At 41.2% G+C, this 72,089-nt stretch overlaps 3 protein-coding genes across 3 annotated transcripts; 2 read left to right on the forward strand and 1 right to left on the reverse strand.

Annotated features, from left to right (window-relative positions):
- Window positions 1–4,676: 4,676 nt before the first annotated feature.
- timm8b (translocase of inner mitochondrial membrane 8 homolog B (yeast)) lies at window positions 4,677–5,324 on the reverse strand. Its single transcript, XM_052111614.1, is given in 3 exon segments — window positions 4,677–5,119; window positions 5,206–5,282; window positions 5,285–5,324. Coding segments are annotated over 3 exon segments (285 nt in total). The 3' UTR covers window positions 4,677–4,951.
- A 5,636-nt stretch (window positions 5,325–10,960) lies between these two features.
- On the forward strand, window positions 10,961–16,023 carry sdhda (succinate dehydrogenase complex, subunit D, integral membrane protein a). Its single transcript, XM_052099667.1, is given in 5 exon segments — window positions 10,961–10,973; window positions 13,437–13,507; window positions 13,509–13,559; window positions 13,561–13,595; window positions 14,081–16,023. Coding segments are annotated over 5 exon segments (336 nt in total). The 3' UTR covers window positions 14,247–16,023.
- Window positions 16,024–16,243: 220 nt separating this feature from the next.
- Window positions 16,244–46,784, forward strand: bco2a (beta-carotene oxygenase 2a). Its single transcript, XM_052111604.1, has 13 exons — window positions 16,244–16,382; window positions 17,786–17,839; window positions 31,272–31,455; window positions 32,187–32,395; window positions 35,198–35,313; window positions 35,470–35,572; window positions 35,676–35,804; window positions 36,299–36,459; window positions 36,567–36,734; window positions 36,947–37,081; window positions 44,768–44,950; window positions 45,030–45,140; window positions 45,406–46,784. The coding sequence occupies exons 1-13, from the start codon at window positions 16,337–16,339 to the stop codon at window positions 45,520–45,522; spliced, it is 1,716 nt and encodes a 571-aa protein (XP_051967564.1). The 5' UTR covers window positions 16,244–16,336; the 3' UTR covers window positions 45,523–46,784.
- The last annotated feature ends 25,305 nt before the right edge of the window (window positions 46,785–72,089 follow it).

Genomic DNA, 72,089 nt, shown 5'->3' on the forward strand with positions numbered 1-72,089 from the left:
AACAGATAAATGAAGAAAAATTCTGTCTTAGATAAACATAAGCAATTGTCTGACCTCATCATGTACAACATTAGCATCATTGCTTGGGTTTGTCTGCTGTGATCTTGGCAGCGTGATGAATGCCCTCAGGTTATGTGCAGTCTTTTGAAACAAAGAAATGCTGCAGCAGATGACAGAGAGTTTCCCATGATGTATGGCAACATTTCAATATATCATGGGAAAACGTTTGTCGTCTGCTGTAAGAAAGTTCATGAGATGATGAATATTGCAATGATAGCTGCATAAATGCTCCCCCATGTCATATCATTTTCTTCATGAGTATGACTGCATAGAATAGAATATTGAAAAGTAAAACATTTACAGATGGAGCTTCAGTTGCTGGTCTGTGTTGGGAGTTCAGGGCAAGAATTACAGAAACTTAGTATCATAAATATGCTGTAGGCGATGGTAACAATTCTTGAATTTCAAAATAGTGTTCTCACAAGACAAACTGACAACTTATTATGAAGCTGAATATGTAATTTAACCTTAAATGTGCTGTCTTTCTATCAAGTCAGTCCACTCCCATCTTTGGAATGCTCCCGGGAAGCTTTTTCCAGTCATGAAAGTGCAGCTCCTATCTACTTGAATGGGGAAAGACCAAAAATCCCTAATGGTTGGTCAAGATTACAATCAAAGAACATATTTCAAATCAGCAGTAGAATCTGACAACTGAATCATAAATTGTGCTTCTTTACCTCAGATTATGCTAAAATAATTCCAGCATTTATAGCTAATCCGCATGCACGTTCTCGAGTTGATTGACAAGTAGTCAGTTAACTCAGTGTCTGTATCTAAAAGGTGATTTGCACTTTTAACAGTAAGGTGAGACTTCCTTTCTACATCTGTTGACCAGGCTGTTTATTTGGAATCCTAAAGGAACCCATCACTTACCTCTAACCCTAAACCTAACCTTAAACCTACCACTAGATCTTACCCTAAATCTAACCTTAGTAACCGTGAATGAGACTCACGATACTTAGGCGTAACCTTCTTGACACAGCCCAAGTAAATTATCTTCTTACTCTTTTCTGTCACTTGAAAATGATCCTATATTTGAATATTATTCTTCTGTACATCCTGTAGTTGTGTTATAATTTACAAGCCCACACCACTAAATTGGTAATATTATTCTTCCAGTTATTTACATTGCGGATAATGACAACGAAACTTTGTCACACTTGCCAGAAATGCAACCACTTGCTTACTTCCATGTTGCAAAATAAGGTGGACAAAGGGCAGGAGCTTGGAATAAAATGCATTTGACTGTTTTGTTTTTTTTAACATGTTATATTCAGATCTGTCTGAAGCACTGATGGCTATGTTACATGACCTTATTGACACAGGTTTCCTAATCTCTTAAGTACTACAAACTTCAGAGGAAATAATTAACGTATCAGTGACAGCAGTACTCTGACAGAGAATGGAGCGTGGCCAAATCAGGATGGATTTCCAAGACGTCCTCTTTGCAGTCCAAGGCAAACACAGGTCCCACTGTCCCTGAGGTGTCAGGCTCAAAGTGTACAGTGCTTCTATGAAGCTTCAGACACTAGGGCTCTTTCAGACTGACACAGAAAGACAGGTGGCACAGTCATAGACAGAGATCATGCCAGATTTAGATCCTATTATACAATTTTTAATTAAGAAATTGTTGATCTTGAAGCTTCAGCTTGGCATACAGTGGTTCTTTGTGAAGGTTAGGGGTAGGGATTTATTTTCTCCATATAATTAAAAAAAAAAGATATGAGGATTGTTGCGGTATCAGATACTGTTTCCTAAATTAAACTATTATATCCGGATGGTTTTTTTTTAATCTAAGCAAGGGGGGTTCCCTGAAAAATAATGGAATAAGGGGCACCATTCTGAAAGTCAACCATTCTGAAAATACTCTTTGATCACTCTTCTGCATATCTCGCCACATCTCTGGTATTTTTCTTTCAAAGGGTTCTCTTTTGAAGAAAGTGTTTGAAGGGAGAACTGAGGCATAGTGGGCACCCTTGATAAGGCTGAGACTGAATCCTACATCACAAGCCAGTGTTCCCAGTACACTCAAAACTTTCATCGGAATATAACTAGAGCTTCTGAAGATTGAGCCATCAAAGCCAACAAACTTATTTAGTGTCTGTCTAAGACCAAAGTGATGGGGCTTAAGACATTAAGTCCACATTTATGATTTAAGATAAATATTTGAATGGTTTACATTTGTAACACAAAATGTATTAAACCACATATAGCCATTGTATTATATACTGCATGGACTTCCTAAAATATAGTGCTGCTATGCATCTTATATAATATTAGAAATAATTTTTTTAACCACACACACACGCACACACAGTGTATATGGTACAGTGCCCAGTCAGCTTTCATCCGAAAATCCAAGACTACTTGAAAGGACCCTGTAGGCTTCCTGTATGCTCTGATAACCAATTTAGGGCAATAAGCTAACCTATCTGCTTCCTGACTTTAATTAGAATATCTGAAAGCAGCCTGCAAGATTTACACACAAATTTCTATCAAAGACCACTTTGTGCAGAGCACGCTCAACAACAATGGAGGGCATAGCCTCAAAGCCAAGAAGTATACCTTATTTGCCCTAAGACTTATCCCATCCTATAGAGTTATCTTACAATATGGTATTGTTAGGATTAGAAAGCAAAACGTCTCGGTTACATATGTAACCTCGGTTCCCTGAGACTCAGTATACTTGACATTGCGTCACTAAGCTGATGCTATGGGGAGTGTCCTTCTATATGACCTAGTTGAAACCTTTCTACAATAACGGCAATTCTAAAATTGGCTAAGGCGTTTAAGCCCTGCCGTTTTAGGGGCAAATCTGTCCGGTATAAAAGTGGGTGTGTAAACACGATCCTCAGAATTGTCTGACTGAGGGACTAGTGCAGCCAGCTTAAACAATGTCTTGTTCCCCTTGTCTCAGGAAACTGAGGTTACATACGTAACCGAGAGATTTCCTTAAGACTCAGTACACTCGACATATCGTCACTAAGCTGAAGCTATGGGGAACATCACGCCACACTACACAACATAACCTTCCAGAGGAAACATGATGCCGCAGTCCCGCAAGACGGCGACCGACATGAGTATGCCGAAAGTGAATGACACTCATGGTGGGTCAGTAGGGGAACACTCAGAATGGATATATGAATTATAGTTATATAGTATGAATTATCCCCTTTGCAAACCCAGTCGGGAAGGAAATGTTTTTGTAATGAAAGTGCCTGTGACTTTTGGTAAATGCAACAGTCTGAATGCAGGTGGTTGTGTAAAAAGTCAGGGAGCCTGTACTTAAAAAGACAGACATAAGTATATTTTTGGCCAATGAAATAGCAAGTGCTCTAGACAGAGAAAACTTGCTATGAGAGACGTTACATCTAGGATGTAAGATGTTTTGCAGCAGTCTTATCAAAACACATATGTCTTGTAAGGACTCACCATTCGTCCATGCCCATGAAGAGGCCACACCTCTACTTGAGTGTGCTTTAAAACCAACTTGATAATTTGCACCCTGCGACTCGTAAGCCAGGTGATTGCATCAATGATCTAGTGAGAGGGGGGTTTGGGTAGCTCAGTGGTAAAGAAACTGGCTACCACCCCTGGAGTTCGCTAGTTTGAATCCTAAGCCAGGTCTCCTATGCAACCAAACTGGCCTGGTTACTAGGGAGAGTAGAGTCACATGGGGTAACCTCCTCGTGGTCGCTATAATGTGTTTAGTTCTTGGTGGGGTGGTGAGTCTCCGTGGCAACGCATGCAACAAGCCACGTGATGACGGTCGCTATAATGTGTTTAGCTCTTGGTGGGGTGGCGAGTCTCCATGGCAACGCATGCAACAAGCCACGTGATGACAGTCTGAACCGGCAGTTGCACTCAACATATGTGTGTAGCACTCACAAAGGGCATAACAAATGCTAGGACTGTTCCTCATCCTAATTAAAGGGGGATGGAAAAAGGCTTTAAGTTGAACCACCTGCGCTCTGAAGGGTGTGGTTAGAACCTTAGTCACATAGCCTTTTCTGGGTTTAACTGTGGTTTTTGAAAGGACCACAGATTGCAAAGCGCAAGTGAAGCGAGGTGGCTGGTTTACAAACTGAATCGGATGGCCGTGCTTGATTGTTTTAAACACCCTGTCTAACATGCACGTGAGGACTAGATCTCACTAATTCTTGTCCCTCGCACAGTGGGACAAAAAGTTTTTAATTCCTCTGAAATAACCTCTATCGTACTGACATTTTGGTACCATGACCACACTGCTTCATGTTTGGACGTTTTACCGACCATTAATGTCCTAATTCCACTAATTTATAAAAAATGGGCAAGAGAGGATAAGGTCTGATTCAATTAGATGGTTTTCATATAGTGGCATTATATTAAAGTGGCTCCATTTTAGAAAACCTGCACATCCAACCCAATTTGGATACAAATGTAACAATTCAGAAAACTGGAGAAAAATAGTAAGGTCAAAGAAGTTCTTCAGGTTTTTATCAGTCAAAAATATTTTAGAAATTGCATTTATTCAATAAAGTTGTATGTTTCTTATATATATATATATATATATATATTAAATCTACCATGCTGCATTTTAACCAAGGAAGTCATTCAAAACAAAGAAGTCCTTAAAAAGTCATCTCTTTATTAAAGTTCACTTGCATAAATCGAAGACAATCCACTAATTTCTTTGAAAGTTACGATTGTTCACAATCTAACCCCAGTTAGTTTTACAGATGAGTATTGTTGTGACGCAAATTATACTACAAAAAGGAAACGACGTGTCCTGATGACAAAAGCCATTTTTGGGCATTACAGTCTCTTCGATGCACCAACGGACAGCAAACAGGACACCAAGAAAATAAAAAAATATCTGTGCAAACTGTCCTTGAGGACACTCTGTCCTTTATCAATGCCCGCTCTTCTGGACCATCTGTGTAAAGCGATTCGTGATGGTGAGGGTTGTGTCGATGAAACGTTCCACGCAGTTTACGAGACACGTCTCAGTTCGTGAATCCAATTTGCTACTCGGTTTGTCCAAACATTTATCCCAGCAAACATCAGTGAAATTGTGAACCTAAAAAACATTGTTACACACATTAAATATGCGAGGCTCAGGAACTGGTGTTGAATGATTCAGTAGCGCACTGATTAGCAAATTACCTGCGCTTGAAACTGCGCTTTCTGCTGCTCTGCAGCAATCAGACGCTGAAGCTCCGAAGCATCGGTAGATTCTGAAAACTAGCCGACGGCATGTCAAAGCTTGAACTAAAATCAGCCATGACAACAGTTTTCTCGCAGATTATGAAGGAGGCGACTCTACTGACAGCCGTTGAAGTTCAGGCAATGACTTCCGCCGCAAGAATATGACGTCATGACAATTTTCTTTTGCCGTAGTTCTATTTTTGTATTGAACAAAAGACTTACATAAACACACACACACACACACACACACACACAAAAACACTTACGATACAGAACAGCCTAAAATTGGGCTTAGAATCAATGATTTTACATTTATGGAAATGGAACTGTCCAGAGAGAGTTAACAGTTTTAACCTATCATCCATCTCATTTGACCCGGAGTTCCAAAACAAAAACAATACATGAATTATTTCAAAAATAAAAAGTTTGTTGTAAGCAGAGAAAATAAGCCAGGCTACTTCTTTCCAGAACTCCTTTGCATAATCACATTCAAAAAACAAGTGTGGTGTTTCAACATTAAAGTTGCAGAATGTACATTGTGAAGCAATGTCCAATTTAAACTTGGAAAGAACAAAGTTACAGGGATAGTATTTATGAAGAATTTTATAATGAAGTTCTTTCATCTTGTTAGGTAACAGAAACTTATTAATGGAGTCCATATATTAATAGTAGCAAGAGAAGGATATGAGGGGAAAAATTGTGGTAGAAGGCAAGTTTACAGGCTTCCAAGGCTTGCTTATGAAAATTAGCAAGCTTGGCCGGAAGTTTGTTGCATTTGAAATCTCAGGCCAGTAAAAAAATGTAACCCCCCTCATTTTTCAAAAATCAATTTAGGAATATAAAACCATAACAGATTAGGATCAGCATTCAGGCAGCGTTTAATCCAACCAATATTGAAAACCTTGAAACTTAAGTCCAAAGCATTCACACCTCCCTCCAAACTATTTATTATCAGAGTCTTCCTTTTAGCATATTCAGTTTTATTTTTCCACAAGAACATAAATAGTAAGAGTCGATAGACAAGCAGGTTTTCGGGTCGACATATAAAGACAAAGCTGGGTAAACAATTCTGGAAATGCCTTCAGCTTTAGATATCAATACACAACCATAGATAGTTAGATTTCTTTGTAGCCAACAGTTGAAGACATTCTTTTATTTCTTTGTCCGTTGCAAAAAATTATCTAAAATTCTATCCGCAGGTGATTTACTTATTAAGATGCACAAATATCTAACAGTACTTTTGACCTCAATACCTTCTATATGACCTTTATCAAGACTGTGAACAGGTATAATTTCACTTTTATTTGTATTGACTGTAAGGCCAGAGGCATTAGAAAACGAATTCATAGCATCCAAAATAACAGCGACCTGTTTCTCGTTTTTTGTGTCATCTGCCAGTTGACTAATTAGAAACGTGTGTTCTGCTAATAAGATACCCTGAATATCTAAACACGAGTAATACAAATATTGAGAAACTCAGTGACCAACAAAAACAAAAAAGGCGAAAAAGGACACCCTTCTCTGATGCCCCTGCTAATCATAAACCGGGGAGAAACACCATTCACCAAATATACATTGCTGTTAATATTTTTGGAAAAAGTCTTTACTAATTTAGCAAACGAAGGGCCAAAACCAAACCTAAGCAAAGATTCAAACATAAACTTGTGCTCAACCATGTCAAAGTCCTTATACAAGTCTAAAAATAAAATAATTGCATTATCGTTGATCAATTCCTTATAATCTAAAATATCTAAATCAAGTCGAATATTATTGGCTATATGCCTACCTTTCACAAAACCAGATGGGGAAACAGAGACAAGTTCTTCTAAGCATGGTTTCAATCATTTCGCATAAAGGGAAGCTAACAATTTATTATCCAAATTAAGCAAAGTAATTGGGCGCGAATTATCTAAAAGCCATACTGTTCATTTAAAACAAAAAAAGACTGTCAAATGGTTGGTTGTTTCATAGTTTTTGTTTTATTTTTAAGGTGGTAAATAAAGTTTTTTGACATGACAAAGGAATGTTTATTCCCACTGTGTGTCTTCCACAGTGATAGATGGCGGTATCGATCAAGTAAAATGAATCAATGCCGAACCCGCTGTAAATAAACTGCCAGAGCCCTTCTACCAATGAGATTCCAAGCTTAGCATAAAATAGCATACGGCGGCGGTCCCATGTACATTCAATAGGTGGGACCCTGGCCGTTTTATAATGAATGTTAATGGAAGAGACCCGTCTGTGTGCTTAATAAACTGCGTTTGTGAGGAAACAGCTTATAACTGAATTCATTGAAATTTTCGATAATATTACTAAGAATAAAAATAACTAAGTGTGGCGGTTACTACGATAAAATGTAGGCCCCTATGTTTTATAAGAGAAGACGCGGACAATATTGCGACAGGTAGGTGTCAGTTTACGGCGCTCCCCATTCATTTGAAGAGTATCCACAAACGGTGACACTGTCGGAACATGCTAATTCACCGTTAAGTTTCACTCCCTGAAACTGCTGCACTATTAATGCATGAATCTGACCTTGTAATTTTAGAGTCATGGCAAGTTTGACGCGCCTGAGCACTATTATTATAAATAGCAATTAAAAATATTAAGTTATCTTTAAACATGTTATAGTAAATACATATTAATTAATACGGATTATAGTTTATGGTTTTACCCCATGTGTTGTCAATTCTGTTAGATTTAAATCAACCACCAATCATCACATCATATTTTTATGAAATTTTGGCCATATTTTGGTCGCACCTCATACGTGCTCCTTTTTGTAAACTGCTAATTTGTGACTTCGTTATCGCTAAGATCGCATGTTTTTGTTCTTTTGCAGCGGTGCTTCTCTGCAACACTATATCTGTCTCTTGGATTGGTTGCTTTTCAGAAGAATCGATATGTCGAGTCTTTCCGATTTGCTGCTGGAAGGATCCACGCAGCTTCATCACACTCAGGTGAATGATGACTGATTATTATGTAAGTCTTGAATCCATTCAGAATGTTTCATGTTATTTTCACCTTGTCCATAATGTTGAGATGACACTGACACAAACAATGACTGTTCATTGTGTGTCCCAAAAAAAAAAAAGGAATTGGGTGTTTGTAAACTTTGTAAATTGTTGTACTCAAGAATATTGTAATCATTATTTCAATTCTGAAAAGTGATTCAGCATCCAAATATCAAGTCATTTTTATGTGCATAGTGCTTTTCCCAACCCACATATTTTCAAAGCAGCCTTACAATTTTTTTTGCTTTAACAGAAAAAGCTGTAATATAGTAATGTCTTTGAGTCATAGTAGTGTGGTTTATTTAAAAAAAAAAAAAAAAAAAACATGATTGTAAATTGTGTGTTAAATACTATACAAAATAATTATATTTAGATTTAGACCCCCAGGAAGTTATCTTTAGTGGTCGAAAGTATAGTTCTACCCGATCGATAATGCAGCGTAGATTGAGTGACCTTTGCTAAGCGCAGCATACAAGAGACGAGTTAATGATCTGAGATGTCATTGCTTTTCAGCAGAATTGCAATATTATCAACATCAGTTTCATATGACAGAATAAAATCTAGCATATGATTATGGCAATGAGTTGATCCTGTCACGTTTTTTCTGACCCTAACAGAGTTGAGAAAATAGATAAATGCTAATTCCATTTTATAATTTTCTTTATGTGAATTTTGAAGTCTCCAATGATTAAATCTCTATCCACAGTAACTACTAGATCTGACAGAAAATCAGCATATTCTGTAAGGAAATCAGAATATGACCCTGGTGGTATATATACTGTAGCAAGAACAAAAGATTACAGATTTTTTATTTATGTCTGACGATGTCACATTAAAGGTGCAATATGTGATATTTTTCATGTAATATTTTCCTTTTTTTGCCAATGTGTGAACGGCTTGTAACGCAACTTAAAAAAATAGCCCTTCCTAGGTTGCCTATTAAAGCCTGTAGACTGAAGAGTAGGTTCTCTTCCACTATTCAACAGCATCATCAGATAGTCTGTAACACTACGTAATGTTATCTTTGAGATGGTGTGCGCAACAACACAGACTCCTACACAAACTCAGAGTAAGCCAAAAACATTTATCTACTGAATCCCGTCTGGCTAAGCAGAAACGTGATCGTGGTCGAGTGAAAACTAGAGTGAAGGGCATTTGAGTCCTGGAGGGACTTTCGTTCGGTGTTGGGGATCAAAACTTACCCTGAATTGGCATTCTTCTTACTGGACTGGTAAGCTTACATAACAGCAAAGCATGTGCATATAGTGCCATAAGGATTGATCTGTGTCATTTTAGCTAATTGGATCTTGCCTGCTGACGAATTGCAAGCTACCTTTCTTCGTAACTTTCAAGTAATTTTAACGATCTTGTCTTTGTACTAAAAGTCAGGTAATGTCAATGTTAATCTGTAATTATTCTGCAAGGTAAACTACAATAACACATTAAATGAATGCTAGACAATGTGAATGACCATTCATTAGTGTAGTGTAACTTGGTTATACAGAAAATATATACATTCTATTATTATAAAACAATAGCGCATCGATATATCAAAATGACAGTTGTGATGGAATAACATCAATACTGAATTGTGTCAACATATTTATAATGTACAGTCTATTTTATTAATGGCTACTGTCATCATACACCAAATTTATCTAACAGTTATTGTTAACGTTGGCTTGCTAGCTAATGCCGACAGAGGCTATCATATAAATGCAGTCAATGTATCATGCAAAGAAAACGAATTACTTCAAACTACAGTCTCGCATAGTCAGACCTAAATCCACACTTCGTTTTAGCCCTGTTCCACAGGAGATTCAAATATAATATGCAGTCTCAAAGTTTGTAGTTAAACAGTCATAACCGTCTAATTTTAATTATGCTACCTCCTCTGTCAGCATGATGTCGGTGAATCACGTTCAGCCTCTTTGTACATTACGTCATTGTTTTGGTCAATGCGTCCCTATGGAGTGTGTGCGCACAAACATGAGTAATAGGTAGCTTAACGGCCACAAGTATCATTAATAACAAGATTTTCTGAATCTTACATAAAAATAAAATTGAAAGCAACACCCCTTCCTCGACCTTTCAGGCAAGATTCATGTTTATAACGATAACCTTGGGGAGTAGACTCGTATAAACTAATATATTCATCTGGATTAAGTCAGGTTTCAGTCACACTGAGCACATTCTATGGTTCATATTTTGCACATCTGCACATATTTTGCACAACTGTACAGCTTTATTAAAACCAGTCAGTTTACTTTTTCTTTGTATATTGCATCTTAAATATAGTTTATTATGTAGCTTACTATGTTTATTGTTATTGTATGCATCAAACACCAAGGCAAATTCCTTGTATGTGACAACTTACTTGGCAATAAAGTCAATTCTTATTCTGATTTATGTGACCTGATTAATAAATAAATATTTAGTAATATTCAACACTTAATTGTGATAGGCTATTATTAATATAATTAATCAAGAAAGGTAAAAAAAGTTATCATCATTTACTCACCTTCATGCCATTCTTCTGCTGAACACAAATTAAAATTCTTAGAAGAGTACTTCAGCTCTGAAAGTCCTCACAATGCAAGTGAATGGGTACCCAAATTTTGAAGATCCAAAAAACACAAAGGCAGTATAAAATTAATCCATAAGACTCCAGTGGTTGAATCTATATCTTCAGACGTGATATGATAGGTGTGGGTGAGAAACAATTTCTCAATTTCAATATTCAAGTATATTATATTTTTTTATAATAAATTCTTCTCCCTGCCCAGTAGGTGGCGATATACACAAAGAATACGAATCAACAAAAACAAAAGAGGAGAAATGTTGTGTGATAGTGTCGATTGATTGTAAAAAAGAACTTAAATATTGATCTGTTTCTCACCACACCTAAGATATGGATTTAACCGCTGGAGTTTTTTTTCTTTTATGGGGCCTTTTTGTGGTTTTGGAGCATGCAAATTTTGGTACCCATTCACTTGCATTGTATGGACCAACAGAGTTGAAATATTCTTCTAAAAATCTTTTAGAACACTTGGGGTACACTTGGGGTAAAAGGCTCCCAGGGGGGTTAAAGTGATTTCATGTTCAAATAGGGACAATAGATATAGTGCTTTTTGGAGTAACAGATTAATGCTTACTCAAATTAACTACTTCAGAAAAGGGTGGAAAATTTCCTGTTAATTTCGGACATGAGAATTTACCACAGTTCTTATATCTATTTAGGATGTCTGAATTGCTTCTGTCTCTTCATGTCATCTCAGACTGACTCGATGTTCAGTGGGGGGCTCTGTGGGTCCATGCCATCTGTTGCAGGGCTCTCTGTTCTTCTATTCTATTCTGTTTGCAAAAGGAATGTTTGGGAGTATAAAATGTATATTTCCTATTGGCACACTAAGTAAAAGATATAAATAACCATCTTAAGACAAATGTTTTTGTGAAACATCATACGTGCCTTAAGCTGCATTCACACTTCCAGCTACTTTGTCGCTGCATGTCGCCAGTGGATGGCAGTTAGGTCGCTAATGATGTGTATGGAGTGTCTAAACAGCACTGTTTCTTTACAATTAATATTATTAAAATATTAGGATCACGTGAGCTCTACCATCTTCTCTCATATTGTCTGTCGCTCCTGAAAGTCACACTTCATTTGCATAAAATTGAACATTTCTCAAATTTATCACGTTGCTGGACACGCTCACATCCGGTCGCCAACAGTCGCCCTCACTCGTGCTGCTGGAAGTCACCAGCTCTCATTGAAAATGAATGAGATGAGGTCATTGGTCGCTGCATGTCTCGGGCAGTGTGAACGCAGCTTAAAGGTGCGTACACACTGCCAGCGACTTTGTCGCTGCAAGTCGCCAGTGGCTGGCGGTGAAGTAGCTAGTGGGTGTTCCCACTACTGGTTGCCTAGTAACGTTTATAAATGACATTCACGGATGCCATTCCATTGCTGTTGACAGCGAATCGCTTTTCTTGCCACTAAAAACAAACATTTTGGAGGGAAAAGACTAAATATAAATGGAATCAGTACATAAAATGCTTTATATCAAAGATGAATGAGAAACCAGGCGTGCTGTTTGCCAGAGAGGCTGTTTATCTGCGGGGAAATGCAAATGCCGGTCTGTCTGGGTCCATAAAATCCCAGCGATCTCAGATACACCTTTCCACACAGTATTATTCTTAAAAATGTCCTTGTACGTGGGAAGAGACATATCATAGAGCACTGGAAAATTTCTAACAGCAAGAATTAGCCTTTCATCCATCTTTCCGTCACTGCAGGAGCTGAGAGAGAGAGAAGGATCACGTGAGCTCTCCCGTCTTCTCTCCTATTGGCTGTCGCTTCCGTTAGTCGCTCCAAAGTTGAACTTTTCTCAACTTTGTCGCGTCGCTGGACACGCCCACATCTAGCGCCAACGGTCGCGACAGCTCGTGTCGCCGGAAGTTGCTGTGCTCGCATTGAAAATGAATGGTATTGAGTCGCTGTCATGTCGCTGGCAGTGTGTACGCACCTTAAGACTTTTGCAAAGTACTGTAAATTTGCAAAATGTAAAAAATAATATTAAACAATAGATCAAACTGCTTCAAAATCAACCTTTAGTCACAACATGCAAATATCTCATGGATGAGGAACATTTTACTGTGCATATTGACAAACAGGTTCAGGAAAGTACAAAAAATAGTATTTTTTGTTGCTATTTAGTGTTTTTGGAGAGAGTAAAAGCAAAAGTGCCTTTTACCCTATGGAGCCTGTAGCCCCATTGTACCCTATAATCTTTACCATTACAAAATTGCCTAAATTAGAAACTGGTTCACCAAAACATGTGGAAATGATTGGAAAATAATGAGTGTAACTTTTATATAAATACCATGAAGTTATTTAATTTGGTCTTTGCAATTGTGGTACATTCCTACTATATTGCAGTGCAGACAATATTTACAGTTCTTTACAAAGAATCAGTTTTTTTTTTTTTTTTGAAAAATTTGATATTTTTCAGTGTTACACTTTATCTGTATTATGGGAATGACAATTGCACTTCCATTTTTTTAAAAAACAAAGACAGCATTTCATGAGCTGTAGGCTACTTTGTTTACACCAATGTACACTAGCACAATTGTGTTTTTATATAATTAATACTTCTTTTTAATTTCTCTCTACAGCTTTTTCAAGCTCCAGGGCAGCATCCAAGCACTGGACAGGTGAACGGGTATTGAGCATAGTTCTGTTAGCATAGTGGCATGTCTCCGGCGGCATACCTGTACCTTGGTATGGTAGTGGATTACTACTGTTGCTGCAGCTCTCACGCTACATGGACACTGGTGAGAGCATGTGAAGAGAAAAAGGTCAGACGAATATAAACTAATTAAGGAGGATTATGATAAGTCGGGGGCTAGGAGCCACATCAACATCGTTGAGACTTTTCAGTGGTGGAGAGACCTCCGAAAGGTAAAAGGAATTAATTTGCGTGCATGAATTTGGGGGGCGGAGCTTCCAAAGGAACGCTGAAGGGAAGGGTGTGTTTGTTTTGGCAGTTGAGTTTGAAAATCAACAGTGTTTCTCAGAAATAGCTGAGTGCACCTTTAAACCATGCAAACAACTCTTTGTTTGTTTACATAGTTGACAAGTTAATATGAGGATTGAATTAGCCTTATGTTGGCCAATTTTGGCTATTTGGCTCTTACAACACTCATGTTTGCATAACAGAGTAAAACAGAGTTTTTAAATTCTCAGCCCACATACACTATTTGTAATGTATTTCATCTCATTCCTGCTGATCTCTTTGTGTGTTTTTCTCTTCCTGCAGGGGGATTGGTCAAGTCCTAACTGACTATGTCCATGATGAGGCCAAGATTAAGATGGCTAAAGCTGGCCTCTTCATGCTTTCTACAGCCACATTATTTGGTCTCTGCTATTTTAATTACCATGATGTTGGCATCTGCAAAGAAGTTGCCATGCTGTGGAAAATATGATTATTTGGACAGAATTAAATTGCTTTCATGGTTAAGGAGAATTGTGTTAAGGATTCATCACCATTTTGCTACATGTCACAGTCTGTTGAACTATGCCTTTAGCTTTACTTACGGCAACATAAGAGTCATATGTATTATTTATTGTTCCATGTTAATTTGTCTTCTTGATATTGTATTGAAACATTTGAGTTGTTTGGTTTCACTGTGTTGGTTTAAATTATAAGTTTTCCCTTTTTCACATCGCTCTACTGATGACCTGTAATTGGCTGTTAATATTTTTTTCACTGAACGTTATTGTCAGCATCCAGCAGAGATCAGAGTTTCAGTTTAATTGGGAATGCATAATTGTAGTCAAGGTGTCTGCAGGTCACATCTGTTTACAATATGCCTTAAAATATATGTATTTATTTATTTTTTAGCATGACACAATAGTATTCTCAAACATATTAAGATGGTATAAAATGCTAATACACAGTCAGGTCAATTTTAATAAACTTTAAAGACCTGTCACTGCTTTCTAGATGCTTAGTTGATTTATGGTCATAATCCTAACCTCAAATTAACCAAAAATAATTTAGCAAATTGGCATCATACAAAACCTTTGGAATTTCATATACTTTTCATTAACAGTGGGAATCAATAAGGACTTTGCAATGCAATTATATTATATATTAAACATCGCAATTCAATTATGTTATTTATTTGACTTAATCTTTTTTATTATGCACAAGAAACTGAGACTTAAATTTGGAACCACTTGCAGATTGCATGTTTCACATCAAGTTTGTTTTGGAAAATCAAATTTATTAGCCTGATTTGAATGTTTTAGAGCACACTCTCATAAACACAAATGGGACCTTAACTCAACATTTACAGAATTTAAGTTTACAAATAAAGGATAAATTTTAATCCCATACACCTTCATTGGTAATGTACCTGACAGATAAAATGCAAGTCACTTAAGGTGAAAATATTTGTATGTCAATGATATGCCAATAGTGGAAAATTTAGAGTCAACAGTCACCTTTTTACAGTCACAAACAGTCATAAAATATATATTATATCTTAATAATCCTCAGCAATGAATTGGCTCTATCATTCTACTCTCCACCAACACCTGGTGTGTGGTGAGCGTACTGGGGCACTATAGCTGCATGCATAGGCGGAAATCATAGGGGGGGGGGGCGGGGGTCAGGACCACCCCCCCCATCTGAGGGTTGTCCCCCTCAGATATAAAATAACATTAAAATATGTGTATTGTAAATAATATAATGATATATTCTTAAAATAATTGTTTAAGAAATAAAATAATACAAATGCAAACGGGGCAACAACTAAAAAAAAACTTGGTGTCCCCATCACAAATTGCTCTTGAGAATTGTTATGTTTATTGTACCCCCCCAACATTTTGATGAAATTCTCGCCCCTGGCTGCATGCCGTCGCATTATTATGATTAGAGTCCCTTATTCACTATGTAATGTCAGAAAAGCACTATAATAGCATTCGTTCAAGTTTAAAGAACATACCAGCTTGTGCCATGTAGAGTTTCATGCCTGAACTTTAGTCATTCATAACAAATGTTTAAAGGTTATAAATGTACGCAATTTATTCATTACAATATTTGTTGGCCAACACAATGGTATGATTTTTTGTATGCTTTCATAAATATGTAAATGTATGTTGTAGTTTTTTTTTCTTTCTGAAAAGCCTAATAGGCTGTTAAATGCACGTTCCGTTAAGGCTATTGGGGTATGTTGTAACAAGTGTAACAATAAACAAGATACCGTATTTAATTTCCTTTGTGGTGGAAATCTTCTATAACTTTTTATATCCAAGACTTTAAGATGTAAGAGAAATATTTACTGTGGAATAAAAACTGTGGTAGCTAGCCTAGAGTCTTGATTGCATTATTGCTTAAGAATTTCTTCATACACTGAAAGAGAATCATGTTGCTCATAACTAGGAAGTAAAGGAGATTTATTAGGGTTAAAGTTTGCATAAAGTAGGTCAGACTGCTCTTGGAGTGCACAAAGAAACTCTAAGCTACTAAACTGCATTTTCGGCTGTGTGCTGTGTATGTGACATAACGATGCTAACATTAAGTGTGCTTAAAAATGCAGTTAGGACCAGCAAAGGTAGGCCTTTACTAATGAATATATTTCTTCCTTATTATAAATGTATTTTCTTCATACAGTTCACAAGACAGAACCACCAGACCAAGTGTGCAATGCAGTTTGGAGAAGAACTCCAAACAAAATCAATAACTTTCTATCTCTTAGTTTTCTTATTGGAGCATTGCATCAGATTACATCTGATTTCTTTTAAATAACATAATTGCTCTATTATATTTATTTCTTCATAATTCAGTCAGATGAACCGACTGATACTTGTAGCTTTTTGTAGTTGGTGGCTTAAATGTTATCTGAAATGTTAATCTGACACCTATGGGTTTGTAAAATAGATTACATATTGAAAACAACAATATAGCAACATCTACTAATAATAGCAATGAGAACAAAACGTGCTGCACTTGGAAGAGTCTTCAATGATATTCTTTACTGGATGCATTTTATAAGCATGTATTACTGCAATCTAATGCTTAAAATCATTATTTTACATCTGCTCAAAAGGATAGTTCATCAAAAAACAAGAATTCTGTCTTCATTTACTCTCCCTCATGTTGTTCCAAACACTTCTGTGGAACACAAAAGAATAGGTGGAAATCGGACCCCCCATCTGAGGGTTGTCCCCCCCAAAATATCGTTAAAATATGTGTATTGTAAATAATATAATGATATATTCTTAAAATAATTGTTTAAGAAATAAAATAATACAAATGCAAACGGGGCAACAACAAAAAAAAACTTGGTGTCCCCTTCAAAAATTGCTCTTGAGAAATGTTATGTTTATTGTCCCCCCCCAACATTTTGATAACATTTTCAACCCTGCACAAAAGATTATTGGCCAGTCACCATTCTATAGCATAAGTGGTTTTTTCCACAAAATATAAGCGCAGGGTAAATGGGACAGACAATCTCCTTGTGATATCCTTTTGTGTTCCATGGAAGAAAGAAAGTCATACGGGTTTGAAACAACATAAATGTGAATAATTGTTTACCAAATTGTACGTTTTTGTGAACTATCCAAAGAAATACACTTCGCTATATGCAGTTTTGCATTATGATAAGCAACTGAATCCAAATAGATTTATGTTTTCAGTGCTTTTAAATGTGGAGTACCTAAGTATTTTTCCTCTCACAAACTCTGTCCGTAGATATTCTTTTCACACTCTGCATTTTCCATACACCTCACATACCAGGGCATGCGTACAATATACAGTACGATCCCTAATGAGGCCCCTCTTTTAGTCCCTCCCCCAACTACCCTCCCAATTTTGCTTTGTATTTTGGTGTAAACAAGGCTTGCAAGAGATGTAGCTTTCATTAAATGAGCTAGTCTCCTCCCTTCTGCGTGCTACAGTCTTTATTGCTCTATACAATTTGAGATTCACTCTTGCTCATCTTCTGTTGTGATCAAGGGCGCAGCCATACATCGCTCTACAGGATGTCCTGCATAAAGCCTCAAACGCCTGGTAAGAGTGTGAGAGCTCTCCTTCATGTATGCATGTCTGCGAGGTTCTTTTTCTTTTGTAAGTTATTGCGTAGGCTGTTTGCAGGCTTTGAGATTGATTGCATTCAGATGGCTCGGAATTCATGCGTGAGAGAGAGAGAGAGAGTGCCGAGATCGACGGAGTAGGGATTGTGTTACCAACAATTCTGCACCCACAACTCTTGCTTATGAATTGCTGAATTTCATTCCATTAGAATTGTAACTTTCTCACAACAGTGCCCTTTTGAAAGAACATATTTATGTAGTTGATTAACTTTATTAGCATTAGTGTATCTCTGTACAATTAAGCAAATGTGTGTGTGTGTGTGTGTGTGTGTGTGTGCGTGCGTGCGGATCTTTTCTAAAGGTAATGTTTTTTGTAATAAATTGACTCCAGTTTATTTTGCAGCTGTCATGTGTTGACTTTGTTCAATCATTCACTCGGTTTCCTGAGCTGACCTGACTAGAGCGGGACTGCGTGTTACCATGGCAACTCAAAGTAATTAAGCTTAAAAAAAAAAGCTTGGTCAAGCGCTAGATAACCGTGCAGTTTGGATTGCTGATAACCTCCAGTCAAAAACAAGAATTATATAATGCTTATAGGGAGAGGCGGTACTGAATGGGAATGACAACGAGGCTGTGAGTGGTAGAATTAACATCTCTTCAATGGCTCGAACGGTAAACAGCTGTAAAACTCCTAGATCACATCTGATTTTCCACAACTCATGTTGTCTGGTGTTCCTCGTATACTGAATGCTCTTGGACAGAAATGTTGTCAATGTTTTGTCAGCAGAACGATCCAAAAACTATTTAAACTGCATTAAAGCCCATTGAAGTGTCTTGTAAATCTATCCCTCACTAGTGATGGGTCGTTCGCGCACTTGTTTTTGAACGTTGGGAGCCGGCTCGCATATCATTAGAGCCGAATCTATTTATAAATATATATAAAACAAATTAAGATATGAATAAACAAAAGATTTAAATGAATAGATTTAACTAATTGAACGAAAAAATACATAAAATAATGTAGGCCTAAATGCTCATGCGCACACATTCTGAATGTCTGCTCAGGCTAACAGCCTCACCTGTTGTTCCTGTCAATCAGACACACAGTGTAAACCAATTAACCAAAGATGAATCAGTCTGGTATTACATGAAGAGACAGAATCAACTGAGACAGCTTAAATATATAGAAGAAAGGTGGTGAATTCCCCAAGAAGACTGGAATATCCTATATGCCAACAACAAAGAAAAAATTGTCCAGGTGTACCTAGGAGAATTGGTGCTGTTTTGAAGGCAAAGGTGACCACACCAATATTGATTTAGGTTTTTTATGTTTACTGGATTTAGTATGATGTTAATTGGTAAAAGAAAACTATTTATAGCATTATTTTTGAAGACATCCTCACTTAGCAACATTTTTCACAAGTGCCTAAAATTTTTGCGTGCACACACACACACACACACACACACACACACATACACATATACAGTTGAAGTCAGAGGTTTACATTAAACTCAGTTTCTCAATTTCTGACATTTAATTGTAGAAAACATCCCTGTCTTAAGTCTCAGTTAGGTTCACTACTTTATTTAAGAATGTGAAATGTCATAATAATAGAAGAGTGAATTATTTAAGCTTTTATTTCTTTCATCACATTCCCAGTGGGTCAGTAGTTTACATACACGTTGTTAGTATTTGGTATCATTGCCTAATTGTTTAACATGGGTCAAATGTTTTGGGTAGCCTTCCACAAGCTTCTCACAATAAGTTCAGGGTTGTAGGCCTACTTGCTCACACATGCTTTTTCAGTTCTGCCCACAAATTTTCTATTTTTTGGAGGTCAGGTCTTTGTGATGGCCACTTCAGTACCTTGACTTTGTTGTCCTTAAGCCATTTTGCCACAACTTAAGAGGTATGATTGTGGTCATTGTCAATTTGGATGAGCCATTTGCAACCAAGCATTAAGTTCCTGGCTGATGTCTTGAGATTTTGCTTCCATATATCTACAACATTTTTCTTCCTCATGATGCCATCTATTTTATGAAGTGCACCAGTCCCTCCTGCAGCAAAGCACCCCCACAACATGATGCTGCCACCCCCATGCTTCACGTTTGGTATGGTGTTCTTCGGCTTGAAAGCCTCACCCTTTTTCCTCCAAACATAATGAGGGTCATTGTGGCCTAACAGTTACATTTTTGTTTCAACAGACCAAAGGACATTTCTCCAAAAATTAAAATCTTTGTCCCTATGTGCACTTGCAAACTGTAGTCTGGCTTACAGTATGTATGGTGGTTTTGGAGCAGTGGCTTCTTCCTTGCTGAGCAGCCTTTCAGGTTATGTCGATATAGTACTTGTTATACTGTGGATATAGATACTTGTCTACCAGTTTCCTCCAGCATCTTCACAAGGTCCTTTGCTGTTGCTCTGGGATTGACTTGCACTTTTTGCACCAAACCATGTTCAAATCAAAATCAAATCAAATGCCTTTATTGTCACTCAACCATATACACAAGTGCAACAGTGGGTGAAAGTCTTGGGTGCGGTTCCAAGCAACATAGTAGTATGACAATTACAATAAACTTCTGATTTACACATAACACAGTTTACACATTTGTTACACAATATACACCTAATAATATACAATATACAGTACACACAAAATAAGACTGTATACCAAAAAAATAATATAATAATAATAATATACAAAATAAGAAGACTGTATGCAATTAAAACTTCATGTAATCAGTGTAAATAAATATGATGTGTTGTGTTGATAGTCAGTTGCCAGTGTGTAATTAAGAGAAATATAAAATGGGAGTCCAGTCTGAGGCTAATAAATGTGTGGTGCTGAGATATGTATCGTGATCGATAGAAGTCAGATTGCTTGGGGGAGAAGCCGTCATGAAGTCAGCTGGTGAGGGTCCTGATGCTGCGATACCGCGTGCCTGATGGTAGCAGTAAGAGAAGCCCATGGCTCAGGTCTCTGATGATCCTCAGAGCTTTTTTCACCCATCGCCTGGTATAGATCTCCTGGAGGGAAGCTCACCAACGATGATGTGTCTGGCAGTTCGCACCACCCTTTGTACGGCTTTGCGGTTGATGGTGGTGCTGTTGCTGTACCAGGCAGTTATGCAGCCAGTCAGGAAGCTCTCTACAGTGCTGGTGTAGAACCGTGTGAGGTTATGGTGGTTCATTCCAAACTTCCTCAGCCATCTCAGGAAGAAGAGGTGCTGGTGAGCCTTCATCACAATGGCCTCACTGTGGACGGACCATGTGAGTTCCTCAGTGATGTGGACACAGTGGAACTTGATGCTGCTGACTCTCTCCAGTGGTCTTTTCTCCTGAAGTCCACCACAAGCTCCTTGGTCTTGCTGATGTTGAGGGAGAGGTTGTGCTCCTGACACCAGCATGTCAGAGTGTGTACCTCCTCTTCATCATTGTCAGTGATTGGATTTACCACCCTTGTATCATCAGAAAACTTAATGTCATTGGAGCTATATGTTGCCACACAGTCATGAGTGTACAGGGAATACAGGAGTGGGATGAGAACACAGCCCTGCGGGGCTCCAGTGTTGAGGGTCAGTGATGTTGCTACCAATTCTAACCACCTGGCATCTGCTTGACAGGAAGTCCAGGATCCAGCTGCACAGCGAGCACAGCTGCATAGTGGCATTGGAGCTATATGTTGCCACACAGTCATGAGTGTACAGGGAATACAGGAGTGGGCTGAGAACACAGCCCAGCAGGACCCAAGTGTTGAGGGTCAGTGATGAGATGTTGCTGCCAATTCTAACCACCTGGCATCTGCTTGACAGGACGTCCAGCTGCACCAGCTGTGGTATGTAAAATACAGTGAGTCTAGTGAGGCAAGCAGCACAGAGCAGATGCAATCTCTGATTAGTTTCTCAAAGCATTTGCTGATGATGGGGGTCAGAGCAACAGGACACAAGTCATTTAAGCAAGTGATTTTGGATTGCTTTGGTACAGGCACAATGGTGGACATTTGAAAGCATGTGGAGTCTACAGACAAGGAGAGGGAAAGGTTGAAAATGTCAGTAAAAACACCAGCTATTTGGTTTGCACACGCTCTGATGACACAGCCCGGAATGCCATCTGGAACCACGGCTTTACAGATATTCACCCGTCAGAAGGATCAGTTACATCTGCTACAGAGACAAAGAGTGAACTAACAGCTGTATCTTCGGCTACAAGATCTCTCTCTGCGAGGGCGTTGTCATTTCCCTCAAAATCTAGGAGACAGAATGCGTCTCCTTCCTGAGAGGAATGATGCATGGTCCTGTGGTGTTTATACTTTCGTACTATTGTTTGTACAGATTAACGTGGTACCTTCAGGTGTTTGGAAATTTCTCCCAAGGATGAACCAGACTTATGGAGGTCCATAATTGTTTTTCTGAGGTCTTGGCTGATTTATTTTGATTTTCCAATTATGTTAAGCAAAGAGGCAACAAGTTTGAAGGTAGGCCTTAAAATACATTCACAGGTACACCTCCAGTTCAGTACACCTCCTATCAGAAGCTAATTGTCTAATTGCCTAAAGGCTTAAAGATACTTTCCTGGAATTTTCCAAGCTGTTTAAAGGCACAGTTAACTTGAATTGTTTGTGATGAAGTAAACTGTAAGTGAAACAATCTGTCTCTAAACAATTTTGGGAAAAATGACTTGTGTCATGCACAAAGTAGATGTCCTAAACGACTTGCAAAACTATAGTTTGCTAATATTAAATCTGTGGAGCTGTTAAAAAGTTTCATTAAAATAGTTTTAATGACTTCAAACTAAGTGTATGTAAACTTTTGACAACTGTATATATACACATATACATCCACACATATGCAAACATACATATGCCTGGGTGTCCATATTATATACACATATACATCCATCTACACATGCACAAATATCCACAGTTCTCCAATATAAATACCCTAATATGCTCATCAAAGATATGCCACTATAAAAGATAATTGTACATAGATTTATCAAAACCACAAATCTAAAGAAAAGATCTGATGTTAAAATCCTCTTCTATGTCACCTCCTCTCTGTGGGATTCTGACTCTCTCCATTCCTCAGGATCTAAGACTAGAAACTGGGTGTTTCAATCTCTGAATGTGCATGGCCTCCAGGCTGTTAACATTACCAGTGCATCTATTAGCCTACTACAATGTTCTCATATTCTAATCTTCAAAGATCTCCTAGTTTTACCCACATATCCCAAACCGCAAAAAAATAAAAAAATAAATGACATTATTCGTATTACAACTAATCACACCCTTAAATGTAATTTTTTTTCCTGTACTAGGATGATTAAAAAATGTTTACAGTTGTGTAAAATTGCATTAAGCACAAGACCTACACTATAATTAAGAATGTACCAATGTTCCGAGGCGGCATATCTGCTCTGACTAACATGTCTCATAGATTACTCTGCGTTTTAAAATGGTGGTTCCTTAAAAATATTCTTAAAATATGGGTCAGTGTCAATAACATGCCAGTGTTTTCTAATTATATCCTTGAAAATGGAACCTAATGGAGATTATCCAGTGATACAAGACATATCACTATATCCCCTCTCTCTGAACCTTTGAAATAAAGTATCGGCCTGTTGATCATATCTTTCTTTTTTTTACATATCCTATGGATTGATGAACCTGACTAACAGGTAATCTTTTCATTTGAGATGTAAGACGGAAACCATCCACTCTTAATAGTGAATTACAGTCTGTGGGTTTACGGTATAAATCGGTGACCAGCTTGCCATCTTTTTTGATGATCAATATGTCAAAAAATTTTATTTGTTCATGATAAAATTCCACAGTAAGCTTCAAAAACTCACTGCTGTCAATCAAATAATTGTAAAAATCAATCAATTGCTGTTCATTACTGGTCCATAAAATAAAACAATCATCAACATACCTACGCCACACTTTAATATATTGTAAAAAGCGATTTTGCTCTGAATAAATCACCTGTTCTTCAAATAAGCCAACATATCAATTTGCAAAATTTAGAGCCATAGTTGAGACCATGGCTGTCCCGAATATTTGAAGAAAATATTCCTTGCTGTACATAAAGTACTTGTATTTAAAAACTATCTCTGCCAATGATCGCAAACGTCTCGGTTACCTACGTAACCTCGGTTCTCTCTAGATGAGGGAACGAGTATTGCGTAAACTAGCTTACGCTACGGGAAAGATTCATCTTTTCTGAGATATTGAAGCCAAAAAATTATCCTTAATTTTGTATCATTTGTCAACGCAGTGCAGCAACTGCAGACCTTGGCCGGGCTAGCTAGCGAGCTCATTGGTTGCTCTCGCGGCAACTGCTGCAGCCTATAGATGAACTTGCGTGAACTCGCGCCCAATGAGAGCGCCAGCGCTCACTGTCCCAAAGCCCGCCAGAATGGGCGTGGCTAGGATGCATATAAGCGCGGTTCAGTAGGCTGGAACCCTGGTTTTCATTGAATGAAGCGAAAATCGGCTGGTGGCGAAGCACGGCCAGCTACGCAATACTCGTTCCCTCATCTAGAGAGAACCGAGGTTACGTGAGGTAACCGAGGCGTTCTCTTACGAGAGGTTCTCTCGTATTACGTAAGCTAGCTACGCTACGAGGAACCCATTGTCGGCGCCGTGCACGCCAAGCATCCACTGCATGAGCCCCAGGGGGTGGGGGACCGGGGAGCCCTTGTGAGTGGGGAAATAATATTTGGCCGGCAAGAGTGCGTGGTCAGTGTGTGTATGATACATACGCACATAGTGGGAAAGGAAAAACAGAGCGGCGGTGCGGTCTGTGTGAAACGTGTCCCATTAGTGCAGCTCACCGGGGAGCTGTAGCGTATTAAACCGCTAGTAGTTTTGCCTGCAGAGCGGGCACTTCCAGATTGTAAAATCTGACAAAGGTGGAGGGAAGCCCAGCCGCTGCCACACATATGTCCTGAATGGAAATCCCGCTGGACCATGCCCACGAGGAGGCCATGCCTCCGGTGGAGTAAGCCCTAATGCCTAGCGGGCATGGCAGGTCTTTCGGCGGCGTCGCGGCAGCAATAGCGTCCACTATCCATCTAGACAGTGTCTGTTTCGAGTTGGCGAGACCCTTGGTGCGCCCTCGAGCGAAGCGAAAGCTGCTCAGCGGCGTCTGAAAGAGGCGGGCGCGCAGTATACAATCTCAGTGCTCTGACTGGGCAAAGGAGATTTGTGTCGCGTTCAGCTATCGGATGCTGGCAGAGCCGATAGGGAAATAATCTGTGCTCTGAAAGGAGTACCGATCACCTTGGGGACATAGCCGTGTCTAGGCTTTAAAATGACCTTGGAGTCACTTGGTCCAAACTCCATACACGCAGCGCTGACAGACAGCGTGAAGGTCTCCCACGCGTTTAACTGATGACAGGGCAGTCAGAAAAGCGGTTTTGAGTGAAAGGTATTTCAAATCCCGCAGTTCAAGCGGTTCGAAAGGGGGCTTTCATAGCTTCGAGAACTACAGAAAGATCCCAGATAGGAACCGATGGGAGCGCGGGGTTCATCCTTCTAGCTCCCTGAGGAAGCGGATGACCAGCTCGTTTTTCCCGTGACTGGCCGTGCAGGGGTTCGGTGAACGCCGCGGCGGCCGCCCGCATACACTTTGGCGTGGATGGGGATCTGCCCTTATCCAACAGCTCTTGTAAAAACACGAGCAGTGGCGACACCCCACATGTCCGTGGGTCCAGGTCTCTGTCGGTGCACCATTTTGAAAACACTGACCATTTGGATGCATAGAGTCTTCTCGTGGAAGGGGCTCTAGCATGTATGATAGTGTTCATTACTCCTTCTGGCAAAGCGACGGGTAGTCGTTGATCACCGCGTGTGCAGCCCAGCGCTCTGGGTGGGGATGCCAGATCGTGCCGCTGAGCTTGAGAGAGGAGATCTGCTCTCACTGGGATGGGCAGCGGGGCTGTCAGTGACAGCTGCGTAAGCTCCGGGAACCATGTCTGATTCTCCCAGCCGGGGCTATGAGGAGCACCGAGTGACCCGTTTCCTGATCCTCTGCATTACCTGTGGCAATAGCGAGGCGGGAGGGAAGGCGTAAGCGGGCAGTTGGGCCAGTCCTGGGCCAGCGTGTCCTCGCTTTGAGAAAAATACTGGGCAGTGAGAGTTCTCTTCTGGCCGAAGAGGTCTATCTCTGCTCTGCCGAATATTTGCCATAATTTCTGGACTGTTTGGCGTGCAGGGACCATTCCCCTGGGGAACATTGTCTCTGGACAGTCTGTCTGGGCCGTCGTTCAGGTGGCCTGGCGCGTCGCGTCGCCCTCAGCGGCGCAGGTGGCCCTGGGACCAACTTAGTATGCGTTTTGTCAGATGGAAGAGGTTCCTGGATCTGACACCGCCCTGGCGGTTTAGATAGGATACCACAGATCTGTTGTCCGAACGGACCAGGACGTGGTGACCCTGAATGACCGGGAGGAAGCGCACGAGCGCGTACTCGACCGCTATCATTTCCAGACAATTTAAGTGAAGGAGCTTCTACACGCGCACGCCGTGTAGATAAGCGAGCCGTCATTGCCACAGAGTCTAGTTCTATTCCAAGGAAGGAAATTGCCTGACTGGGCTGTAGTGAGCTCTTGGTCCAATTGACTGCAAGACCCAGACTGTTCAGATGACTGAGGAGAACTGTCCTGTGAGACAGAAGCTCCGTATGTGACTGTGCCAAAATCAGCCAATCGTCCAAATAGTTCAGAATTCGCAAGCCCTGACTCCGCAGGGAGTGCGGCGCCGCATCCATGCGCCGTGAAAGTACGAGGTGCTAAGGACAGGCGAGCGGAGGACGGTGTATTGATAAACCTGACCGTCGAGGCGAATCTCAAGCATGGCCTGTGACAGGGATTTATCTGAATCTGAAAATAGGCATCTTTCAGATCGAGAGAAATAAACCAGTCCCCCTGGCGCACATGCGCGAGGAGTTTGCTGATTGTAAGCATTTTGAACGGTCTTTTTGCAAGCACCTTGTTCAAAACCCTGAGATCTAATATTGGTCTGAGGCCGCTGTCTTATAACGGCTGTAAAACCCTGACTCGCTCAGTGAAGGCGGCACTCTCTCTATGGGCCTTTTGCACAGAAGGTTTGCTATTTCTGAACGAAGCATGCAGGCTGCTTCCGTGTTCACAGTAGTTTCGAGCAGCGCCCTGAAGCGGGGAGGGCGGCGATCGAACTGTAGCAAATAGCCCTGTTTTATTGTGCTTAACACCCATTTGCATATCCCTGGGATAGCTTCCCATGCTTTGAAGCGTGACGCTAGAGGGTGAATGGCCGAGTCGCCCTGATTGCCGTACACAGCGGGCTGAACAGAACGTGTGAGCGCGCTTATTGTGCTTATGCATGACTGCTTCGCAGACAGCAGGGACATGCTGTTCTGTGAGTGACTTCCCGATTGAGATGAATGGGGAAAGAGTCACATCTGTTAAGTGATCTGTGAGCATAGTCCGCGAGCACGGGACTTACACATAGAGAGGTGTTTGCTGGCCGTGTGACAGAGCGGGCAGAGAGGGGCAGCGCCTGCGGGCTCGTGGTGGCGTTTATTGACTCTAACACTCGAGCGGGCTGTGCCCGCTTTATGTGAGTGTGCTCTGATAGGAACACGGGAAGTGTAATGCTTGTGTGTAGGGGTGAACACTGGATTGTGGGTACATTTTCTACACATAAGACATGTTTGCTCTTTACAAGATCTTTTTGTGTCGTTGTGAAAACGGCGTTTGAGTGCAGGCAAGCGGGTAGTAACACCGGCTTGTTGGCTGCTGAATTCACCACTGTACTAGCCTGAGAGAAGGGGACTGACAGGGGGCGAAGCTTTGACGGTGGTCCGGCCGCGGCTGGACTGAGGAGGACTTCGGTTGTTCAGGTTTCAGCGCAATCTTAGGCCGAGGCCCGCGGCGGCTGTCTGAGCGCGATCTGGGGCGGCCGCCCTGTCGACGCTGGGAAGTCTGGCTTTGTTGAGCTGGGCACTGTGAAGATGCTCGTGCAGGAGGCTGGTTACGTGGGCGGCCTGCAGAGGAGCTAGCGCGGCGAGGCAGGAAGAGATTCATGGCTTGGGTGGCTTTCTGGACTTCTGAAAAACGGTCAACAATGCCACTTACCACGGAACCGAAGAGACCGGACTGAAAGAGCGGCGAGTTGAGGAACGTGGATCGCTCAGCTTCTCCCATGCCGGCTAGCGTTAGCCACAGGTGTCTCTCGGTTACAGTCAGCGAGGCCATGCACTTCCCTAGGGCTTGAGCTGCAGCTTTGGTGGCGCGAAGGGCGAGGTCCGTCGCGCTCCTTAGATCTGTAACAGCTTCTGGGTGCCTGCCTTTCTCATCCCATTCCCGAAGAAGGTCTGCTTGGAGGATCTGCAAGACGGCCATGGAATGCAGAGCAGATGCGGCTTGGCCGGCGGCGGAATAGGCACGGCCAACACAGGCGGAAGTAGTTCTGCAGGCCTTAGATGGGAGCACTGGCTTAAACCGCCATCTCGCGGAGGGTGGGCAAAGGTGTGCTGCTACCGAATCCTCGACCGGGGGGATGGAAGAGTAGTTCCACGATTTAGAGAGCTCGGCGTGGAGTTCCGGCAGGAAGGGAGCGGCCCGGGCCGATGGCGCCGCACGGTGACGACTTTGAAGAAAGCAGCCGTCGAGTCTGTTGGGAGCCTGCTCAGGGGGCGGTGACCACTCGAGCCCGAGGCGGTCGACGGCCTGTGTGAGGAGGCGTATCAGTTCCCCTTCGACTACGGCGCGGGTCCTGCTGGATTCCTGGGCCGATGAGGAGGCTTGTGACCACTCCTCGCTGTCCGAAGCCATGATGGAACAGCAGCCCTTGAACGCGATGCTCGAGGGAGAGGCTCCGGCGAGACAGTCGCTTCTAAACCCGGTTCCGGCAGCCTTTGGGAGCGGCGCTTCTTCTGGCGCGGCGAAACAGAAGGCGGCGCGGCGTCCGGTCCTGGCGCTCGAGTCGAGCCCGCAGGGTCGACATCGAAGCTCCTCGCAGAGGTCGCATCCGCCGTCAGCGGCGAGCTCTGCATGCCCCAGTCCCAGGCAGAGAGCGCCAGATGATGTGGCGGTCTCTGGCGCTGAGAAGGGTGCGGCATGAACCGCAGGTGCGAGGCATCTTTAAAAGACGCTCGTGCTCTTTTGTGAAGTTCACTGAGGAACTAGTTTGCTTTAAAAGGATACGTCGCCGGATGGCGTAGCTCGCAGGATGGCTGAAGGTGGCGGCGCCGGCTTCTTCGGCGCTGTCCAAGCTTGCTTGATGCCCCTTGAGCGGCGACGGCTTCTTGCAGTTTCAGAGATGCGAAGAGCTTCGCTGAAGAGATGAAAATCAGGGTTCCAGCCTACGAACTGCGCTTATATGCACCCTAGCCACGCCCATTCTGGCGGGCTTTGGGACAGTGAGCGCTGGCGCCTCTCATTGGGCGCGAGTTCACGCAAGTTCGTCTATAGGCTGCAGCAGTTGCCGCAGAGCAACCAATGAGCTCGCTAGCTAGCCCGCTCAAGGTCTGCAGTTGCTGCACTGCGTTGACAAATGATACAAAATTAAGGATAATTTTTTGGCTTCAATATCTCAGAAAAGATTAATCTTTCCCGTAGCGTAAGCTAGCTTACGCAATATGAGAGAACCTCTCGTAAGAGAACATTGTACACCAGGTAAGGCTTCCCATCTTTGACATTGAAGAAAATGTACTAATGCCTCTAAACCTCTAGTGTGTGGTATATTAATATATACGTTTTCTATATCTAAAGTGGCAAGTATATAATCTGTCTCTATAAATTCCAAGGAGTCAAGTAATAGAAGAATATCACCAGTGTCATGTGTATGAGGGCAATTTTTGTACTCAAGTTTTTAAGAAAAAGTCAACAAATTTAGAAATATTCTCGTTAAACAAACCAATGGAGGCTACAGTAGCTCTTCCCGGAATTGGTGGAGTTAATGATTTATATATCTTTGGTAAGGTTTAAAAAACAGGTTTTATAGGGGGATCAATCTCCATAAAATCGAACTCTTAGCGATTTCATCATCATTCAAACACATGTAAATGTCACGTATAATGTCTTTACATTTATCAGTGGGGTCTGCGTAAAGTTTTTTATCAAATATTTCATCATTGAATTGTCTATAAACTTCAACTTTATAATCAATTAGAGACTGTAAAACTACTGCCCCTCCTTTATCTGCAGGGTGGATCACAGCATCCATGTCTTGCTGAAGTTCAATAAAACCTTGTCTCTCTACATTAGACATAGGCCATTTATTCCACACCGTGAAATCTCCATACATATTTTAATTCATAGCTGAATTAATGTCCCATTCAACCAGTGTACAATAAGTCTCTAAAGAGGCATTTTTGCTCTTGGCTGGAATAAATAAGGATTTATCTCGAAAAGGAGTCGCAGTCCTAAAAGGTGGCAACACCTGGGAAGAGGGCACAATGTTTTTGTGGCAGCGGGGGCGTGGTCAAGCGCCCATTCGGAAAGAGAGAAAGCGGTAAGGGCGCTTACACCTAACTAAATAAATGACAGCTTAATTATGTCTAACGCCTGTCTCTAATTGCAGTGAGCATCGAGAGAACAGCAAATAAACAGCCACGCCACCGCCAGACAAGACAGAGAGAGCGACACGTCAGTCCAGTGTTGGCGTGTTCCAAGTTAAAGAACTACATGCTATTAAAGAAGTTTATGTTTATTGGGTTTTTCTGTGACCACAAACTGCTTAGCACACAAGTCTGCTCTCCTGCCAAACACTCTCACTCTCTCACTCTCTCTCTCTCTCTCTCTCTCTCTCGCCTCGAATTAGAGACAGGCGTTACATATAATTTAGCTCAGGTGTAAGCGCCGTAACCTTATTTTCTCTCTCTCCGGACGGGCGCTTGACCACGCCCCCGCTGTCACCGTTTTCTATAGATTGCAGATCTTCTGAAACAGGTGGGGTTATCATTGGCCCCGTCACCACTGGACTGGCCAATGTTGCTGATATAGATGATACAAAGGATGCTTTTAAACCGAGATTACGAAAAAACTTTTGAAAGTCTATATTAGTTTCAAAGACTCGACACTGTGTGTTGTACCTCCGATAATTTTTTTTGTGGGAGAGGTTTATTATATTTTCTTGGGACGGTCGGCACGCGTTGGGCCTCTTGTTACCTCTCCAACGTTTTTTTTATTTCTCTTTGTCGCACCTGATCGCTGCAGAGGAGGAAATTTGTTGTCGCTGTGAATATCCAAAAAGCCTGGAGCATGCTCTTAATTCCTAATTCCAGAGCCTTTAACAGGCCTTTAAATGGTAATGTTTATTCCATGTATTTTCATGAAAAATATGTTCATACAACTTGCCATCACACAGTATACATCAGACTTTGTATCCCATTTAAATGGAACTTTGCTGTCTGGGTTTTTACAGTTGCTAATGATCAGCAAACATACTACACAGAGGTACATGGCCTGCAAAGCATCGCTCCCTTGGTGAGTTCGGTGGAGGAGACACCTGAACCCATTCCCACCACAGTAAAAGGCAACATCCCAACTTGGATCCGTGGAAGTCTGCTTCGGAATGGTCCGGGAAAGTTTGAGTTTGGGAATCAGATGTGAGTATGTTGACTTTACTGTTAACAAGGTTATAATCATGAAAATATTTGACTGTACTAGACTGAACATCACTGGAATGTAGGAATAATACAGCCAAATACTTGTGTATATACTCGGTTTCTACAGCCAATGACATCGTATGTAAAGGCGTAATTGCAAAGTTGTTATTGGGGATATTTACAGTAAAACCGCTCTTATTCAGAATTGTATTTGTGATTGGCTTGATCATAATTGCAATACAGTTCTGTGCAAAAGTTTTAGGCCCATTTTGTGTAGTGAGGATGACTATATGTAAGTTTTAATTGATCAATTAACAACATACACATTCCAGTAAATAAAAAGCTAAATAAAGTTTTTGTGTGACCACATTTTAGCTTCAAAACAGCACTACTAGATACACCTGGACACCGTTTTACTTGGTTTTTGGAAGATTTTGCCACAGTTCATGTATCTGTTTAGGCGGTCTCAATTGCTTCTGTCTCTTCATGTAATCCCAGACTGACTTAATGTTCAGTGAGGGGCTTTATGGGGGCCATGCCATCTGTTACAGGGCTCCCTGTTCTTCAGTTCTATTCTATCTGCAAAAGGAGTGTCTCGGAATCTAAAATGTGTATTTCATATTGACGCACTAAAGTTGAATGTATAAATAACCTTATACATCTTATATGCCTACGACTTTTGCACAGTATGTCTGCTTCCTCAGATTCTATCATATCTCTATCTCCTGTAGCTTTAACCACTGGTTTGATGGAATGGCCTTGATGCACAGATTTCAGATTGAGGATGGCCAAGTGACCTACAGAAGCCGCTTTTTGCGCAGTGACTCTTACAAGCAGAACAGCGAGAGAAACCGCATCATGGTGTCCGAGTTTGGCACTTTGGCCCTGCCTGACCCCTGCAAGAACATTTTTCAGCGTTTTCTGTCAAGATTTGAGATGAGTATGTAATATAGAGGTGGTGAATTTGTGTGTGAATGGGCATGCTTTCACAATATCTGTTAAATAATTTCTACATACAGTACACAATCGGTGTTTGGGAACATTACTTTTAAAAGTTAGAATATTGTTACTATTTAAAAAAAGTAACTCAATTAATGAATTACTTTTTTATGGAAAGTAATGCATTGTTACTTTTGCGCTACTACTTCTCACTGTCCGCCACTCTTTCAAAGTAAAATCACTATGCATTCCATTCAAATGAGCTACACACGTTGCATACAAGTGACAATACGGGTCATGCTACCAACAGTTCGACACATGTCAAAACAACATGCTAAACAAACCAATATTTAGTAGGTCTATGTGCGTCATATTTATAATTAAGGGACTCATAACAGGAAAATGCTTGATTTGTTTTATCATTGGCATTGCAGCCAACATTAAGAAGAGTAAGCACTGTCTTGTCTTATGCAACATGGTCCAACACTTAAATCTGCTTCCTGGATGTTGCTTGTAGTCGTTGATCCAGAGTCAGCTTTTCTAATCCCACTCTCTGTTGTGGGCAGCTATAATAGGGAGCAGTTTGGCTGCACAAATCAGTAAACTTGAGTTAGCATTTCATCCTATATATCATGATGGGGCCAGAAGAAGGCTAGCCTTTATTCCCTCTGCCTAAAAAAAACCATTTACAGACTTCTTAATTTAGCATGTATTTACACATGAATCATTCATGGTTCACTCACCCGAATGTTGAATGCTTAATACTTTAACATGGTTAAAGATCCTAGACCAGTTGTTGCAGGCTTTAAAACAAAGGAATTTAGATGCACAAGTAGTCAACTATCATTCCACATTGTATGAAACCGATGCATAATAATGCCTTGGCCACATAGCAAATCACCCTCTGCTCCGCAAAGACTGCTAAGACCAATTCACCCAACTACCATTCCGGTCAGGAATTTGGTGGTGATGTAAAATGTGCTTTGGTGTTTCCAATTTGAGCCATTAGATGTGGTAAGCTTACTCATACTCTCTTTGAAAACTGTGCTACTACTGACTTTGGCATCAGTAAATCACGTATGGTACCTTCAGGTCTTTTTGGTAAGCAACCTGTTGTTTGGAGTTCAGACCGTTGCTGTCTGAGGCCATTTTTAAGCCCAGAGAGGGTTATGTACCCGAAAAGCTGGCAACCCCCTTTAGGGCTCAAGTTGTTACCCTGCAGGTGTTCTCTCCTCTTCCCTTTGAGACAGACGAGGCTAAGGGACTACACATGGTCTTCCCCTTTGAGAGAATTGACCATTCACAGGGGTGGCAGTCTCAAAGCAAATGGTCATGGATGCCATTGTGCTTGCTTATGATTCTCAAGACATCCAAAGACCCATGGGTGTTAAAGTATGGCCTCCTCCTCGGAATTGGCAAAGGGCATGTCACTAGAAGATATTTTCACATGTCAGATCAAAAACTGTGTTCTCTCAATTCCCACTGGTTTGAATGAAAGCATGCTAGCATTAATTTACTGCCCATTTGGCTAGTGGAATTGTACCAAAGCCTTTGGCCAGGATATCACCCTGCCCACGGAGTGAGATGTGTTGAGACAAAGGACCACTACTTGGTATGGCTATTGTCTCTGTCTTGGCATTGAACCATATGAAGATGTATTTCAATATCGAGTTATTACAGCAATGCCTTTTTACTACTTTGTTGGCGAGTGGGATTCAGTTGCACTGTGTTATGGTATACATCTCCCACAATGTTAGCTACTGACACTGCATCAAAGTAACTGACTTGAAAGGGAACGTCTCGTTACTGATGTAACATGTTCCCTGAAAGGAAGGAATGAAAGGCTGTGCCACACTACTGATTTAGGGCAGAGGCTAAGCATCACCAGCTATCAAATTGGCATTAAGTTATAGGATTTAAAGGTCACTGCTCCAGACGTTTTTTTTTTTTTTTATTCCTCCCTTTTTCTCTGTGACAATAGAGCGTTCTACTGTTGGAACCGCTTCCTTCTAAAGTATAACAGCAGCCTCTAGAGGTGAAATAAATCAATCACTTACACCTCATAGGCAATTGCTGTATCTAAATCTGTCATCATTGACAATATTCATCCATATTTTTCACTTCAAATTAGAAGTAAAATAACAAAAATAAATATCCATTGAAGAAATTCATGTCCTGTCAGCAAATACTCTGTCTCCAACTTCTTATCTTGTGAAGAATAATAAACCTTATTCCTCATTAAACCTAATTTAGTGAAATATACTGTGTGTGTAAAACCCTTTATCTGGAATAATATATATGTGTGTGTGTGTGTGTGTGTGTGTGTGTGTGTGTGTGTGTGTGTTATAAAAAGTTTGCTTTGTTAAATAACCTACTCAAAAATAGAGCATTGTAACGGCATCCATCAAAGCCTCCATCTCAAAATAAGGGTCCCCAACTGTGTGTCAGGCTTGTCCCACATAATGAACGAAATCTTCATTTTCAACACAATGCAACAAATCCACACTCCTAATTTTACTGATGGTATTCTGGGGGTGTGACCATTTGTAATGCTCACAAATCTGTTATATCATGTAAAGGGATGTTTGTGTGCAGAGGTTTATATGTTCAGTCTTACAAACTACACACATACAGAAAATAACTCTTGAAGTTCAAACACTCCCTCCACCCTTTCAGAAACTTCAGGTATAATGAAAACGCATGTCCTTTTTACATCCTCTTTAGTTTTTTAGTTTTTTTTTTAAATCTTTGTTTTCAATATGTATTAAGGCACAAACACCACTTTCTTCTCCCTCTATTTTAGAGCCAACTGATAATGCTAGTGTCAGCTTCGTAAAATACAAGGGTGACTATTATGTCAGCACAGAGACAAACTTCATGCACATAGTGGACCCAGAGACTTTGAAGTCTAAACAGAAGGTGTGAAGAATATGCCAGTCTATATTAAAATTATCATTATTAATGTACTCCTTATGTTCTCCTTATTTATTGTATATACTTATTAATAGTTACTGTAAAGTTCACTATGAATTTTACCATGGGATGTTATGTCAAACATAAGATTGTTATTTGTAGGTGGACTGGAGCAAGTTCATAGCAGTGAATGGTGCTACCGCTCATCCACACACTGATCCAGATGGCACAGTTTACAACATGGGTAACTCGTATGGCAGCAAAGGTTAGATTCCTGTCTTTTCTTTATGTGCTTGATGACCTGTGTAATATTACCATTGATTCAGATTTTGTTTCAGAGGCATCAAGTTGTGATGTGTGTTTTAAAGGGGCTTTCTACAACATCATCAGGGTGCCCCCAGAGAGGGAAGGTCCAGAGGATACTCTGGAAGGAGCAAAGATATTATGCTCTATAGTACCTTATAATAAATCCAAACCCTCCTATTACCACAGCTTCGGTAAGTGAAGTATAAAAAAATGTCTCCGCTTAAGTAGTATTCCAAAGTAATACACAGATATATTTTCACTTATATTAACTACAAACAAGTTAATAAAATCTGCCAGTACATTAAGACAATACATATATATTAAAAATACATTCTCTGAAAAAACCTTAAATATATTTGGCAGTGTTGCTTCTAAAACAAGATAAAGTAAATGTATCTTGTTTTAAGGATTTAAAATTTTTTTTTTTACAGACAAACAGGATTTTTGCAGTGCATCTTTGCACTAATGTCAAAAGTTTTACTAGACAAAACAAATTAAATATATTATCTAATGTGGATTTTCTTGATAAAAATATAAACATGCCTGATAACAGGTGCATATAAAAGGGCTAGAATTAGCAATTGAGCTTCGCAAAAAGGTTTAGAAGTTATGCAGGAAAATCCTTGGAGATCAGAATTTACAGAAATACTCTCACCAGCCTTCATTTTTTTTCTGGATATGTCAGGCATGTCAGAGAACTATGTAGTGTTCATCGAGCAGCCCATTAAAATGGATCTGTTTAAGATTATGACCAGCAGGCTAAGAGGGAAAGCGCTAAGTGAGGGCATTTACTGGGACCCCAACCAGGAAACCATCTTTCACCTTATTGACAAACAAACTGGAAAGGTGAGACAACAACTGTAATAAAATGCACTGTGACCTCCAAGTTGGCAAAAAAGTTAATAAGGCTACTTCAATTTGTTTAAACTTCTTTTAACTTTCTTTCTCTGCAGGAGAGTCCAGTGAAATACTATGCCAAGGCCTTGTCAACCTTCCATCAGATCAATGCTTTTGAGCAGGATGGATTCCTCATGCTAGACATGTGCTGCTCTGACAATGGCCAGGCCATAAACAACTACCTCATACAGAATATGCGTCAATCCGGAGAAGCTTTAAATGAGGTAATGATCCTTCTTAAACTCCCTGTCATTGTCTGTCTATGTTTCCTTCCTTTTTAACAGATGCACTATTGATAATTTTCTAAAACAATACATTGGAAATAGAGCTACTGTAAATAATATAAATTATTTACAACTCCCATAGCAATGAACAAATGTAATCTCATTCTAATTTGACAAATTCCATTTCTTCTGTTGCCTTCCATCTCCCACAGGTGTATAACACCATGAGCCGGTCATTTCCCCGTCGTTTTGTGTTGCCTCTCAACATCACTGACACGGCACTCGAACAGAACCTCAACACTCGACCTAACAGCACCGCTACTGCTGTCTGCTTCACCAAAAATCAGGTGCATTCTTTGTGCTTATTACTTGTTATGGATGCACTATTCGAGCAAAATGTATGTGAACATCCAACAAGAACAATTGGGTGTGGTGTTTGGATGTTTAATTTCAAAAGCATGGGCATTAATCCCTCCCTTTGCGGCTATAACATCTCCCACTCTTTTAGGAAAGCTTTTTACTAGATGTTGGAACATGGCTGTGAGGATTTGCTCTCATTCGGACACAAGAGCATCAGTTTGGTCAGGCACTGATGGTAGGCGATGGGGCCTGGCTCACAGTTCATGTTCCATGCATCCCAGAGATGTTCAATGTTTGGGCTTTGTGCAGGCCAATTAAGTTCTTCCAAACCAGATGAAGTAAACAATTTATTTATGGACATCGCTTAGTGCACAGGGGTTTTAATGCTGGAACAGAAATGGGGCCTCCCCAAAAGTGTGTGTGTGTGTGTGTGTGTGTGTGTGAGACAGACAGAGTGATGCCAAAAACATCCAGTGAGCGGCAGTTCTGCGGGCGGAAACGCCTTCATAAGAGGACAGAAAGGCTACAGTAACTCCGATAACCACTCACTCCAATTGTAGTGAGAAGAATAGCACCTCAGATTGTACAACATGTTGAACCTTGAGGTGGATGGGACAGCAGCAGGAGACCTCTTCCATATATACTGCACACACTGACAGCCAAAAGTTTGGAATGATGTACAGATTTTGCACTTTGGTGAATAAAAGTGCCAATTTCTTTCCATAAGTGGCATTTAAGTATAGTCAAGACATTAATAACATGATAAATTACTTTTTTAAAAACTATTTCAGAGTTCTCATCAAAATCCTCCACGTGCAGCAATGACAGCTTTGCAGATCCTTGGCATTCTAGCTGTCAGTTTGTCCAGATACTCCAGTGACATTTCACCCCACACTTCCTGTAGCACTTGCCATAGATGTGGCTGTCTTGTCGGGTACTTTTTACAGTCTAGCTGATCCCACAAAAGCTCAATGGGGTTAAGATCCATAACACACTTTTCCAATTATTTGTTGTCCAATGTCGGGTTATTTGCCCACTCTAACCTTTTAACTTTTGTTCCCCTTCTGTCGCTCTCTCCACGTTGTGTCAGAGAAGCGACACTAGGGGTCTCTCTTGAGCGCCGATATTCACCTCTGACCTATTGAAAAGGGCCAATGAGAGTTGGCAGTCAGTATTTGCATACCCCGCCCCCGCATATGGGTATTTAAGCGGGGAAAATACGGAAGTTTAGTCAGAAAATTTCTTCGGAGCCGATGGCCTGTCTGCAGTTTGCTGCGAGTTACACACCACATTAAAACGTTCCTGTTTCCTCAGACAATCTGCATGCTGTTGGATCTTGACGGCGCACAACAGCTTTCTCCTTTACATTGCACGGAGTGCATTGTTGCCCGAGCGCTTCGACAGCGCAGACACACACACACACACACACACACACACTGTGTATTAAAAGAGTAAATTCCTATTAAAAGAGTAATTTCTCTAAAAGAGCAAAACACAGCGGCGTTGAGCGTTCTTTTCAGAACGGCGTCTTTTCAAGATGCCCTTCCGCCCCTGTGTTGTTCCTGGATGCGACAGAGTGCTCTCCGCTTCAGGCGGCCACAGAGCTGTCTCGTGTGTTTGGGCCGCGATCACACCGAGACGGCGTTTGTGGATGGTTCATGTTCTCACTGCGAGAACATGACCATGACCACGTTGCGGTCGCGGCTTGCTTTCAACAGAAAGCAAGCCAGCCCAGCTGCACCCCGCATTGCTCCTTTCCACGGGATTGAGGACGATGCGGTTGGCGCTGGGGGCGATTTGGGGGTGGCAGCAGGTGCGGTTTCGCTGGGTAGCCCCCCGCGAACCTCCCGTTCCCCGACACGCTCGCTGGTCCCCGTCCACACTTGCGGCGATAGCGGCTCGCCTCACGGCCCGGCTGTCTATCCTCCCGAGCCCGAAGCAGATGAGCTCGCTGCTGCATCGGAGAGTGTGATGTCTGAGGCGGAGGACTCCCCTGGACTGCCGCCTTCGGGCCAGCAGGCCCAGGCCAACGCTCAAATGTCTGACATGCTTTCCCGGGCCGCCGTAAGCGTGGGGTTGGATTGGAACCCTCCATCCTCCCCACAGCCTTTACGGTTGGATGACTGGTTCCTGGGGGCAGCGCCTTCGCGACCTCGCATCCCCCTGGTCCCGTTTTTCCGGAGGTGCATGACGAGCTGGCGTCTACGTGGAGAGCCCGCTCTCCGCCCGTCTAGGTGCCACCCGCTCCACTCTCACCACCCTCGACGGCGGAGAGCGCCACGGATACGGGGCGATTCCCCAGGTCAATAGGGCAGTTGTTTACCATCTATGCCCCGGTAGCCCTACCTCCTGGCGTGGCCACCCCGTACTCCCATCCAATCCCTGTAGGACAACATCCTCGCTCAACGCGAAGGCCTACAGTGTGGCTGGATGCGCTGCCTCCGCCCTGCATGCGATGGCCCTCCTGCAAGTCCACCAGGCCAAAGCACTCAGAAACATGCACGGGGGTGGACCTGATCCTGATGTGCTGCAGGAACTGCGCTCAGTGACCGACCTCGCCCTGAGAGCGACGAAGGCCACAGCGCAGGCATTCGGACAGGCGATGGCCACCCTAGTGGTCCAGGAACGCCATCTTTGGCTCAGTCTGGTCGAGATGCGTGAGGCCGACAAGAACCGCCTCCTGGACGCACCTGTCTCTCAGACTGGCCTTTTCGGCGACACCGTCGAGGACTTCGCCCAACAGTTCTCCGCGGTGAAGAAGCAGACGGAGACCATCTCTCAAGCATCATGCCCCACCGCAGACCTGCCGCTCACGGGCCCTGCCCGTCTGCCCGCCGAGGCGTCCCCTCTGAAAAAACCAGCTCCTGCTCCGCCTCAACCCGGGCCCAGCTCTCAGCCCCAGCATCGAGCACCCGCGGGCGGCTGCACGCCCAGTCTCCACGAACCCCTCTAGGACCCGGAAGGCTCCCAAGCGTTCCTGAGACAGCCGACCCAGAGCCGAAGACGTTAGCTCGGAGGTGGTAAGACCGCTCCGTCCCCGGTGGAGGGCGGGAGGAGAATCCTTTGTTTTTTCATTTGCCACACCCCCTGACAGGGGCTGTGGTACCCACATTCTCAATAAGAGCTATTTCCTTTGCCTCTGGGTCACCTGGCCCGCAAATGCCGTTCTCAGGGCAATCTGCTTTCAGATTACGACGGCCCGGTACACCGGACGCGGCGATCCCGCCTTCCGCCTGCCCACGACTGTCCCTGGCCGGCCGGTTCAGACGAGTCCAGAGGACGCCAGCATCAGACCTCCTCCTCAGTCACGAACCCGCCCCCTGCCGGGTGTGCGGAGCAAGGTAAGTGCTTTGAGTCAATTCTCAGCACCTCAGCCTCAGGCCGCGACGAAGCCGCCCGACGCTGCATTACCTGTACCAATATTCTGGCTGGCATTCAGCATCTAGATTGGTTCGCAGCAGTAGACCTGAAGGACGCGTACTTCCACGTCTCAATTCTGCCACGACACCGACCCTTCTTACGGTTCGCATTCGACGGCTAGGCGATTCAGTACAAAGTCCTCCCCTTCGGCCTGTCTCGGTCCCCTCGTGCCTTCACGAAGTTCGCAGAGGCGGCCCTTGCCCCGCTACAAGTAGCCGGCATCCACATTCTCAACTACCTCGACGACTGGCTCATCCTAGCACACTCTCGAGAGTTACTATGCACACACAGAGACCAGGTGCTCCGGCACCTCAGCCGCTTGGGGCTTCAGGTCAACTGGGAAAAGAGCAAGCTCACTCCGGTTCAGAGCATCTCTTTTCTCGGGCTGGAGTTAGACTCAGTCTCAATGACAGCACGTCTCACGAGCAAGCGTGCTCAGTCGGTGCTGGATTGCATCGCTTCCTTCAAGCCAGGCACAGTGGTCCCTCTAAAACTTTTCCAGAGGCTCCTGGGGCATATTGCGTCCTCCGCGGCGGTCGCGCCGCTGGGGTTGATGCATATGAGACCACTCCAGCACTGGCTCCAGACTCGAGTCCCGAGACAAGCATGGCACCACGGCATGCATCGGGTAAGGATCACCCCCGCCTGCCTCAAAACACTCCGACCCTGGACAGACCTCTGCTTTTTACGGGCAGGAGTGCCCCTGCAGCAGGTGTCCCGACGCGTTCTGGTCACAACCAACGCCCCGCTGCGTTGGCACATCAACTGCCTGGAGTTGCTGACTGTCCTTCTTTCTCTGGAAGTTCCTCCCGTTAGTTTGGGACAAACACGTCCTCGTGAGATCGGACAGCACCACGGTGGTGGCATACATAAATCGCCAAGGCGTGCGCTCCGCCACATGTCACAACTTCGCCCGCCGTCTCCTCCTATGGAGCCAGCAGCGACTCAAGTCGCTGCGTGCCACTCACATCCCGGCAAGCTCAACGTTGTAGCGGACGCGCTATCACGACAACGCCTGCCCGGCGGGGAGTGGAGGCTTCACCCCCAGTCGGTCCAGCTGATTTGGGAACGGTTTGGCAAGGCCCAGTTAGACCTGCTCACCTCCCAGGAAACCTCCCACTGCCCGCTCTGGTACGCCCTAACAGAGGTTCCCCTCGGGACAGACGTGCTGGCACACAGCTGGCCCTCGGGGCTGCGCAAGTACGCATTTCCCCCAGTGAGCCTTCTTGCACCGGTGCTGTGCAAGGTCAGGGAGGACGAGGAGCAATCACGCTTAGTGGCCCCCTACTGGCCCACCCGGACTTGGTTCTCGGAACTCAGGCTTCTCGTGACAGCTCCTCCCTGGCGAATTCCCCTGAGAAAGGACCTCCTCTCTCAGGGACGGGGCACGCTCTGGCACCCGCGCCCAGACCTCTGGAACCTCCACGTCTGGTCCCTGGAAGGGATGTGGAAGAGCTAGCCGGCTTACCGGCACCGTTGTGAATACAATCAACCAAGCCAGAGCCCCTCTACCAGGCACCTTTACGCCCTAAAGTGGCGCTTGTTACGCAGATTGGTGTTCTTCCGAACTGAAGACCCACAGAGATGCGTGATCAAGTCAGTGCTCCTGTTCCTACAGGAGAGGCTGGACAGGAGGCTGTCCCGTCCACCCTCAAGGTGTATGTTGCGCCATTGCTGCCCACCACGATCCTGTAGACAGCAAGTCTTTGGGTAAGCACGACCTGATCCTCAGGTTCCTGAGAGGCCCAGAGGTTGAATCCCTCCCGGCCAGGCCTAGTTCCCTCCTGGGATCTCTCGGTAGTCTTGGCAGGACTCCAGAGACCTCCCTTCGAGCCACTTGAATCAATTGGACTCAGGGCCCTCTCCTTAAGACGGCCCTGCTGATCGCTTCGCCTCTATCAAGAGGGTCAGGGACCTGCAAGCGTTCTCTGTCAGCGACACTTGCCTGGAGTTCGGTCCGGCAGATACGTCTGTGATCCTAAGACCGTGACCGGGCTATGTGCCCAAGGTTCCTACCACACCATTCCGAGATCAGGTAGTGAACCTGCAAGCGCTGCCCCGGGAGGAGGCAGACCAGGCCCTTTCGTTGCTATGTCCAGTGCGCGCCCTGCGCATTTACCTGGACCGCACACAGAGCACCAGACGCTCTGAGCAGCTCTTTGTCTGCTTTGGGGGATGGCAGAAAGGGAATGCCTTCTCCAAACAGAGGCTCGCCCACTGGGTTGTCGACGCCATCACACTGGCTTATCACACCCAGGCCGTGCCCCTACACTTGTGGGTCCGAGCTCACTCAACAAGGGGTGTTGCGTCCTCGTGGGCACTGGCCGTGGGCACTGGCCGTGGGCACCTCCCTAGCAGACATCTGTAGAGCCTCGGGTTGGGAAACACCCAACACCTTCGCGAGGTTTTACAACCTCCACGTTGAGTCGGTTGCGTCTCGTGTTTTGTCAGGTCCGAGCCCATAGAACTCGGTAACACGTAGACCGACCGGCCGGGTGGATCGCTTGCGTCAGCGCCCTTTCCTGGCGTCAAGGTTAAGTAGTGCGCCTTTTTCCAAGGACGCCCCACTCCGAGTCGGGACACTGGTCAATTCCTCCCCAGCCCTCCGGGTCCGCGGTTCAGCGGAGGAACTCGCCGACCCAAGCCACTGTGGGTACCCTGATGGCTACCCTGTACTGGTATAGGTGCTCCACAGGTAACGCCTCCTGCTCGGACTCCCCCTGTGTGCATTTCCACGGTTCTGTCCCCTTACGAGCGGACCCCGTGTCTCCATTAGGCAGTTACAGCTGCCCCGGTCGCCGTGCTGTAGCAACTCCCCCCTTTCGAGGCTGGATCTACCACCGCACCATACTTTCCACACGAGCCCTAAGATGGCCGTGTGACGTGTCTACCACTTTTCCTCCCCAAGAAAATGGGCAGGTGTGGTCTCCGCAGGGTCTGGGTAAGACCCCCTTCCCTATATGCGTGTAAGGGCCCCGGCCGTGATTGCTCTATGCGAGAAACATAGAGAGAAAAGAGGCCCAGCCAGGCTGGCCCGTTCCCATGTTGGCAAACATCGCCTTGTTCTCCTCTCAGGGTAACTAGAAGGATCCCGATGTTCGTATGGGACATTGGGGAAGGGTACGTGCAGCCGGGTACAGACGATGCGTGGCACTGGATGAATCCCTGCCCGCCTCTGTATCTGCAGTTCACAGTATCGTTGTGTCTTTCCTCCACCATGTCGCTGAACCGAGCCACTGTTGTGGCCGGACCATATCCAGCTCCTCAGAAAAATCCTGACTAAACTTCCATATTTGCCCCACTTAAATACCCGTATGCGGGGGCGGAGTATGCAAATACTGACTGCCAACTCTCATTGGCCCTTTTCAATAGGTCAGAGGTGAATATCGGCGCTCAAGAGAGACCCCTAGTGTTGCTTCTCCGACACAACGTGTCGTTCCCTCCCTCAGGGAACGGAGGTTACATACGTAACCAAACGATTTCTGTTTCAATAGTGGTTTTTTTTTTCTTTGCAATTCTTCCCATAAGGCCTGCACCCCGGAGTCTTCTCTTTACTGTTGAACATGAAACTGTGTTGAGTGTTGAGCAGGTAGAATGAAGCTGTCAGCTGAGGACATGTGAGGCATCTATTTCTCAAACTAGAGATTCTGATGTACTTATCCTCTTGTTTAGTTGTACATCTGGCCTTCCACATCTCTTTCTGTCCTTGTAAGAGCCAGTTGTCCTTTTGTCTTTGAAGACTGTAGTGTACACTTTTGTATGAAATCATCAGGTTTTTAGGCAATTTCAAGCATTTTATAGCCTTCTTTCCTCAAAGCAATGATTGACTGACGAGTTTTTAGAGAGGTTCTTTTTTTGACACAATATTGACCTTAAGACATGCCAGTGTACTGCATACTGTGGCAACTCCAAAACAAACATTGACAATGCTTCATTTAATGAACCAAATAGCTTTCAACGGCGTTTGCTATAATGGAAAGTGATCTAGTTCCAAATTAGCAATTTAGGAGTGGTGGCTGCTGGAAATGGGGCCTGTCTTGATTCTATCTTGAAAAACAACTTTTTTTCAAAAAGTGATGGTGCTGTTTTTTTACATCAGTAATGTATTGACTATACTTTGAGATCAGTTGAATGCCACTTTGGTAATTAAAGTACAAATATCCTTCCGAATCTGTACATTATTCCAAACGTTTGGCAATGTGAAGGGTTTTATCAGCTCTTTTAGGACTACATAATTATTTTCTTTGTCTTAGGTGTACTGCACATTTGAGGATCTCCATGGCAATGACCTGAAAGATTATGGTGGCTTGGAGTTCCCACATATTAACTATTCCCAATACAACACCAAACCTTACCGATACTTCTATGGTTGTGGCTTCCGTAACTTAGTGGGTGACTCTTTAATTAAGATGGATTTGGAGAGCAAGAAGTTCAAGGTAAGATTAAATTATGCCCTGGCAATCATGGCCGATGCTTAAAAAAAACAAAAAATTATTTTTTTTTTTAAATTGACAGGTGTGGTGCCAGCCGGATCTCTACCCCTCAGAGCCTGTCTTCATTTCTACGCCTAACAGTGTGGAAGAGGATGATGGAGTCATCCTGTCTGTGGTCATCACACCAAATGAGGTACAACTCTGCTTTTTTTATTTAAATATGCAGGTGTACCAAAAATACAATTTAAAAAGAAACCCCATGTTCACACTAAGTTCTATAAATCACTTGTTCCGTAATGAAAGATAGAACTCTAATATTGAATTATGTTAGTTGAGAAATTCTCAGAAGGGGGTGGATTTTTCATGCATTTAAAAGTGTCTTCACAGTAAATGTATAAAAACAAATCTATTATCAATGCATCTTTTGTCTTAATCCTCTCTTTCTGTTCTATCTTTAGGACAAGAGTACATTCCTCTTAGTCCTAGATGCCAAAACTTTTGAGGAGCTGGGAAGAGCCGAAGTGCCAGTCAACATTCCTTACGGATTCCATGGAGTCTTCAACACCATTATATGAATATCATGGGATCCCAACAAACTATAAGTAGCTTATCACAACAGTTAAAACACTGCTTGGCAGCTAGCTACTATTGAGAGCATGACCCTAACGGGAAACTGTTTGTATGAAATTAGCCCAAAGACATCCTTATGTTTTCACAGATCAATCTTACCTACAGAAACGTACTGAAAACCAGAGTTTAAAAAGTAAGATTTAACCAAAATTCAAGAGATCAGGATACCACACATACTGTAGAGATTTTAATTTTACATAAATTAACAACTTATGTTTTGTACCTGCACAGATAAATTTAGGGATCATGTATTAAAATAAAACATTTCCATGATCTTTTGGTAATTTCCATTACATTCTTACTTCTAGAACTCAGTCTTCCCAAAAGACCCTCTATAGAAAGGTCTTAAAGGTGCAGTAGGATGAAAAGGAAAAAACAATGACAGTGTAATACTGAGGGTCATATAGAGGTGAAAATGTGTGTGTGTGTGTGTCCATTTAAAGAATATCATATTACCACTTTTAATATCAGTAGGATTATATCGGTAACCGTTCATATTGTTATGATGCATCTATGATTTCTCTATATTCTCTTTATTTTGTTTTTGTTATTATACACATGAATGTTATGAACCCAATCTGAAACATTTGCAATTAATTTTATGTGCTCAATACAGTATCACCGCTTTAATTTCATATAGCATTACTTTCAAATTGTAGTCTGTTTCCCAAAATACTCTTTCAAACACTAAGTTTGAATGTGAATGTGTGCATCTCAAATCTATGCAGCTTTGCTGTGGTTTGTTTTCCATTAGTATTTTCATACCTCTACTCTTAAATGAGAGACTTGTTGTATCTAAGAAATTTGGCAAAAGAAATGCCAAATCCTTGAGGTGCCATAATAGGAATAATTAAAATATTGACACTTTGGTTGCAGTAAAATGATAAAAGACTTGCAATGCATTTCAAACATTGAAGCAATTTTCCCTTGCTACATGAATAGAGCTCTTTACTTTTTCACTTAATAAAATAATTTTATATTTGTAATCCTAATTTGTTGCATTTATAACATATACATTTTACTTCTAAATGTTTCATGCATGTAATTATCATAAATGATTGCAATTTATGTAATAAATGTTCATGTTTGGATGCAGATTGGCAAATTCTGATATACTTTTGATGAAGAAATATTCAACAGAAAGCAGGAATGTGTAAGTGACACACTGAAAGAAGGTTAGCAATTTAATTTTGTCCACTAGGTGGCTGTAAACACTCATAGCAGGTATCAACCTGACGGGTCTCGGTGTGTAAAAACAACCATACGCTTTAATTCTGTACAACAAACAATACCTTTTGTAATACACTAACAAATTTTGCATTCATCCAAGCCATGTAGAGATTCGATTAATGTGTGCAACGTATGAAGTGTATATTTGCTCTGACATATTAACATATCTCTGCGATCTTCTAAATTGGGAGCTCTCAGATTTCCCCTAATCCCCGCACATCAAACAGCAGGCAGATGCAGACAGACAGAGGCATTGCTCTCCTGCGTTATCTTGACCTGCCGGATATTCTTTCCCCGTACACAGTGCGGTTATTGTCCTTGTATGCATGTGTGTTTGTGTGTGTGAACGAGAGAGTGTGTGTGTTTGTCCCTGTGTCTCTCCATTCCTCTCTTTTCGTGATTAAAGAGTGTTCTGATTGGTGACTCGCAGAGTTGTGTGGACACTGATTATGGCGACTAAGAATCACACACAAATACACAGACCTCCACTCAGCTTGTTTCTGATTTCACACACCCCTTTCTAGATAAATGATGTCGGTTGACGGAAAGATGAACGAGCTGTGTGTGCGTGTGTTCGCACGCGCCCTATTGCCCTGCAAATCCCACACAGACACCTGCACTCAAAGCTACCCACTACTGTACCTCCACTTCAAACAACTACCAACATATACAGAGAAGGGGACAAAATATTGGGAAAGACCGCAAAAAAAAAAAAAGTAAAATTCCTCCTGAACTTTGATAATGCAATCTATTTGATACTTTTTCTGATGGTAGGACCTCAGAAATTTTTTAACTGAAATTTCTTTATTTATAGCCTCAATGGCTCAAATGTTTTTCCAGAAATTAAAAGTAATTTGTGCAGAGATGTTAAGGTAAAGATTATGGCTCTTTTTCAGTGATCTAAAATCACCTCTATCTACAGTAACATCCTGAAACATACTTAAACACCAGATCCAAAACAACAGTACACTGTAAAAAAAAATGTGTGTAAAATACGGTAAAATACCGGCAGCTGTGGTTGCCAGAACTTCACCGTAAAATATATGGGGACAATGCATAACACTTTACGGAATGCTTTTTGGCAACTGTAAATTTTACAGTTGAGAATTGTTTGTTATTTACGGTAAATTACTCTGAAATAAAACAGATATAATGTAAACCTGTTTACAGTAATTTACTTTAAAAATAGCAGCTGTAAATGTAAACTTGTTTTACGGTAAACTACTTTAACAAATAACAAGTATACTTTAAACCTACGTACGGTCTATCTCCGTAATAAATACAATACAACTGTATGACATATTATAGTATTTTATTGTAAAGGTCAGTTTTACAGAAATTTACCGGCAGCTGTGGTTGCCAGAATTTCACCGAAAAAATACAGTACAACACATAAGTTATTACAGTTAGTTGCCATAGATTTTAAAGTCAACAGTCAGAGGACATTGTAAATTACTAAATTAACTATTAAATACCACCCATTGTAAATCATACTACCCATTGTAAATCAAGGCACAGACTATCATTAATAGACTTTAAAGAACCTGTTTTTTTTTCCTTCTTCATACAGGCACTGTGTTATAATAGTTAGAGCTGATCAACTTGTTCAGTATACTCACAAAGATGTGTTGATCCTGGAAAAAATGCATGTGTCCATAATAAATGAAGGATAACCAATGGTGGAATAAACATCAATCAGCAACACTTGCTCTGGCTGAACAATAGTAATGAGTCCACGCTTGACTGAAGATATGGGACTGTGTCGGTTCGAAAAACTGGAAACGTAAAGCTTGCATCGTCACGGGTACTACCTGAGGACTCACACGTAGTCACTGTGGACTGGTATAATCTCTCTGCAGGAAACAGACACAAATAGAAGTTAGTTAGATACAGCCCATGAGCATTATGGCTACAAAGAGATAAGTCTTCTTTTGCTGAACTGAATTCCAATTAACGCCACTCTGATAATCAATAGAGTATCAGGGCAAAAGCTTGAAAGAAATCTCAGCACATATCACAAGCATTTGTTTCACATCTGTCAGGTTGCAGCCTAAATACACAGTTGCATCCACTTAAGCAATCCGACAATCATCATATTTGTTACAAATCATCAAATGAGACCAGTTACCAGCCAAATACATAAAGGTGGTGAAAATTCACTGAACTATACCATTACTTCCCAATTATCCTTAAGACTGGTGTCTGAATTATTGGCTCCAGACTTATTGAAGAGAGGTGGGACATAGTCTTTGAAGAATGTTTAGCAGGTGTTGTTGTGTTCATTGTGTTTTGACATGATCGTCTCTGCAAGCAGAAAAACACAAGATATATATATATTTTGCACTGAAGAAAATTTGATTTTTGTTTGTATATGCTGTTAAAAGGCATTATTCACGGCGCCATCTATGATTTTTAACATGATTGGTGATCTGCAGGTTGACGGTATGTCTAGCAATATTGCCAAACTGATATTCGTCCAAGTGCAAGACAACTTTAGTAATATGATGTTAAAAGTTAAGAATCTGATCAGAAAGTACACCAAGATTGTTAACATAAACATTAAACTATTAAACAGTTGAGATCAAGCATATGGACCTCTGTCTTAAGAAATTTGAGACATTTGGAAATGTTTTACAAGGAAAGATTATGAAAAGATTGTGAATGAAAGACTGAAAATTGTAGTACTGCAATTTTGTCCATATCAATGACAATAGAGTTAAAATAGATGAGCAAGTGACCAAAACTTAACACGTATGATATGACAATTATTGATGCAAGGCAGTTCTTAATACTTAATATAAAGTGCAACATCATAAGACAAAACACCCTCAAAGATGTCATGTCCTAGACAAGGTGGCAAACCTGGCTGACACACAATGAAGTATTTCAAGGAATTGAATACTGACTTGAATTTTACTCCTTCCACTTGTGTATCTTCAGTCTGGATGCGATCTACAGCTGAATTGTAGCTCTCAATGGTGCGGGCTGGTCCACATAGATTAGGATCGTCACCCTGAAATTCAGATCGGGTTATTAGACAGTATCTACAGAAATGTTCTGTGCGGCTGAAATTTTCAGTGAAGCCACCAATGCAATGCGAAACTAGATTATCTCCAGCAATGCAATACAAGGTTCCTTTGACTACGGTTTCATCTGATACCGCAATCCCATTCTCCTCCAATTCCTTTAAGTCTGCAAGTAAATCAGAGAACAACTTAGCATGCCCAAATGCTTTGAAATCTTTCTCTCTGCACAATAAAACAAGTGGCATGTGGTTTGTGTCAGACCGTACATGAAGTGGCAAATTAGCAACAGATAAATAAACAGCTAACACTTTATGTCTCGTCTTTGCAGAGCCTAAAGGGTTTACGACTTCAAAGGCATCCTGGTATAGTACTAGCTTCAAACCTGATGGATTTTGGACAAAAAAGTCATTGGATTTGAAAATCTGACCATCACTAATATCAGATAAAACATCTGATGGAGGCTCTGCAGAGTGCTCCTCTGACAAACATTTCTGCCACATATCAGATTGTAAAAAGCATTTTAAAGTCTCTCTGACAGGCACATAATAGGCAAACCTATCTATTCTGTTCTCATCTCTTCCTAAAAACACTTTCTTAGGCTCCACGTAGTTGAACATTTTTTTGAAACACTGAGCTCTTGAGTGTACAGTCCTCATTGGCCCTGTATGACATGCAGAGAACAGATCAGATTCCCTGACAGACTGACAAACTTTGAAGATGTCATCATCTGATAAGGATGTTTCATTTTTTAGCAGCGAAGTAAGTTTACTTAAAGTATATGTCTGACCCAACTCATGGATATTTTGAATCTCCTCAACAATATTCTGTGTGGTCGAAGCAGGTAGTAAGAACTGCCCCTGCAGTTTTAAGTAAAATAAACAAACATTTCGAAGAAAAAGATCATTGAAATCATCTGATGTGTCCATACCACCTTCATCTGTACCTGCTGCAACAAATTCAGGGCCAGAGTCATGTATTTCAGTTGGAGCAGATGATGCATGAGGCGAGTCTCTATACAAGTCACTGATACTGCTTTCTGTAAAATCTCTGTGTTTCCGTGACATGTGGGAGGTAAATGAAGATTTAACCTTAAAAACATCTGTGCATCCCCTCACTGGACAACTCACGGCACGTCCTTCCACAATATGGTCTTTCAAATGTGATATTAGAGCTTTAGCATCTTGGCACTGACGGTCACACAACGCCACTGCACATTTAACAACGGTAAAAACCGTCCCGACAGTAACGTTAACAGGCTCATTTACATTATGTTTTCGGTAAAAATGAGCCTTGAACGATGCATATGTACAGAAACTCTGTTTGCAGTCGGCTGCAATGCACTTAAATAAACAACGTGGTTCATTTCGATGAAGTTTGCAATGAAGTACATACCCCCTTAATGATTTGACTGACTTGCCACAGAAACTGCAACTAAACATAGCCAATCTTGGTAAAATAACTACAACAGGAGTAGGGCTAAACGTTTTTTTATCAGTCTGTATCCATTTTGTCAGGCTTACCTTAAAAATAAATGTTGAGTCCCCAGAAGTCGTGTTGTGCCACCATGTAACGTTATTCCCACAGATTGTATGCGTGCTAAAATGGCGCTGACTGAAATATAAAACAACATCGACAGTTAACGTTGCTTGAGCAGTGCACGAGTCTTATTGCTCCCTCTTTCTAAATTAGCGAGTTGCTGTGTCCGTTATTCAGTAATGTTTTGAAAATAAGCATAGAAAAAAAATTAAATACGTAACGTTATACCTCGCGTTAGCACGCAGTGTTATCGCTTCTCTTTTCCAGCACCTTCTACATTAATTATTTTGTAGCATACTCTTAAGAAATTTTAAAATAATCATAAAAACAGGATAAATGCAAGTTAAAATGGGATAAAGATAAAATGGCATCAGTACACTCTGTTAGAAGTGAACGATTATCTCTTTCTCCTCACACTCACAATTTGAAAGTTACCCTGTATCTAAATTTTGTAAAGAAGAGTACATTTATTAGTGTTGCACTCACCACTTGCATGCAGATCAAGCCGAAGCAGCGCAGTTCACGTGACCTCAAAAGCGGGAAGGTACTCCTCTCCGTGTGCGTGTTTGGCGCTTTGCCAGTTGATGGTCTTCTTGGTTTTTCATGCTTTTGACAAATGTCTCAATGCCGCTTACTACTAGCAAACTATTTATTAATAATTAACCACACAAAATTTCGCAATTAACGTGCAAGATACATGATAGGCCTAAGCCTTTTCTTTTCTTTCTTTTTTCTTTTATTTATTTTTTGCCTGTTGCCAGGCTCCTGGTTGTTGCACATCTTTTCACAAAAGAACATTACACAAAAGTAAAGTAAATTACAGTCTATTTAAACATGTTTTACCTTAAAATTGACTTATTTAACAAACACATAGCATTTTTTAACTTCTAATTACTGTAGAATTTAGGGTATGTGTTTGTTGAATTTTGAAAGGTTATATATTGTAAATTTTATAGGACACATCAACAAAATGTGTAATTTACGCAGAATAATACCTTTGATTTTAGGGTAATTACTTGCTTGTGAATTTAAGGTATTTTCCCATTAATTTTACAAAAACAAATCTATTTTCACAGTAAGAATGCGTGTTTTTTACATATTAGGAGAGTAAAAATTAAAGTCATGTACCATTTCTTAAATCACAGTAATTTATTGTATGAAATACGGTGATACATTATTTTGGTTTAAACAGTCTGTTACTGTTGCTATTTTACAGGTTTTTACTGTAGTTTTCACTGAAATTTTTTACAGTGTAGGCCTAGCAAAGAACTAGGTAACAGATTTTTCCAGTGGTCCTATAAGCGTGCTGGACCTGCATGCACCTGCCCTCAATGAAAAGTGTAAACTAATTCTATAAGAATATAGAGCTGAAAACATAATACAATATATATAATAAAACATGCTGCATTTATAGAAATGGCTGAATTGATTATGATTCCTAAAATACATTCTGTTCCAAAAGTGGTCTTTGTTAAAATTGTGGTAATTGAAGGTTTGCATCATGAACTCCTTCAGCATAAAATTATAGTACAACCAATGGCTGCCACCATGAAGGCTCCCTACTTCGGTTTGCCTGATTTTCTGGTCTTATTCAAAATCAAAGTGAAAGCTATACGTAAACCTGTACATGTACACAGCAAACAGAACTGATTGAAATGTAAGAGCTGAATATGAGCCCATGTTCATGCTGTTGCTAATTGCTACAAAATTATTTTTCACAGAAATATTTATGTAGAAATTACACTTAAACTTAAAAAATCATCCAAATAAAGTTCTTTCCACTTTGTTGAAAACAAAGATATGAAACTACACCTCAATCCAGAGCCATACATGGATCTTTACACAAACGGCAGGAAATCAGAATATATATCGTGTTTGCAGGTTTTCGCTTGGAAGCTAAAACTAGGGAGCTGTTATAGTGGAAACGTTAACATATTTTAACTTCAGGAATTACATTTGGTTGCTTATATTTATATCAATTGCCAACCTGATCTAATAGAATCACATTACTATAAAAAAAAAGTAATTTTTTTTGCTAAATGAGTTTTATGTTGTGCTCGTTGTAGTATCGCAGCAATTTTTGGGTTAAATAAACATTATAGGTGCTAAAGCCAACAGTTTCAGGCCGGCGGTTAGGGCAGAGCTAATGGAGACCAGGGTTGGGAGGGTTACTTTCGAAATGAATTCAAATACAGATTACAGAATACATGCTCTAAAATGTCATTTGTAACATATTCTGTTAGATTACTCAAGGTAAGTAACATATTCTAAATACTTTGGATTACTTCTTCAGCACTGGTAGATTTGTTCACTTGTTTTGACTATAAACACTCTGCCAGTACAGTGAGACAAAATACACATGTTAAAAATACATTCTCTGAAAAACCTAAATATCTTATTCAGTGTTGTTTCTAAAACAAGATCAATCAAATTTATCTAGTTTTAAGGATTTTTATAGGAAATCAATACCAAATGTATTATCAAGAAAACGATTTTTGCCGTAATATCAATGGTCTTACTAGAAAAAATTAATTATGATCCAACGTGAATTTTCTTTGCAAAAAATTATCATGTCTGTTAACATGTGCATGTAAAATGGCTAGAAATAGCATTTTAGCTTAGCATAAAGCTGTCACACAAGGTTTATTTCTATTTCTTCTGCTTCAAACTTACTTCAAACGTACTTCTCTGTCTGCTCGTATGAATGTAACGCATCATAAGAAAGTGTTTCACCGCTGTTCAAATGCACTTTGGATCACATCATTTATATGTATAAATGTTTTCCTTCTGAATCTACTAAATATTAAATGAAAAAATGACAATAACATGCTAAGTAATCTCTACAGTAATCAAAATACTTTTTGAATGTACACTGCAATAAATGATTTTCAAGACAAGTATTTTTGTCTTGTTTTCCTGTAAAATTGTATAAACATTCTTAAAATGTGATTTATTTACTTGACAAGCTAAATGCGATAAGATATTAAGTCTTAAGCTAAATCTGAAAAAAAAAAATTCTGATGTTACAAAACAAAGCATGGGCATTTAATGTCATATTTAATAACACCAAATTAAAAATAATAAACTTTCAATTTCAAATAGCAAAATTGCACATTGAGCAATTAGAAAACTAAAAGAAGTGTTAATATTTATAAAACAGAACTAAAATAATAATTTAAACAATTTGAAAACACCAGCAACAATTTAACACAAACGTTATTTACAAAAATAAAGTATTTTTTTATAAATACTTTTTTATAACACAAATTTTTATACAACTTATATAACACAAACAGACAACTTAAAACTCAAAGAACAATTTACTCTTATGCACATCTTATTTTGTAATTCCAGAAAACAAATCCCTGAAAATAAATTAAATGTGAAGGTCTCTCTGGAAAGATCTGATTCTTAAGAAAGATTGCGGATGGCTCTCCTTGTCCTCTTCTTCCAACTGTTTCAAACAAAACTGAACAGCTGTGTATTCCCATGCACCCATGCAGCCATTTCACAACTGTTTTGAGGTCATAAATTATTGATAGCTCATTCATTAGAGAAGAGTAAATACTAATGTAATTATTGGCTTTAATATTTATAATATATTACAATAATAATATATATATTATATATATATTTAAGCAATATCACACAAGCAAGAGTGCGACATGGCCCTACATCAGCACTGCAGTGATTCGGCCGTACTGAGTACGGTCATAAAAACGCATTTGTGCATGGAACTACTTTCTTACGCAACGATCGGAATCTGCCGTTGCTGGTTCAAAACAACTGATGCATCCAAGCCTTCGTTAGTAAATCAAAAATGTCACTTCAGAAATAGTGTCACGGCTTGTTCTGTTTCGAACAAGTTATTATAAACTAGGATGGGTGTGTGTGTGAGTGAGAGAGAGAGAGAAAGAGCGTGTGCAATCACCTGTTACCACACCCAAGCAGAGATGCTGTCAGCTTTCTGAAGATCAGTTTTCTCAGTGGTAAAATATCCGTCCAAGTGGGGGTATTCCTCTCTATTTTGCGGTAGCCGGTGCACAAGAGTCAGTCCCTACAGAAACTGCAATGTCCACCGCCATTTTAAACAGTATGTATCCAATGTGAAAACTACAGTAAGAGGTAAGCACCTTGAGTTCTCTAATCAATCAGTCTGTTGTGTCTCTCAGCTATGATGAGCCTTAATGCTGAAGTTGTTAGTTTAAAGCAGTTTAAAGCTATTTCCTAGCTTTAGTAATGTAGTAGTAATACAAGCAATCCCGGAGTGCTGCTCTGTGTAAACAATGACTAACAGATTCACTTCACGTCACCAACTGGCTCATATTACACACAAAAATGATCTGCCACCACCTGCTGGCTAACATATGGAATGTAAAAAAAACAGATGTAAAAAGAGACACATAGCCTACATTAGCTCTTAACACATACGCACTGCTCTTACACTTTAGTTTAGGATGACGAACACAAGCGGAGTGATACACACACAGTGGACGAGAGATATTTTATGAGCACTGATGGTCAGACACCATTAGCACTCGGACGCTTCACTCTGTGTGTGTGTATCTCTCCGCTTGTGTTCATGCCGTTCTAAAGTGTAAGAGCAGTGCAGATCTGTTAAGAGCTATGATTTGTCTTTTACATGTTTGTTTTTTTACATTACATGTTAGCCAGCAGGTGTGAAGTGAATCCGCTTCAGCCAGTATTTACATACAGTACTATATCGCTTGTATTACTACTACACCACTAAAGCTAGGAAATAGCTTTAAACGGCTTTAAACAAACAACTTCAGCATTACGGCTCATCACAGCCGAGAGACACAACAGACTGATTAATTACACAAACTGACGGCGCTTACTTCTTACCGGACTTTCCACATTGGAGCGGACACACTGTTTAAAATGGAGGACATTGAGGTTTCTACAGTGAATGACTCCTGCGCACCGGCTACCGCGAAATAGGTAGAATTACCCCGCTTGGACCAATATTTTTGCCCTGAGAAAGCTGATCTTCAGAAAGCTGACAGAACCTCTGCTTGGGTGTGGCAACAGGCTGTCTGTCTCTCTCCATGCACAAATGCATTTTTATGACCATACTCAGTTTTTCCAAATTTTTTTAAATTTACTTGTTCATTGAACTGTTGTATATAAGCAATATCACACTCGCAACCATGCTATATAGCCCTAAATTAGCACTGCTGTGGTTACCTATGGCACTCGGCCTGTGGTCGAAACACAGCAGAGCTAATGTAGGGCCATATTGCACTCCTTCTCATGTGATATTGCTTAAATATACCAGGCCAGATATAGGCATGGTTAAACTTGAGTCTTGCCCATGCAGCCAATCAAACATTTGGCAAACACGGTTTTAAATAAAAATATTTTAATTTTTCCAAATGTGAATTGGTTAAACACAATATGGGAGCAGGCTGTGTGTTGCAAACATTGAGAGTGGGCTGTAGACCGCACAACCACTCACAAAACAGCACCAGAATTGTGTAGTGTTTTTCTATTTTTGTCGTTGTCCGAAAGCAACGACACACTCAAGAAGCAGCTGCAGCAAACCAGTGGGTCGGAAGCATCACACGAGAGTGATTGGTAATAAGAGTTATTTTGGTGCAAAGCATGTTTTTAATGCAATAATTATGAAGTAGAGGTCTGTGCGGGATGGAATTTTCAGATCAGCTCCCGCAGGATTCTGTCCCGCTACAGCAAAATTAAGTCATATTTTGTCCCATCTGCAATTTTCACATTTTATTTTGCTCCCGCCAATTTCTGTGCTCTTGCACAATAGACGAATAACACTCTGTGCCTTAAATACATTTGAGGAACATCTATTTTATTTTTAAGATATTTATATTTTGCGGGAGTCCTATGAGTAATTTCTTTCTCCTACACATGTGCACACATCATCCCACTTGTCCCTGCACTCAGCAATCAAAATCACTTGTCCTGTGCCACACTCTAACGTGATGAGTCCCACGTCCCATATTGGCCGATAGTACCGTACATGATCATGGCTGGATACAGTGTTTTGTGTGACGCGTGCTTCTGTTTCCCCTGTTGTTAATTCGATGACAATGAGAGGTGCTGTCTGTCTATTCGTGTCTTTCATCTTTTTTATATACATATTTTTTATAGTGCTGTGATAGATTAGTGTTTATTGTTTGTCATTGCTTTTTAAACTGCTCTATTTTTGCATTGAATATAACCTTTGGTGCTTACATAGCACTGCTTTCCATCCATCCATCCATCCCTCCATTTTCCTGTATTTCCTTAATTAATTTACACAAATATTTTCACAGGGAAATATATCAATGCCCTTTACTACCCCACAAAGGCCATACTCATTAACTAACATTGAAACTGTGAAAAATGGCTTGAAATATTTTTATGTGGATTTTGCAGTAACTGCATTTTCACACAACGGTTTCTTTGAATTTCAGCATACTCATCTGTCACCATACAGATCACAAGAGACCTGCTTCAGTCATACCTTAATTTTAATTTAGTCTTTGTAGGGCAGTATCTTTAGCTACATTTCTGTCAAACAGAAAGAATAGTCATCATTATATATTATATAATTACTTCTTTGAGCATTTCCCATCTCTGTCAAATTTAGGTTTTTGATTTCTCCATCCAATATATTTCCTTTCGCTCCATCTTTATTTTCCTCAACGTTATTTCTCTCCAATTAGGGCTGGGATAAACGATTATTTTTTAAACGATTAATCAAGCGATTTATTTTTTCGATGCATTGATTAATTTAACGATTCATTTTTTCAGTCCGATTCGATTTCGATTCGATTAATCGACTTGTGACAACACCGGTAATACCGGTTTCATCGAGGGTGGGGGTGTATAAAATGTTAAAAAAATAAACATTTGTCGGGAGTTTGATTGACTGGCGATCTGATCAATCAATCATAATACGCCATTTTTGTCCGACAAAGTAGTCAGGAGAGAGAAGATTAACGTCGGTGGATTTGAATTTGAATAATGGATTGTAGGCTACTGTACTGACATCTTTCCGCGTTTAAAACAACAGTCCTTCTGATGTAGGCTACATTCATGTTTAGCCTATTTAATGCTATAAATTAACCAAGGAAAAGATGATCGGTTCACGAGCAGCTTTAACTGAGGCAATCTGTCACGACACATTAAAGAGCCACAAAATAGTTGGCCTATTTATGGTTTAATTTTCTTTAAATGACCAAATTTGAAAGTTGAGACTTTATTAAATGTCTGTCAGCGCGTTGTCAGCGTTCTCTATGTATTTTACACGACATTTATTCATAGCTATAAGCGCATTATTAATAGCTATAAGCGAAAACTTTAGGTGTCGACAACGTATTATAGCCTACTCCAACATCAAGTGCAAAGTGGGGAGTCGAAAAAAAACTTACGGTACTCTGTCATCTGCAGCTGCAACCGGGTGGCGCCTCTTCAGATGCTGGTGCATTGCCGTGGTGCTAGAATGGAAGGAAATCTCCATTTTGCAAAGACGACATATCACGGAATTGTTTCCTTTTAAATTAAAGAATTCCCATACTTTAGAGGAACGAGTGCATGCCGCCTTGCACTTCTGATATTCTGATGAGCCACTCGTGTTACTAATACTCGCCGGCGCCGCCATCTTTGTTTTGGATCCGACGAATCGACGCGCATATTTTGCGTCGACGTCATCAGCCCTAGCTCCAATCCATCCTTGCATTTGTGGGTACTGTGATTTGTCTTGGTAACTTAAGGCTGTGATTCTAATTACTCTGAAATTATATTGCTTTATTTTATATCTTAGTAAGGGAAGTTATATTGATCCTTATGATCTTTATAACTATGCCATGTTACACCAATTAAATACATTATATTAGTAGTCTGAGTACCCCATATATATATATACACAGTATATTTGTGTGTGTGTGTATTGGAGAGTCCTCCATTTCCTTATAATGGGAAGGTCACACATGAAGACAGAAAATAGACGCTTTTAAATATCAACTGCAACAACAGCACAAAGTCCAATTGAATTACTTGAAGTGGTAATAAATTACTTACTGAGTTAAAATCAAAGGGTGCACCCAAGACAATGTACAGAGCATACTGAAAAACAATAATAAAAAATTATTTCAAGAACAGTTCAAATTGGATTGAAAGTACTATGCAAATATGTGTTTACAGTATCGTGCAGTATATGCTAGGTTACACATGATCCAAACTCTACCAGTTAAGCTACAGAACTCCTGCTTTTCAACCCGTAGTGATAGAGAAAGGATGATAGTAACAACAATATTTTGGGTTCCTAGGAATCAATAGATTGAATGCACTGTAAGTTGTTTTCAGTGAAAGCATCTGCCAATTAATAAATGTAAATGCATGTGTCATTATTCTTTCTTCCAACAAATACTTATAGAGCACACCAATTATATGTTACATTCCTCACCATTAACATAAAAACCCCACATTATGATTGCTCGTGTGATCACTGTTCCACTAGCGATTGATTGTATGTCTCTTGCCACTGGCGTGGGCAATGGTGGTTGTTGGTGTGTCTCTGACTGCTGGCGTGGGCACTGTTTTACTTGTGGTTGATGGTGTGTCTATGACCCCTGTCGTGGGCACTGTTGCACTGGTGATTGATTGTATGTCTCTGGCCTCTGGTGTGGGCACTGGTGGTTGATGGTGTGTCTCTGACTGCTGGCATGGGCACTGTTGTACTTGTGGTTGATGATTTGTCTCTGAACGTTGGCATGGGCACTGTTGCGCTGGTGGTTGATTGTGTGTCTCTGACTGATGGCGTGGGCACTGGTAGTTGATTGTGTGTCTCTGACCGCTGGCGTGGGCACTGGTGTTTGTTGGTATGTCTCTGACTGCTGGAGTGGGCACTATTGCACTTGTGGTTGATGGTGTGTCTCTGACCACTGCCGTTGGGCACTGTTGCACTGGTGGTTGATGGTGTGTCTCTGACTGATGGCGTGGGCACTGGTGGTTGATGGTGTGTATCTGACTGATGGCGTGGGCACTGGTGGTTGATGGTGTGTATCTGACTGCTGGTGTGGCCACTATTGCACTTGTGGTTGATGGTGTGTCTCTGACCACTGCCGTTGGGCACTGTTGCACTGGTGGTTGATGGTGTGTCTCTGACTGATGGCGTGGGCACTGGTGGTTGATGGTGTGTATCTGACTGCTGGTGTGGCCACTATTGCACTTGTGGTTGATGGTGTGTCTCTGACCACTGCCGTTGGGCACTGTTGCACTGGTGGTTGATGGTGTGTCTCTGACCGCTGGCGTGGGCACTGCTGCACTGGTGGTTGATTGTGTGTCTCTGAATGCCGGCGTGGGCACTGTTGCACTGTTGGTTGATGGTGTGTCTCTGACCGCTGGCGTGGGCAATGTTGCACTGGTGGTTGATGGTGATGTGAATGATTTTCAAAATCGTTTTTTCCTTAAAATTGTAGTTGCTCAGTACAGACAGTGGTAATGGTGTGGTGCTCTACAGTTCAAGCCACATCTGTGAAAGTAAAGTAAACATAAATATGTGTGCTACATATATTGACAAATAACTCAAAATGTTTATATCTCCATTAGCAACTGCCTTGGAGTTGCTTTGGAGATGCAATTTTAATTTGTCCAGTCTTGTCTGCTTAAACTGGCTCACTGGCCATGCAAAAAGGGCAGTGAAAATTGCTACAAGAGATTTTGCATTGCTGCAACTGAGGTAATTTTTGACCTCTCCGAATCTTAATATGTCTCATCACACCACACACAATGCTCAGTTTCAGGAACTTTGACCAACGCAACAAAATACATTCAACATTCAAGAGTATTAGTAAGCTACCAATAACCCACAAACCATAGGCCTAAATAAAACAAAACAAAAGGGAACAACCCATATATATTGAGAAATATTAAAAAAGCTTCAGTTACTTTATGGAAATACCTATTTACAAAACACAATCCGAAGGGTAATCGAAATGTCCCCAGAAAAATATTTGGTTAAATAAAGCATGACAAAAAATTCAAGCTTCAATAAAAATAACAAAAAACACACCTACAGATTCAGTAGTAAGCAGATAAAACTAAGCATTGATATATAGATTAATTGTTCACCAAATAATGATATTACAAAGACAACAATTCACTGTGCTAATATTATTTTATTTGTTTCCCTGTCTCAACCTCGAGACTCCTATCCTGAGGTTACCAGAACTGGCAGGATCCAGCACCATTCTTGCTTTGTGTTGGGCTCCACTGCTAGGTGTCTCTGAATGCTGATGACTAAATGCAGCCGGTGCCAGCCAAACAACACTTCAGTCTATTATGATGGACAACTCCAACCATAAGACATGGGATACTTCATATGCCATTGTCTGAACCTTGGATTTAGGATGGACCACACCGAACCTCACCAAAATTACCAGCCAGGTTGAAATGCGTTTCACATCCCTGATCTCTGCCTGCAATACCTCGGTCTATTGATGGACTACGATCTTGAAATGGAATGCATAGACTAACAATTGCCAACAAACGCCTTCATCAGCCAATTAACAAGGACAATTGCATCTATGTGAAATCGATGGTTAAACACTGACCTTTAACACTTACTTAGTTTCATAATTTTAAACCATGACTTTAACTATACATAAGTAATATTTACATTTTATTCATGATGTTAGCCAGAGGGGAACTGGCCCCCACAGGGAGCCTGGTTTCTCCCAAGGTTATTTTCTCCATTAATCAACATCTTTAATACATTAATACAATTATTATTTAATAACTTATTTTTAAACATGATTAACAATCGTATTTGATCTAATTACACAATGATTATTCATCGACATTATAGATAATACAGTTTTATCATCTGTTAATGCCTGATCTGTAAAGCTGCTTTGAAACGATGTGTGTTGTGAAAGGCGCTATACAAATAAAATTGACTTGTGTTCTCTGCCATAATCGTTTTGTCATTAGCTCCACCCTAATCTCCAGCCTGAGACTGCTAGCCCGGCGCTTCTGGCCTGAAACTGCTGTGACGTACTCTGCGGCTCTGCAGATGGATACTATTGCCGGAATCCTGCACAATGGAGTGGTGGTGGCGTAGTGGCTAAAGCACAGGGCTGTTAATCAGAAGGTTGCAGGTTCTAACCCCACAGGCAACACCATTGTGCCCTTGAGCAAGACACTTAACTCCAGGTTGTTCCGGGGGATTGTCCCTGTAATAATTGCACTGTAAGTCGCTTTGGATAAAAGCGTCTGCCAAATGCATAAAAAAAAAAAAAACTTCAAATGATCAATGTGAGAAAACAATGGAACAGTGAACAACGCAAGTGCTTGAGTGTAGAGAGAGCACTGATCTTTCAGTGCTGTACCCTCAAATATTTTTCTCTATTTCAGAACATGCTTCATTTATACCCTTTCTCTGTGTGCCTTGCTATACATGGCGGCATGCACAGATTTTTTTAATGACAGTAGGCCGTAGCAGAAAAATGCAGTGAGCAACAAATAGATACTGGCATCTTTTGCTTAAACACACTGCAGAAAACAAGAATGAAGTAAAGTGAATTCAACTTTATGTGTCTGAAATGAATCCGACTGTTCAGCTAAACCAGGTTAGTGACAGGACAACGTGCTTCCAGAGCACCTTATAAATATTGAAAAAATATTTAGATTTCCATCTAAAATTGCCTTTATTATGATTATCATGCTTCAAGTCTTTCACAAAATAAATATTTTTGTGAAAATTAATCAAAGATGTCCTTTCTGGAAAAGATGCAAAAGAAAAACAACCAAAAATGTGATATTACTAGTATTGTGGAGTTCTCATGAGAATGTTATTATGTTATATTTATACTCCATTTATAGTCATACTTAACCCTTATGTGGTGTTTGGGTCAAACTGACCCATTTAAAATTTTTACTAAAAGAAAATTATACAAGGATAACATTTTTCAACCTGAAACATATTTTCTATGAAGAACATGTAAAAGAAAAAAAATTCATAGAGTACATATGCTACAATGCCCCCACACATTCATGTCCTTCATACGATGTCTCCGGTCATACACACAGAGACACACAGACAGACACACAGAAAAATGCACACATGCACGCACGCACTCACTCACTCACTCACACATATGTATATATATAGAGAGAGAGAGACATACACACACACATACAGCTGCTGCATTGTTACAATCCAAGCACCGAGAAGCCTTCTGCTCCTGGTTTCCCGCTCTCTTTACCCTCTGTAGTGTGGGAACCTACAGAGACACACAGACAGTCACACAGAAACATGCACACATACATGCACACACACACACACTCACTCACTCACTGTAAGGAACCCTTAACTGGACCGCTATTGTTCTACTGGTCGGCAGGTGGCGCCTCTCACCTGACTCCTGCTGAACACACCACTCATTATGCCTGATGTATCACACCTGTGTATTGCCCTATTTAAGTGTGTTTGTGCCATGCTTAAATGTTCAGTCTCGAGCCTATGTTACCTGCTGCAAGCTAGTCTGTGTAAAGTCTAAGTTTATTTCATTGGACCCTTGTGTCTATCTTTCTTTTCACTGTTTCTTGGATGCCCAGTTTCCTTTGTTTTGTTGATCTTTTATCAGTAAAGATTGTCTTTTGCTAATGACCACCTCTGCTCTTGGATTCATTTATTGGGGAGTTAACTCAACCTGTTTACACAGTGACTTGGAACACGAGAGACCCAGGTTCAATCCCCACCTAGAACAGCCTCGTTACAGCAAGACTGAACCATTCAGCAACATGAGCAGATTCTTTCTGAGATTCTTCAACGTTTAAATCTTCAGACTCCAGTCCCTTCAGCTGAAGAGTCTCAGCTCTTCACATGGTAATCCTTCTCAAGCAGTGGTAGTTTCCCTGTAAGAACCCAAATTACCAGCACCAGAACAATTTGATGGCAGTCCTGAGAGGTGTCGTGGATTCCTCACCCAATGCACCCTAGTATTTCAACTACAACCTGGCAGCTTCCCCACAGAGAGCAGCAAGGTTGCTTACATCATTACCCTTCTTACTGGCAAGGCCAACATGCACCACTCACTGCAAGCAGGCAGCTTCATTGCTGAAATGAAGAAAGTCTTCCACCATCCAGCTAGTACAGGTGATGTGGACTACCGTTTGCTTCAACTCTCTCAAGGCACTCGAAGTGTGGCGGAGTATGCCATTGAGTTTCCCTAGCTTCAGAGAGTGGATGGGACCAGCGAGCCTTGAGGGCCACATTCCACCAGGCCTTGGCTCCGGAACTCAAGGATGAGCTAGCATTTAGAGACCCTCCTCCGGATTTGGAATCCCTAATCAAGGTGGCTATCCGAGTAGATCATCGTCTCCGAGAACGACAACAGGAACGATGTTGGGAGGCCAGTGTGTATCGTCCTCAGGTATTTTCCAATACTGTTGAACCACTTTGGAAACCCAGTGATCTGGAGGAACCCATGCAGCTGGGTAGAACCAGATTAACCCAGACAGAAAGGGATCGATGGATGAGGGAGCGACGCTGTCTGTACTGTGGAAAGTCTGGCCATTTCCGATCCAACTGTCCTGAACTGTTGGGAAAAGCCAGTTCTCGTCCAGGAAAGAGGGAACTGGAACGAGAGTAGACATCTTCCCTCATCCTGCAACCTCTGGAGTTACGATCCAAGCCACTATCTTCCACAACAACCAGAATCACCAGCTAGGTGCTTTCATCGACTCTGGGGCTGTGGGAAACGTTTTGGATGTAGATATAGCCAGACGTTTGGGCATTCCATCTGTGCCCCTACAGAAACCTCTAACCATCACAGCTCTTGACAGCAGGCCTCTGGGGTCGGGACAGGTTAGTCATTGCACTTCGCTTATTCAGTTTGAAATTGGGGGTCACAAGGAACTAATACAGTTTTTTTCTCATCCAGTCACCAGAAATCCCCTTAGTTCTTGGATTTCCATGGCTAACTTGTCACAACCCAAATATTGACTGGTCAAGAGGTGTAGTTAAAGGTTGGGGAACTAACTGTTGTGTTTCTGCTCTTTCCTTTTGCCGTTCTACTGAGATACTGGAGGTATATCCAGGGCCATTGTCGACATTCTCCAGGAGGCCTGCCAACCTCAATCCAGACATGTCTAGCACTCAAGGGCTACCTTTTTCTCAGTTCAAGTCTGCCACCGGGAAGTGCCCAGCCTTTCATTCTGAGCCGTCTCAAGTTCCCCAGGACACAGATGCACTTCATCTTCCCATTTCGAAGACCCAGAGTATTAGGCCTCCAATGTTTCCCCCTGAACGTTCTAGAGTTCCTCCAGAGTATGCTGATCTCAAATAAGTCTTCAGCAAGTCCCGAGCCACATCCCATCTTCCGCACAGACCATATGACTGTGTCATAGACTTGGTTCCTGGAGCATCTCCACCACGAGGTAGGCTTTACTCTCTCTGCCCCGGAGAGGGCTGCTATGGAGAGGTACCTCAAGGAAGCTTTGAATAGTGGTTTTATTCGTACTTCGACTTCACCTGCTGGAGCTGGGTTTTTCTTTGTTGAGAAGAAGGATGGTGACCTCAGGCCTTGCATCGACTACATGGGTCTTAACCGCATCACCATTAAGATTCGTTACCCCCTGCCCCTGATGACATCTGCTTTTGAGATCCTGCAAGGCGCCACCGTATTCACTAAATTAGATCTCCGAAATGCCTACCACCTGGTCAGGATTCGAGAGGGGGATGAGTGGAAGATGGCTTTCAACACCCCGACAGGCCACTATGAGTACAGAGTTATGCCCTTTGGCCTGGTCAATGCCCCAGCAGTCTTCCAGACATTGATTAATCATGTCTTGCGGGAGATGTTGAACAAGTTCGTTTTTGTCTACCTCGATGATATCCTCATTTTCTCATGCAACTACCAAGAACACATTCAACATGTTCGACAGGTCCTGTCCCAGTTATTTAAACACAGTCTCTTCGTCAAGCTGGAGAAGAGCGAATTTCATGTGTCTTCAACCCCATTTCTCGGCTTCATCGTTTCCAAGGGCATCCTCCAGATGGATCCTGGCAAGGTGCGTGCAGTGCAGGAATGGCCTCAGCCTAACTCTGTGAAGCATGTACAACGTTTTCTTGGCTTCGCCAACTTTTATAGGAGGTTTATAAGAAGCTTCAGCTCTGTTGCAGAACTTCTCTCCGAACTCTCCAAGAAGTCTGCCCGACCATTCTTGTGGACTGAGAAGGCCAATCAAGGTTTTAACAAGCTCAAAAGACTCTTTACATCTGCCCCTATCTTAACCCTTCCAGACTCAGAGTTGCCCTTTGTGGTGGAGGTTGACGCTTCTGATGTGGGGGTAGGGGCAGTCTTGTCCCAAAGAGCCAGGGTTGACAACAAGCTTCACCCATGTGCTTATCTGTCCCGTTGACTAACTGCAGCAGAGAAGAATTACGATATTGGAAACCGAGAGCTGTTGGCAGTTAAGGTGGCATTGGAGGAGTGGAGGCATTGGTTGGAAGGGGCCAAACATCCATTCCTCATCTGGACAGACCACAGAAACCTTACCTACATTCGGGAGGCCAAGAGACTGGGTTCCCGCCAAGCACTCTGCTGGGCTCTGTTTAATCGGTTTGACTTTGTTCTTTCTTACCGCCCAGGTTCCAAGAATTCAAAACCAGATGCACTCTCAAGGCAGTTTCACCCCCCAGAAGAGGAGACCAGACCAGAGCCCATCCTACCCACCTCTAGAATAGTAGCAACTGTCCAGTGGGGCATTGAGGCTGCCATTAAGAAGGCCCAACGGCAGCAGGCGGATCCAGGTAATGGTGCACCTGGACGTCTTTTTGTACCTAACCGACTACATACTGATGTGTTGCAGTGGGCAACATTCTGAGACATTCTGGACCCTACACTCATTACGGATTTTCACAGAACCCAAAGACTCCACAAGGTGAACGTCAGGGGCCGTACTTAGAGGGGGGGACTCCTGTAAGGAACCCTTAACTGGACCGCTATTGTTCTACTGGTCGGCAGGTGGCGCCTCTCACCTGACTCCTGCTGAACACACCACTCATTATGCCTGATGTATCACACCTGTGTATTGCCCTATTTAAGTGTGTTTGTGCCATGCTTTATTGTTCAGTCTCGAGCCTATGTTACCTGCTGCAAGCTAGTCTGTGTAAAGTCTAATTTTATTTCATTGGACCCTTGTGTCTATCTTTCTTTTCACTGTTTCTTGGAAGCCCGGCTTCCTTTGTTTTGTTGATCTTTTATCAAGAACAATATTTATTTTGAAAACAAGGCACAAAATTGCTAGATAGAAAACTGGAACAAATATTTCCATGCCATTCCACTATTCCTTCTAACAACTGGTTAATGCAAAGGTTGCCAAAACAACTATAGAGAACAACTGGATATTCTCTAAAATACTATACTATAATGACCCTTTAGGCCAAACTTTATGACTTTACATGAAAATGACTGATCAGGCCTAAGCTTCATCATTACAATGATATAGGACTTCACTTTAGGTAAATAGTTGTGAATAAATATGTTATTACACATTTACAACATAGCAATTACGAGCATGACTTAAAAAATATTCAAAAAACAGAAATAGCATACATTGTTGATAACACCTTGTGAGAAATTATAATGTTTTGTGACAAAATTTGATTTACAAGGGAAAAATCACTTATGTTTGGACCTCTATACACGTGGATACACATGCTCATAAAGCACATTCAATAACAATGCATAAACAGCAACATGGACACACTCACATATACACACTTAATCTTTACTATTGTTTCATCAATACATTTTACACCCAGACTAATTGTAACCCATAAAACATTGCTAACATATTAATCAGGTCTTCTAGTGTGGCCCTCTCCCTCTCTTGCTGATGCTGGAGGTCTTTGATTGGATAATGGAGCTACTTCTTGTGACCAATAAGAGAAGACTGCACCTTTCTTCTCCTAGCAACACCAGCGACTGTTTCCTTTCAGCAATTTAAACTAACACCCGTATGATTACAATATGAATAATGGCAACTTCACAGCTTTGTGTAGGGGAGCAGGGAAGTGATATGTTTCTTTTTCTTTGCTCTGTTGTTTGACCCCTGCTGGCTTCTCTCTCCTCTTTCCGCTACTGCCTGATTCCCTTTCCTCCCTCCCTGTTTTTCCCTCATCTCTGGCTTCTCTTTCTCCCTCACTCACACTCTTTTTTTTTTTACATTACCTTTTTTCACTCTTGTCTATCCACCCCACCGCCCCTCTTGAAGCCTTACCCCACCCCACCCCATCCCCCTCTCTCTTGGCTGCCTGTGTGTCTCTGGTAGGGGCACACACAGCCAGCTTCTGTTTCATGCTCTTAAAGGAGCAGCATGTTTTTCGTTTGACTGAAAGTCTATGCTGAGGGATTCTGGGTAACAGCATGCACTTGGTGACCCTGGGAGAGGTACTGCACAGGGAGTCGCTGTGGAGCAAACATCCCGCCAAATACACACACACCCACACTCACGCTCACGCACACGCACGCGCACGCACACACACACACACACACACTCACCTTGCATAAATTGCAAGCTGCCTTGAGACAAAAATAAAATCAGAGCTAAGAACACAAATCATATATACAAACAAAATAGACATAGTAACCTTACCTTACTTAAGGTAAATGGAAAAATCCCTTACATGATAGAATATTAATCTGATATATAAATGTTAACTGTACTCACACTGTAAGCCTCCTCAGTTTAAGACAAAATAATTGTCTTAATTTCAGTCTTTGATCTATATAATCTAAAATGCAAATACTGTAATATATCAATTGTATATTTAATTTTTTGTATATTGAAATATATGTTTTCTATATAGAGGGAAAAACAGAACTGAAGTATCAGCCTTGATGAATCCTATTTGCCTGTCATTTAGATGTTTATGCCCTCCTTCATGTCCACTGTATAGTCTATTACTGTAATCAAGAAAACGTTATTTTTCACTTACATTGCTATCATCAAGATGGAAAGAAAACATATTTGGCCTACACTGTAATTTTAAAAGACTGTAAAATGCTACAGAAATAATGTTAATTGATTAACAAACATTAACTGTAAAATATACAGTCATTGTTTTAAATATATCTTAAAAGACAATACAATAGTTATTTACTATAAAATGTTGTAAAAATTTCCCTTTTTTAAAAGTAAAAATTATTATTTTCCTGTATAATTAAATAGTAAAAACAAGAGTGTACATGTACTTTTAAAAAATAATAATCTTGCGTTCCCACAAATCCCTGCATGACCCATCATATTCATTATATTTTATGGGAATAGTTATGTTTCTTCTTATTTTGAATATCAGTCATGTACATTGGGGTGTTCTGTTTAATATTTAATGTTGTTTATTTAATGTTTACTGCATTATTTCAATTTCACATGTGTTACCCTGATGGTGTTTACTGTTTGTGTGAGTGACACTGAGCAATGTCTTTACATGTTTACTGGTCATTGCTCCAGGAAGGGCATCTTTTGATGAACTTTATGTCATCATGTGCCCTTCTGTAATTCTTTTTGGTAATTAACGATACATTTTAAAGTGAAAAGCACATTTTTACAGTTACAGAAGTTTAATATCAAGTTTATAATGGGTTTTATTTACAGTAAATTTAACAGCATTCTTTTTTTTTTTTTACAGTGCCATCGTGGTCATATAAATTACAAAATGTACAGGTTGATCAGTTAAGCTGTTTACATTTTTACTGTATTTTGTTTACATAATTATTCTGGCAACCACAGCTGCCGGTTGTTATTTTTTATTTTTTTACAGTGTATAAACATTAATGTAAATATTATAGTGGTCCTGTGGTGTGTATTCATCCTGAATCGAAAAAAAGAGAAATGTATAAAAAAAAAATATGGATAGAGGTACAATTAAAAAAGGTATTGTCAATATCTAATTAGGGTTTATTTTTCCAAAAACAAATGTAAAAATGTTTTATGTAAAATGATTATGCATGCAGTTTTATGACATCATATAATTAAGAGACTACATGGAGTTTTTGTATTTTTGAAAATGTAATTGTCAATACAGGACCACTTAAGTGAACAAGTGAAGGCATAAAGTTGATTAAAAATGTCTAAAATTATATATATATAAAGAGCAAAAGGGCTTTTTCACAATAGTTTCTACAATGGAACTTTCTATGGATGAAAGAACAAAGTAAAGGGAAAGTGGTAAAACTGTATGAAAAGTAAACATCAACCTAATATGCACCTATTTCAATCACCTTTCTGCTACTTCTTTTCATCTTGCGATTCAAACTTCACGCTTTACTGTTGAGTCCTACCACCCAACCTCAACTGACCTCTCTCTCTCCCTCCTTCCAGCTCTTTCTCCCTCCTCATCTCTGCTCCAGAGGAATTCTGCCGCTGGGCTTTTTAATATTCCCTGTGCTTTACGGCCCAGCCAAAGCGAGCTGACACTACTGATTAACCATAGACACAAGGAATGCCGCGGTTCTTTTGTGCCACGTGGAGAGCCGCCAACTAAATGCCTTTGGCCAGGTTGGACCGTAGGAGATCTCAGAAAACAAGGAAAGTGGGAAAAGAACAGAGAAAAATAATTAAATAAAGTAATGGACAGAGAGAGATAGATAGAGAAAGAGAGAGAGATCAACTTCTGTACTAAAAGGTGAGAAGATGGGGCAGACAGAAGTTGTAGACTTCATTGCCCAGAGTCACCCTGGTTGGGAGGTGTCAGCCTAATTTGTCAGCTGCCTAATGATGACCTCAAGCTAGCCAGAGGAAGATGGCATGGGGAATTTGCTAATAAGCTGCTGGCAAGAGTGAGAACCAATGCCAAAAACTGAACAGAATGTTGTCTGTACTGTAGATGAACTGTATGGTTAATTCAAGACTTCAAGACTCAATGTCTTTCAAAAAGGCAAAAGTTCAACATTTCAAGGCAATTAAATAAATGAAAAAGCCTATTAATGTAAGTTCAATATGTTACAGGATCCAAATTCCTTCACTCCCAAGGCTTATCTACCTTCTCTGAGAAAAGAAGGCATCATGGGAAGACTGTGGAGTGAGACATTGCAGGAAGGGGCTGGAGGCCCAGTGGTGTCAGCCGTATGTCTTCAGACACCTGGCATTTTGTTGGTGGTCAGGGTTGCTATGGAAACCCACCAAGACTTTGCCAGGGCCCCAGAGGCAGACTTGGACTTCACAGGTGCATGTGTCTATTAATTCTGCATTTTCTATTCTCTTAAAATCATAATTTAAAGTTAAACATTTAACATTTAGATTAATCAGCTGTCTAAATCCGGAGGATTAGCAATGCCAAAATTAATTTATACATTGTTATTTTCTCTCCCAAATGACAATACTTTAATTAACAACAGCAAAGACAAAAATGAAAATATAGACACTGTGTGTATAAACATAACAATTACGGCACAATAAAGTAAGACAAAGAAACAAGATCAATTAAACGAGCAACATGAGAGACCATAAAATAATAGGGGATAAATAGAGAAGAAAGGAAAAGAACGCACAATAGGAAAAATATGTCTTTTACATTTTAGTACAATGGAGGAGGTCTGAAGGACACTGAAGGCACAGCATTAGTGCATAAAGGTAGAGTGAAGGAAATTAAAAGTTAAGAGAAGTTAGAGAAAAAAATAGGGATTATGAGAAGAAGAAAAACTGAGAGAAAGAGAGAAAGGAAATAAAGGAGG

This window comes from Xyrauchen texanus, chromosome 3, assembly GCF_025860055.1.
Source record: "Xyrauchen texanus isolate HMW12.3.18 chromosome 3, RBS_HiC_50CHRs, whole genome shotgun sequence".
Classification (NCBI taxonomy): Eukaryota; Metazoa; Chordata; class Actinopteri; order Cypriniformes; family Catostomidae; genus Xyrauchen; species Xyrauchen texanus.

What these genes read in the sequence shown, in the direction of transcription:
- bco2a (XM_052111604.1), top strand. Translation starts at nt 16,337, where the DNA reads ATGCTAACATTAAGTGTGCTTAAAAATGCAGTTAGGACCAGCAAAG. An exon ending in CATAAAGCCTCAAACGCCTG is followed by an intron (nt 17,840 to 31,271) that starts GTAAGAGTGTGA and finishes GGGTTTTTACAG; the next exon opens with TTGCTAATGATCAGCAAACA. An exon ending in TAACTCGTATGGCAGCAAAG is followed by an intron (nt 35,573 to 35,675) that starts GTTAGATTCCTG and finishes TGTGTTTTAAAG; the next exon opens with GGGCTTTCTACAACATCATC.